Source organism: Xenopus tropicalis, chromosome 3 (genome assembly GCF_000004195.4).
Source record: "Xenopus tropicalis strain Nigerian chromosome 3, UCB_Xtro_10.0, whole genome shotgun sequence".
NCBI lineage: Eukaryota > Metazoa > Chordata > Amphibia > Anura > Pipidae > Xenopus > Xenopus tropicalis.
In genome coordinates, this window is record NC_030679.2 from 105,520,694 (window position 1) to 105,592,782 (window position 72,089).

A 72,089-nucleotide genomic window follows, 5' to 3' on the forward strand; every position below is an offset into this window, starting at 1 on the left:
TACTTTTAGGAACAGCCTATATATAAAGAATACTGACACCATGTTGGCTTACTATTTCCACAGTGTTACTTTAACCCTCCCTCTGTGTAAAACTGCAAAGCTTCAGAAATTGGCAACCCGGGTCTGCAGGCAACCAATCTGGGCAACACCAATCTAGAGATTCTGGCAAAAGCCAGGTGGGTTACTGTAAGATGCTATAGCCAGTCACTATTTATTGGGCCTGTGGGGGCTGTATGGTACTCTAAGTATTTGAAATGTAGGGGCAATTTTGAACTCAGTCCGGACCTGTGTCCCCCCTCCCCAAGCCAGTTTGGTCATTGCATTTTGCATGCATTGTAACTCCATTTAGCACTCTGGCTATACACACATCATAGATGGTTTGGGAAAGTAAAGTGTTAAAGAAAGACTGGGCCAAGGTCAGAAGATTGCCATATTTAAATGAATCCCATTTAATACTATACAATATTCAGGTTTACACCATTTAGCATCATACAGAATAAGTTAAACATCAATAACTTGAGGCATTTATTTTACACTAGTACAGTGTCTACAAATGAAATCTATTAGGTGTGCTTTCTTTCATACAGTACATGACAAGGTTTAACATATCCAGTCCTACTGGAATTAGCTTTTTCTTCACATATGTTTCAGAAGAAGCTTACAAAATAAATCAGCATGGTTATTTACAGATGTCATGCTTTTGGAAACTTTAGCTTCTTCCGATTTATTGACAACAACAAAAACTATTTCAGAAAAAGAAATACAAAGTAATACAACTCAACTGAAAGTGAACAAAGCATTTTAATTAAAAAAATGCCCATAGGAAAAATATTAAGTGCATAGCATATGAGACCAAATATAGCTAAATTACAGTGATAAGGTTTTACCACTTGGGGCACTGATGGAACGGAATTCTGGCCCTCACCAGCACCCAAGGTTGTAAGTGACATACATATAACACTGTATCAAAACTGTACAAGACCAGGTTCCTACTTACATAGAATATTATGTTCTACAAAATGTCAGAGTGTTTCAGCTGGCACCGGGTCATCAGTGGTTTGACCAGTTTTTCAGTAAAGGTAGTTCCTTGCACAGCCTCTACTTTGAAATGCATCACTATTTCGCTCTTTCAAGATCATGCTTTTCCCTGAAAATGAAAAACAGTGCATCGGAAAAGAGCAATAAGATATATGTACGTTATTCTACTGGCAAGTTCTGCTGTAAAAGAGAAATCAGAGACCTGGGCTTAGATATGTAGAGTGGGCATAGCCTAGCAGTTGTGTTGCAGCTCACTGTGAGAAGCAGGTAGCCAGTGGTGGAAGTTGCATTGCAGAAAAGAATGTAACGTATTTTATCCTTAAGGCAAGGACAGGCAACCTGGAATGTTGAGCTACAAAACCCAGCATCTGAAGGCTGAGTGGGGCAGCAAATGAGGTTGTTAATTTTCATAGGGCTGCTGTAGATTAGGCCATATGCAGCTAAATTTTGAATTATAGAAAGAACCCTGCTGGGAGACTTCACATAAAAAATAAACCCACAAATTCTAAACAGCCTAAAAACCTCTGGAACAAATAACATTACTTTTCTGCTACAGTAGAGAAATATTCATTATGTGTGAATTAGGGAGGTGGTTTGGTTAGTAAAAATACTTTGACCTCATAGCAAAACTATACATCTGTGGCAATTCAAGGGGCTAAACAGTTACTAGAACAACAAAACAAAGGAACACAAATAACAAGTGAATTTGTAGAATCTTTTGTTAACCCCCATGGTTTTTTATGGCAAGTTGTTTGGGGATTCAGATAAGCGTCTGTGCAAGTTTGGGTTTTGGCTATGCCGGTTTCGACTGCGCACAGATGAAAACATGGTGTTGCATCCTTCTACTTTACATTTATGCAGTTGCCGCAAATGGACAGTTTTATAATGAGCTCTAAATGTCCCTTTGTTGCTATATGTTTTTTGGCAGATATGGCAAGTTATTGGCATACCAGATGGTATGCTTGAGAAACTCTGGTGAACTCTATCAGTCAAGTTAAAATTCTGGTAGAGCTCTTCCTGTGTAATGAAGCTTAATCCTTCACAGCTTTCATCACTATCTTCCACTGGTATGTTACCTTCTTCACTACCTCCATCGGAGTCCCAGGAGGAATGGGAACTGCTGCCGGACTTAATGCTGGAAGTAGTGCTTAAATCCAACACAACATTGTCATTCACAGGCTCTGTCCCAAAGCTGTCCAAACAAGGCTCTCTGATCTTACTCATGGGATAAACCAGGCTCCCTGTTCTGTTCATTCCTTTGAAGATCACAGACGTCTGTCCAGGATTTTTCACTGGAGGGTCCTGATAACAATCCTTAGTGTCCTTTAGAAGATAGGGTATATTGTATGGGATGCTTTGTAGCTCATGTGCTTCTTTAGTCAACAGCTTCTGATGAAGGTTTAAATTTGAACTGTGCCTGCAAGTCAGAATAAAGCCATCAGACAAAAAATCGAATGAGATTTAAGAGTCAGTACAGTAAATGTGGACCTCTATACACGTTGAATTATTAATGTTCCTTTATACACCCGAGGAGCTCTTAAAGAGATACATTACGATCTAGGAAATGATTCACAATACCCAATATTGAGAACTACCTTATTAGCATAAAAACAGGCTTCTAGAGGATATCACTTATTATTATAAGGCTATTGCCTATGGAAAGATATATTTTTATGATTATAAGTTCATTTTCAATTTTGTAGGATATCCAAAATAAAGCCACATTAATACTGATAATTCAATTTTATTTCATGGTTTATTACATGAAAACACTATTGAGGTATATGCTTTGAGAAAACCTGGAGTTAAAATCTCATGTCAAGTATTACTGATAGGATGTTTTGTGCATATATTAGGCCACTAGGTGACAGCAGTTTTAGGTATTGGACATAGGTTATAATGTACACCACCAGCCACTAAAGAGCCAGTGGTTATACAAAGGGGAAACCCACTCAGTTTTGGGATCTGGACCTGAGGAAGAACAGCAAAAACATTAAGCTGGAGTGCATGTCCCAGCCCATGCATATATATCAATAAGAGTAATAATTCTATGCCCAAGACATGCCATATCTCACATTTATTTATTTATTTATTTTTTAACTACACGCTCCCCGATATCACCCACCCGTAGGTGGGGAGATTGCCAAGCGAGTGCATCTCAGCGTGTATGGGGACCTAAACAGTCTACAAGAGGCAATTTCTGACACTGGGAGGCAGGGTGCTATACATTAAACAGCCTTGCATTATCACCTGTCTGGCCAAACTGCAGATAGGGTTGTCACTTTTAAAAAAATTTTGGCCAGGACATTATGATGCTGGGGTCACAAGGTGACAGGGACAATGGTGTATGACAGGGCTGTCCAACTGGAGGTCCACAGGTCAGATGTGGCCCTACGTCACTTTCATTGACAGCATTGGATCAATAAATATACACACACACACAATGTTCCTTATTGTAATGTACACATGGACCTAATAGAGTAATTCTTACCTGTCTCTGCTCCTCCGAGATGGGAAAGCAGCATGGCAGCCCTCTATCGTACATAAATGCATCTCCTTTGGGTGAACATTTTTGTAATGCATTTTTACACTATAAGGATTTTTAAAGGCCTTTTTGCATATTTCACAGTGGAAGCGTTTTTCATCTTTAGGTATTTGCAAGTGCTGTTCTCCAGAATCAATGTCAGAAGTCTTGTTAGGAATTGAACTGTATAGTCCCATGCTCATAGAGTAATTTTGGAATTCACCACCACCACCACCACCTTCTGAATCTGTATGTTTTGGTTGCTCTTTATTGAACAGGTTGGGTTCAGCCAACTGCTTTGCAACATTAAAGTGGTTTGAGTGCTTGATTTTGTGTTCACTCGAATTCATATTTAAAGGATAATCTTGAATATGATTGTTTTCTTTTTCCGAGGGTTGAAACTCATTCTCAGAATCAGAAGACTCACTGTTGTAGCTATTATCCATGACAGACTGATAATGCAGATCCTCAGAGTCATTTAACTTATACGAATCCAAAGACATGTTGTCCCTCTGTATCCCCCCAGAAATCTTTTGGTCTTGATTTTTATCACAATTTTCAAAGGTCTCATCACTCATTTCATGTATAGGGTTGTCCTCTTCAGAACTAGGTTCCTCCAAGTTTCCTTGTGGTTTATCAATGGACTCTTTCTGGATTTTAATGGGCATACTGGATTTCCGAGACTTCTTTTTGGGCATCATATCTGAGAGAAAGTCACCGGAAAGGATTTTCTCAGAGATGGAGGAGGAAATAACAGGAAGAGAGGGTAGCATTCCAGGAGTATTGGCAAGTTCTGCAGGTGTCGCAGGACTTCGATAGAAGGGCAGCACCGGTTGGACAGTTTTCAGATTGGGGAAAAGCACACATGACTGTCCAACATTAGGGAGACCAGACTGCAATTTAGTATCAGAAGTAGTACTGACATAGTTATTACCCGGTCTGCTGTCTAAGTTACAGGATTTAGATGCAAGTCTTTTAGAATCTTCAGACACAGATATAATTAGTCCATTCCTTAGATCCTTGTCTCTGTTATTTCTGTTCATTGGCATATGCAGCCTTGGGTTGGGATTTGAACTATGACGGTTTCGACTTCTCAGGGAGCTGAAGACCATATTACATCCCTCAATCGTACACCGGTGTTTTATCTTTAGATGGACAGCGTTGTAATGAATCTTTAGTGTTCCTTTGTCATAAAAGGTCTTTTCACAAGCAGTGCAAAAAACACGACCCTTCCTAGGCCCATTAATATTTCTTTCTGTGGGTTTATTTTTACCCTCAGGAGACACTGAAGAAATATCATAGTTGCTTGTATTGTTGTGGGAGCTAGCATCGCTTAAGGGGCTATCATCTTCTATTTTGGGGGCACCATCTTGAGTACTCATGTTGGAGTCATTTTCCAAATGAAATGTTGCAGAACTAGATGTTAAGAAGCTGCTGTCCAAGAAGGAGATTTGGGAATCATTTTTGCAATCTTTTGTTCTGTCATGGTTCCTTTCAGGCATTGATCTTTCTGGTGGTGATCCTATGAGTGGAGGAGGAACAGGACTGAAAAACTGAAATGGCAACATGAAAGCCATGTTATTTATCATGTTCTCAAAGGGATGAATGGCCGAAGGTGATGCCTTCTCCAATGAGGAAGGTAAAATAGGACTGCTCCTTGGGTTGCTGCTTTCGATAAATGTTCGAATGTCAGAATTGGTTCTAGCACTGGGCACAAGTACAGAATAACCTTCTTTTTCCTGGATTGCCATGAGTTCCACAATAGATTTTGTTTCACCAAAACGTAGAAACTGCTGCAGAGTAGCTAGTTCTTCTTCAACGGTCATAATAGACCAGTGATCCAGGACTTTTCCAGAGGCATCCTACAGTAGAGAGAAAGATGGGGGGAGGATGACAAACTTGAAGTAACAATATTCCCAAAAAACAACTACAAAAACATTGCAGGTTCCTTCATAAAACTACAACATTTATGAGAGAGAGAGAGAGAGAGAGAGAGAGAGAGAGAGAGAGAGAGAGAGAGAGAGAGAGAGAGAGAGAGAGAGAGAGAGAGAGAGAGAGAGAGAGAGAGAGAGAGAGAGAGAGAGAGAGAGAGAGAGAGAGAGAGAGAGAGAGAGAGAGAGAGAGAGAGAGAGAGAGAGAGAGAGAGAGAGAGAGAGAGAGAGAGAGAGAGAGAGAGAGAGAGAGAGAGAGAGTTGTGTTTTCAGATGAGCTTCTCATTTATGTCAAGTTCCTTTTTTTTCATTACACATTTAATAATCTTCTAGGCAACTATGAACAGAGAGCAAATGAGCCCGTATTGATCTATTGCCAGTGCTCACAAAGCACAGCTGTAATTACACTTGAGCTTTGGAGTTCTATCAAACTCAAGCCATGTCTAACTTTTTCCCAATAACTACAATAAATATTTTATCACAGGACATGTATTTGATAGTCTGCTGAGATTTTTCTCAGTGCATGTAAGAGTTTCCAGCACAATGAAGAATGTATCATCATAATTTTTTCATGCTGTAGAGGTTCAAGGTAATTGATTCCATATTTTTAATCCCAATACTAAAACGTTGAGATTATCCAGATCATTAAATATTGATTAGTGTCATGATATAAAATCACACCGGTGCTTTGCATAAAAATGTAATTGTTGCAAGGGCCAGAACCTTTCGCAGTGCACTTAATTGTGACCGTTTAACTCTCTACTGCTGGGCCTCTACCCCGCACATAGGGACTAGTTACAAAGGGGTTTGGTTGCTTACAGTTAATAATAAACATATCAAGAATCTTGGCAACAAAGCATTAGAGAACTGCTGCTTTGTAAGAAAGGGGAAAACACATATCCCTATAATAACATTTCTATCTGTAACTATAACAGACCTTAGTCTCCAGTATGGAGCTGAAAAGAAGATGAAAAAACCTAAAATTGAGTGTTTGAGTTTTTCAGTCTGAAATAACATTTTAGTATGATCCAAAGTACAATTGTAAGAATCAAGTAAGTAGTGCACATCTGCTGGCACATAGTAACACAGTAATGTGTGGCCCATATTGCAAAATTCATTTACTATCCATTAAGAAAATTAAACACACAGAATTTGCATTTTATGCTGTTAATGTCTATTGCTCTATGGAAACGTGAATTTGCTGAAGACAAGCCAGTTCTTGGCTGCAAACCCCGTTGTGGAAAATATATACCTGTAGTACATAACCACGGATATAATCCTGGAGGGTCCAGTCAAGGGAATGCAGAATCTGTAAGACCTCTTCTTGCTTAATGACACTGAAGAGACGATCTAGCAAAATCTTCAGACGAATTGGAATGGCTTGTGTCCCATAGAGCATGAGGCTGCTGATATCAAAGACTACGCTGGATTGAACTATTTCTACTTGGCTGGCAGGATAGAAGTGTGGGATCCGTAATTTGCTAAGTGCTAAAATAAACAAAATATAGAAACATGGATGAGAGAGATATAACACCACACTGCAGTCTTCAGAACAGTTACAATTAATATTGAGGAATAATTTACCGTGTGCAACCCATCCGTGCCTGCACTGCTCACACTGACGATGGTTTATTTTGCCAGGTTTAAAACCAAGGCAGATGCAATTTACCAAGGTGCACCTTATGGTCTGTAAGACAAATCAATAAGAACAAAGCTTAATGCGGACACCTATGCTGTATACCATGTATACCAGGGGGCTCAAACTCAATTTACCTGGGGGCCGCAGGAGGCAAAGTCAGGATGAGGCTGGGCCGCATAAGGGATTTCACAAAAAATTGGCTTTCAAGGGATAATGCAAGGCACGGCGGGCGGGAGCTGCTGATTGCGGAAATGACGTTATGCCATCATAACAGTTATTATGGGAAGACGTTCTGTGTGCACAATTAGCTGCTAAGGAGCTAATTGTGCACACAGAACGTCTTCCCATAACATGATTATGATGGCATAATGTCATTTCCGCAATCAGCAGCTCCCGCCCGCCGTGCCTTGCATTATCCCTTGAATCGCAATAAAAATTGCGATCCATTCATTGCTTTTGAGAAGGCGTTGGTGCGGGCCACAAAATACTGTACCGAGGGCCGCAAATGGCCCGCGAGTTTGAGACCCCTGATGTATACTGTACATTAGACAAGAAATAATAGACTACTGATTCATCATGGGTAACATATACAAGACAGACATCTTATTCTCTCTCTAGAACTATTTCTATTACAGCTCTCCAGTTTAAACCACTATCTGATTGCTAGAGTTGCTGCCCGTAGCAACTAAGAAGTAGAAATACCTACCTATACACATCTATCCTAATCTGCTTCTAGGGTGTATATTCAGGGCCATGCCCTAAATGCATTAATTTACAAATGTTCAGTTAGTCTGAACTTTTAAAAATGTCTCCATAATTTCTAGAAAGCAGAAGATTATTCTGATCATTAAATATGGATTGGGATCACAATACAAAACAACATGAGTGCTTTGCATATATATTGTAAGGTGATGCCAAAACATACAGAAGTAATAGAAATAACTGTTCTGTCAGCTCAGGTTTGGGATAAGACCTAGAGGCCAATATTCTCAAAACTACAAAAATAAAAACCCAGTTAAAATGTATTTTAAACAATGACCCTCTCTGTCTCATTGCACATGTGGGGGGTGGGGGGTTCCACAGCCTTTGAACCACCTGAACTCAACCTGGCAGCTTGTCATTTGATTTAATGGAATGTCCATGGCACCATCATGATGGGTAGATTCTGTTTAAGCAAATGACAGTTTGCACAGTCGGTTCTCTGCTAATTTACAAAACAGTGGTGGAAAATATGCCACGAGTGCCATGAATGTTGATTTAAATTTAAACTTCTTTAAAGGGGAGTGTTCATAATTAAGAAACAACTATATACTGTAAGCCAACTTGATAAATGAATACATTTGCCCTTAAACGCAGAACATTTCAACAAACTTATTTTCCGAGATTTATAGCTTTATGGCTTCTAAATGCAATGTAATAATCACTTTACATTTGGGATTATAATGCTCTGTGCAGTTCATTCATATGGTTACCGTATGCGAGTATGGATAAGCACCAATCTGGTAGCAGCCATGTGACACATAAATCTAGAGTCCACCAAGTCTAGTATTTTACAGTTTACAGAGAAAAATAGCACATATGTCAAGCGTTTGGAGAGAAGGTGAGCTAGTAGAACTGTAGACATAACTAAGTCCCCATGCTTTTTTCTCCAAGTGCCACACTCCCATTGTCATCCTTGAGCCAAAGCAGAATCTGCATTATAAGAAGGAACCATTTGGGTCAGCTGTGGTATTAGATTATAAATGTAAATGGGTCACTGTTTTTGCCCTCCTAGCCATATCATGATATTGAGTTTGTATTGCCTGATCCCTACTGTTACATTAAATGTCCAAGACTCATTTTAAAAATAGCGAGGTCACAATGTTGCAAAATGTATTAACCAACACTGTATCATTCATATTTAGATATTATATTGCTAAGTTAGTATTTTGGGGAACACTGTATTATGAGTGAATAGTGTATTCATACATACACAGTTATTTAGATTATTTGTGATTTTCCCAAACTGCAGAGCAATTTACCAGATTATTCAAGAAAAAAAACAGTTAGAAGCTCTGCAGCAATTGCATCTGATTTAAATACAAACAGTGGATCCAAGAAACTTGCTACTTCAGGTGTAGTTGAACTGCAACTACCAGAGCATCATTTGTCTGCTGCAGTTTGGACATTTCAGCTCTAGACAACGGATGCTGGACTTTGCAGTGGTCATATACTGTATATTACTGTATGTTGTTACTAGCCCATATTTACCCCAAGGTCTCTCAGGGCCTCCATAATTAATCACCTTCTACTCTACAGTCTTCAACCTCTGCAAAAGACCCATTAAACCTGTGCTCATAATGGAGAAGGGTTAGCGGGACAACACAACAGCTAACAAAAGAAAAGGATTACTTCAGTTTATACTATATATATATATATATATATATATATATATATATATATATATATATATATATATATATATATATATATATAATTTATTACTACCATGAATATTTGTAATGGCTCTAAAGTACTGTCTAACAAAAACATTCATATAGGGGGTGATGTTGCAAATTGATATCTAACCCATCTGTGGACAAGCAGTCCATGTGGCACTTTGCAGATACAGGAAATTTGAAAGGTTTATAGGTGACAGAACAAGGAAATGTGCAGCAATGTTAGGGCTGGTAATGGAGAGCATTCTGCATGTTGGTTAGCATTACGTCAAGGTCTAACGTGTATCCATGAACCATGGCTCGGGATCCTTAGGGAATGCTCCCGGCTGTGTGAGAGTGCTTTCATAAGACCAAAATCTGTTTTCCACTCTCGGTTTCCCCTTTCAAGACTTTCACCAGCAACATTTCCTACTAACATCTGTGAAAACCTTACTTCTCCAAAATCTGTTCAAACATTTTAATTATGACTAATTTCACAACAGATATAAAATAACCTCCTTCTTTGACGTTTGATCACGAGCCAGTTTTTAAATAGGCGAGATTCAGAATTTCATGTTTATACTGTAAAGGAGTGCCTCACTAGATCATAGTTATTGTGTGAGAGACTTCCTTTGTGCTTTATTCATTTTTCCTGAGAAAAACACTTCCATTACAACATAGGGTGACAGCAAGAACTTCTGATTGCAGTAGCTCAGTAAGTGGAGCGATCTGGAGAAGAGGCAACTTCCTGGAGCCACACACAGATTCCATAGATCATGTCACACAGCTCATCAATGCACCTCAAGTTTCCTATTGACAAATTGGAAAGTGCATAAAGTGGCAGTATGAATTAGAGGCTCTGGGTGGGACTGTGGTATAGCCAATATAGTAGGGTGAGATGGTACTTATAGTAGCAGTGGGGATAAATAGCCTCTGGGAAGGGACTGTGGCTGTAGGATAGCAGGTATAGTAGGGAGAGATGGTGCCTATAGTAGCAGTGGGATAATAGCCTCTGGGAAGGGACTGTGGCTGTAGGATAGCAGGTATAGTAGGGGGAAATGAGGCCATTACCTTACGGCTACAATAGACACCTGGGTAGGGTCTGTGTAGCGATGCGAGGATTGACACAAAAAAAAAAAAAAAAAGGTCGACCTGTGGGACATGTGGGTAGGAATCTATAAATACTGACATTAAAAGGTGCAAGTGGGGCCACTGGAAGGCCGCTGGTGGGTGCATGGATAAGTTCAGCCTAAACCAGCTGGTGACCACGGAAGCTGTGTGGATGTCAGGTGTGAACTGGGCTCCAAAATACAAAAAAAAAAAAAAAAGGCCTTGGCAGAGGTCCAAAAAGCCCCCACACTGGTCCAATAGTGACTGTCTTTGGCATTTAACATCAGCCCCTCAGGCTTTTGCCAGTTCCCACAGATTGCAAGTCCGGGCCAGGTGGATGTCAGCCTGCACCCACCCGACCTGTGGGTAAACCCTGCAGATTTCTGGCTAGCTATACAACACTAGTTATGTCGCTGTAGGATAGCACTGCTTTGTCCTTTGCCCTGCCAACATTAAACACAAGCACTGTCAACAACTGGAGATATATATTATACACACCCCTTTACCCATCATTAATGCAAAAACACATGTTGTTCGCAAACGGACGAGCATGTTCAGACATCCGTATTCAGTAAACATTTCCAAACCATGCAAAGCTTTTTTTTTTTTTAACTCTTCAGTTCAGTGACTACACACAGAGTGAGGGAGAATTTATATTAAAAATATATAATATAAAATAACCAATTATATTTTGTTAATTATTTGCTTTTTGTACATTCAAAACAAAAAAAAAAAATACAAGGTGTGAGATAGTGTCACTGGTTTGTGAAAGTATTAAGATAAAGACGAAAGGGGTGATGCAAAAAAGAATGAAAGAAAACCATGTGTGCAACTTCGCTTTTTCCTTTGAGTTGGATTTTAGGTGAACGGAACCCACTGAGAGCAAAGCATTAAAAGCAAGAGGGAAAAAAAAAAAAAAAACTTACCTCATTCATTTTGCGCTTTGGTTCCTTCCCCACAAACAGCTGAATTTCATTCCTTGGAATGCACTCACTAACACACAAAACAGAGGGTCAAGTTACTTTCTGAAAGCACTTCTTGGCACATGTTCCCTACCAGCTACCAGCCTCATTAGACATATTCATGCTACAAAAAAAAAATAAAAAAAAAATAATGACTTCTGTGGAGTATAACATACATTAACCATTTCACCAATAGACAGACAGCAGCTCAGTGTGCATACTATAGAAACCATATCTATGAATTCCAAATGCGACATAGCTGGGCCCTGATAACAGCAGGCATAGAACCCTGGAGTATTTGTCTGTATTCCTTGCAGTCTTGTTTGGACTTGTCACTTACCTAGTGCTTTGTGAAACACAAAAATTTGAGTGTAAGCACTCTAGGCAAGTTCAACAGCTACATAATTGCATAGTGTAATAAAAGCCTACCATCATAACCTTTATAGCGCAGTTATTTAAAGGTCATGTTAACCCCAAAAATAATTTTTGCCTAATAAAAGAAATCATAATTCTAAGCAACTTTGCAATATACATTCATTACATATTTGTGATGTTTGAGTTATTTGTATATATAATTGCTATTAAAAGCAGTGTTTGTCTGTCCTTTCTATTCTCTGCCCAGGGGGCTCTGGCATTAGAAACAATGTAACACAAGGCAGCAGATTTTACAGACCTGACTTGCTGGAGGAGCCTGGCACTTGCAACATTGTTTAAAAACTAACAACCAGGAGCTCAGCAAGTGCTGCTTTCTACAGCAATTACATTTACACAACTTTTAAAGCACTAATAATTTTTAATAAACTGATTTTGGAAAGTTGCTTAGAATTGTGTTTTCTTTGATTAGGCAAAAATTATTTTTGGGGTTGACACAGCCTTTAAGCACAGGTAGGTATACCCAAAGATGTTTCAGTCTGGAGCACAACATTATTTTGCCCAGTCCTGCGCTTAAGGGCAAATGCCCATACCTAGTGCACTCTTACCTTCCGGTTTGTGCCTGTATGTTACCCAACCACTTAGATTGTAAGCTCTACGGGGCAGGGGCCCCCTTCCTACTGTGTCTCATACCTCATGGCACTTATATATATATTTATTGTATTTATTATATCACTTGTCCTCCCTGTGTGTAATTTTGTATTCTGTAAGATTGTACAGCGCTGTGTAACCTTTAAGTTATACATACATACATACATACATACATACATACAGTCTATAGTTACCCAAAAACCCAATGGCAAAATGTAAAAAGTTGCAAGTTTGAGTGCGGATACAGGGTAATTAAAATGAGGCCTCAATATTCACAGTGATAAATTAAAGTTAGTAAGTTAGGGCTAACAATTTATAATCAGACAGAACTGCACTATAATTCACTTGCTGATATTCCTGTTAGATGGTTTTGGGTGGTATAAGTTGCATTTATTGTCAATGGACGATAAAGGATTGTGAGATTTACACCCCATACTAAAATAAAAGATTCATCCATAAGGTATGAGTGAACATTAGCATCAGCATAGAGAACATGGCCATTAGGTGTAGTGATGGCTCTTCTGATCCTGCATGATGAGAGCAGTCACATTTTGTTCAAATTAGTGCACTCAGCGGTCCAGCTGAAGAGCAGGGCAGTAAAACCCTACCGATGCAGCACTTAGGTTGTACGACAGAGGCACAGAGCCAGAAATAATTTGCTGTTGTAGATGAGCAGAGAGACAATCAAGTTGATTTGTGAGCAAAGCAAGATCATGACCCATTCAGTAGTGTTTAGAAATGTCTACAAACAGCATGTGGCTATAAATCAGATATGATGAACATGTCAGAATACATGAAATAGAATACAATAGAAGTCATATCTCAGTATCAATTAAGAGATGAAACAAAGTAAAAAAAACATACACTGGTAAGATTAGATCTCCCTTAAATGGTAACACTTTCAGAGCTGTCAAGCAACTCCACACTTTTCTATGATTATTAATAAACACAAATTGAGTATGGAATTAGAAAAACATGGGAGCAATAAGGAAAAGCTAGTCACTGGACAGGCACATCAATGGGATTCGTGCATCCTTTTATTTACTGTCATTGTGAAGATGCAAGAATAATATTCCCTATGACTTATCATGAACAGCAGATCTCCAGGTGGCTGCATCTGTAACCAATCGAGCAATTACAAATAACTTGTGTGGCTTGTCTCACTGAAACAAAATGAGTGGAACTAACATTCTGCGTGAGGTCATAGGAAAAAAAAAAAAAAAACCCTCCATATATTGACTCATAACTATATATAAAAAATTACAAAAGAAATGAAAAATCTGCCTGAAAGCATTAAAAAAGGCTAGTGCAAGTCAGAGGAAGGCGCAGACAAAGTGCTAAAGAAGAAACTCTTTAAATACAAAAATTGGGTTAATTCAAGAATGGGCAACCTACAGCCCTAAAGCTATGGAGCTGCAAATGCCATTTTCTGTTGATTGTCAGTTACAGCTGAACAATCGGTTTGAGTGCCGCAGGTTACTCAAGCTTGGCTTTAGGTTTGCTTTAAGGGACAATAAAAAAGGCATCAAGTAAAGAACTCTAGCTCAGGAGACAGAACTTATTTAAAAATATGGAATCTGGGGTGACTAATAAGTAAACATTAGAGCTCCATTGTGTTCCTGCAAATTTCACATGCATCAAGTCAATTATTTATTTCTTCATGAAGGCACAAAGAATGAGAAGTGTAAAATAACTTTCCCATTGAAGATGGAAATTGAATAACTGTTTGGAGGGGGGGGGGGTAGTAGTTGTATAATAGCACTAAACAAAAGGGATTCATTCTCATGGTCCAATCCATAAGCTCACTCTTATTTGGGTTCTACTCGCCCATGAGAGATGGTGTGACCATTAGGGGTAAGGGAGTATTGTCATACTAGTCACTTCTTTCTTAAAGCCCTAGAAAGCAATATTTGGTATTGTTTCAAAGGGCACAGTGGATTTGTGAGGACAACCTTCAAACAGGGTTGTCCATTTTTTAATTAATTTAATCCCCACCCCCCCCCACCCCCCAATTAACAAGGCTCACAGAACTTTACTGCTCCACAATATTATATTGAATAGCATCCAGTGTTTAAAATTCAACAGTATTTTAGACTGGTTATAGGTTATTAGACCTGGTGCAAATTCACTACATTACCCCTATTCTACCTGTAATGATGACTGCAAAGACCATTTTCATGAATGAGAATCCACTCCGATTTTGTAATTCCAGACATCAGGACGCCTTGACATTATGGGCCACATGAACATCTGCTAGTGCAATTTCGAGCACAATGCAGTGTTTTTTACTAGAATTCAAGCATCATTGCTGTTTTAAGGGGGCAATATGCTAGGCGCAATCATGCTATACCTACCACAAATGCGTCAGATTCGTCAATCTGGGCGTTTTGTCCCAAATTGGACACAATTATGCAGAAGTCTGGCTGATGTAATTTCAGGTGCGAATGTGACATATGTGCCCTATTCTTTAGGTGCAAGTGTGTTGCGTCTATTGGCACTGGGTGCAAAAGAAACTCTGGAGCTCTCTCTTCGTCAGGAGGTAGCTGTATATCCAGGGTTCGCAGCAGTGCTCAATTCAGAATAAAAGGCAGAAAGAGCTGAGTAGCACCAAGCACAACTATATAGAAGTTCAAGAAGCGCATTTCAAGGTCACTGTACCTTTAAATGAAAGTGGTGTTATGTGCAACTCACTGCTGGGAAATTGTGGGGCCACAACTGCACTTGCGAGCATAAATGAACCCTTATGTCAAGCTAAATAGGTGTTACTATAAAATTAAGAAAGTGTCCCAATAAGTAAAAAGGTGTGAGTAGAAAAAGATAGTGGCTATATTTTAAAATGTAGTATAGAACATAAAAGTGGTTTATAAAATTGCAGATAGAATCAGTTGCCACAGAAGCAGCCAAGTGATTTGTGGCACTGCCAACCAGTGCTGCAAAGTTACATTAGATATATTACAGATGATATGGTTGGGGTGGGAGGTTTGGGATAAGTGCATTTATAAATCCTGCGGTTAGGAACTTTGCATTATAAAACTTTATGAAAGTGTTAGGTTGCTCTGTTCACAACTGCTTGTATTGTACAATGGATTTCTTACTGGTTGGCAGTTCTGAAGTTAGACCCACAAGCTGCAAGTCACACCCAGTTACAGATTTTGCTATAGCACCCAAAGTATTTTTAGATTCTCTTTTATTTGGAGACACAAAAGGGGGGTGGGATACAAGTACTCCGATTTCTGTACCTTGTTGGGCACCATGCTGCATTATACTCCCAGCTGTGCACTTACGTGATCTCATGGAGGTTATGAAACTATGCTTAAGACAAAATTTGTACAGGACAGAGAAAATGTGTATGCAAACCCATAAGTGTTCCTTGTTTGGGCCTAAATCTTCTCTGCATGATTACTTTTTAAAAAAAGATTAGAGGAAGCAATTCCCTGCAGAGTAGACAATGTACATAGGAAAACAGAGGCATAGCAGGGTAGCACGGTATGATCTGCTGCAAGAGGGTGTCAGGGTGTGTCCAGAATTGCAGTTCAACAGCATTTTAAATAAATAATGGGACCTGCAGCAATTTTGCCCTACTTCTGCAACATAAGTAAATTGCATTGGCTAATCTGGGACAGTACTGACCCCCACTTCCACCCAATGGTCTGATCGGCCAGTGGGCTGCTCACTTGAATCTCTGCAATCAGTGACCAAATGGCCTACAGGCGGACCAGTCAAATAGCCTGTATGTTCCTAACTATAGGATCAGAGTGAAGGCATTTTGAGAAGTGATCCCAGACTCTTAAATAATAACCTCTTGTAAATTTTTTAAAATTACTATGTTTTTTCCATAACAAACATAAGGCAAAACTATAGGAAAGCATCTGTTTGAAATGCAAAAGGTATACTGAAGTAAGCTTGAATGGATAGAGTGCTATGCAGAATGCTGTACTTCAGCCCAATTTTCTATAATCAGTAAAATCTCAGCAATGAAGAATTCAGTGCTCAAGGATATTGTCAGCTCTCCAGCTTAAAGAAGAGGCTACTAAACTGCAAAGGTAAAGCCACCTATTACTGATCGAGCATAATACACCGGATATCCATCTTTTGGAGAAAAAGTAAAAGCTTATTTTTTTAAAAACATTTTTTGTTGGGAGGGGGGGGTTACTGACTTACATTGTTTGCAGAGGCAATGAAAGGAGCCAGTGTAAGGAAGAATTGGAAATATCTGTTCACAGCCTTCTCAAACTATGTCGCAGGTCAAGCTGGGGCACTGTACATCAAATTTCATGCATGTTGAGACCTATTTTGCCCTTCTCAGTTTTGTCACACTTCATGCCAGAATACCTTTTAACCCCCAAAGTGCCATAAAGTGTCTAAAGAGCACTGTAACACCTAGAGAACAATCTATTGTGCATTAGACAAATGTAAAGCCCTATACAGAGGATTACCATGCTCCCCAAAAGACTGAAGATGCCGGTGTCAAGATTTTGTTGAAGATATGACCTGTCTCTTCAAAACATGCATGCACACACACCTACACATGCATCTACACTGCAGCAGTTCTAAAAAGTGGTTGAAATACTTCTAATTTCTATAACACAAACAGAATTTTTCCACTAACAACTATTCCCTGTAATAACCCTTTGTCGAGACAGTGGCAGCCAAATGGCAAGGAATGAGGAGCCCTGAACAAGAAGAACATGTTGCTACACTGCCTTTGAGAAAGTTTGGCTTCCAGCTATGCACTCATTAATATCAGATCTCCTCCTTTACTTGCCTCTTGACAATCGTGTCACATCTGGCTGACAAATCCTTACAAGCTTATCCAAACCTAGGCAGCCAGATCCTGCTCCAGGACTTGCTGGAAGGAAGCGGCAACACCAGCCCTGTACTGATGTGCCATCATGAGACTAATGAAGCTGATTTCACTTGTAGGCTGCAGCAACACAACATGCCTGAAGGTCTTGCAACACAAGAGAGTTAGCTCACTCACCGAAGAGATAAGGCAAACAATACGCTTTTGCAGTTCAAGAAGCCAAGCAGTTACATGACTAAATTCTGCAGGGGAATATAGCAAAGGAGAACAGCGCAAATTAACTCTCTACAAGAGCGGCTGAAATAAAATCCATGTGAACAGACAAGACAGGACATTTGCTTTTTTAGCACAGGCTGAAAGCGCTCTCTGCTTTCCAAATGAACCATTACACTAAAGCTGAAAATGGCCTTGGCACCACCTAATAAATATTACTTATACAAATGCTGTACACTTAACGTCATCATTCACTCTATCGATTGCTCTGGACCAAGTTCAGTGAAAAAAATGTTTCCAGTCTTCAAAACCACAATATAACAGTGTACAATAGAACTACTTAGACACACTTCTAAAAAATCAGTTCCAGAGAAATATTCTGAAGCCTGCAAGCGTGGGCACACCATGGATTTCACGGCTAAAATACATGTGGTATTGGCCCATATAATCTCCACACACATTTTACATATGGAAAATGAGAATGAAGAGCACTAACCTTTTACGGTTTATAGTATGCATAATTTAGACATCTCACTGGACGCTAATAATCCTCTAAAGGACCTCAGGAAAATAGTTTCTTTTACTGCCTGCTCTTAAGAGCATTCTCACATCACAATAAGAACCTTAATGCATTGGCTTCCAGCACTTTATGATCCACTGTCGCATACTTGCATTAGGTGTGTAGGTAGCGAGCAGGATCCTCTATTCACAAAGTATGCCGAAAATTAAATGCCCCAGGCAGCATCACATTAGGAGTGCATTCTAGGAAGTGTCAAAGTAACCATGCTTAGCAATATATAAACAGAAAAAAAAAAAACACACACACACACATTATACATAAAAGTAAATTAAATATAGTGCCTTGCTAAAAATTAAGAGCATTCTAAAAAATAGAAATCCTAATGAAATTGGATAGTTGTACCACACAAATAGACATGTACAGTATATGGATACATTTGAAATAAAAAGTTTCCTTACTTTATCTGTTTTTAGAGGTTTCTGTGCAACATCCAGGGCAGCTCCTCATTCCCCCTTGGAGTACTCCAGCTATCTAGTTGAAGCTCACTCCTGTCTGTACAAGTATTAAAGCAGAACCATCACACGCCTTCTTAGCCTTGTCTGAATATGAGCACCTCAAGGTCTGATGAATACTAAGACTGTGCACAGGGGAGTGGAATGAGATCCTCCCACTTGGTGTTCTGTGGGCCTTCTAAGTTTGTGTCTGCCTCGCTCACCTCTGCTTCGAGCTCTCACCTCAGTGCCCTGGCTGCTCTGTTCCAGCATGCTCTCACAGTCACAGGGCAGTCCCCTCACAGCTGGCTGGAAGAGGCCACGACACTCATCTTTCACAGAGATTTGATCAAAAGGAATGGCAGAGTCTTGAGGCAGTCCTCATGCCGTCTGAGGAGATTCTGCCTCAGCTCTGGCAGCCTGAGCAATGCATTAAATCAATGCATCTGACCTAAGGCCACTTACAGTTTTTTTTCCCTCTGGAAAACAGAATTATCTTTGTATAAACTCTTGTTTCTGTTTTCAGACTGGAAGCACTTGTTTACACCTAGCAGCATGTTCTTCCACTTTGTTTACTAAATGATTGTAATATTGTCAAAGATATACATTCAGTAAGATATATAATTAGGTCACATTGCTTCTACTTGAAACTGAACTTGTATTCCACAGCATAGTATGTGGCTGTCCTACAGTCACTTCAGTGCTAACCGCTTATCCCACATGCAAGGTCAGCACTTTCCTGGCATGGACCAGACTAACTAACTTTTTCAACAAAAATAAATGAATTAATAAATTGTCCCTGATCCCTAAAACTTTCAGAAAAACAAATCTGTTTTACATATACATATATAAAAAACTGCAATCGTTAAATACCTCTATTGGGTCCTTTTTCTCTTGGGCCCCCCCAGTAGGTGCGGAGTGTATTGTCTCTACAGTTACACACCCCTGGGAATAATTTAATGCAGGGGTTCCCACAGTGTATGGAAAACTGTTATTGTCCGAGGGCAAGTACACACAGGGCAGTTAAGTGTTTTGCAGTTAAGGGAATGCTTAAAATTTGGCCCCCCATTGACTTGAATGGTAATTACCTGAACCCTGCCATTGCACTTACAGATCTGACTATGATTGATCAAAAATGCCCACTGCCAGGTTTTGCTCATCATTGCCACACGTGACATAACCGTAATAGTTTTGAGCTCGAGACCAGCAAACCAGCAGCGGAGAGTCACTGGCTTCCATTTTCAATAGTGTTTCTAATTGAGGCAATAGAGTTGCCTCGCAAGGCTTTTTCGGCGATTTGCGCGAAATTGCGCCGCCGCGTGTGCCATCCCATCGCCGGAGGGATGGCAGGGGAAGGCAACTCGGGGAGATTAGTCGCCCGCGAACAGGGAGTTTTGTCGCGGGCGACTAATCTCCCCGTGTGCCAGAGCCCTTATAGTACCAACATATTAAAAGGAGAATTAGAACTACTGCCGTGCAGCATTGGGATCTAGAATTCAGACTGTAAGCTCTACTAGGGCAGGGATTGATGCGAATAATGAACTCACTCTCTCTCTGAGGCACTGCATAACATGTTGGCGCTATAGAAGTTTAGAATAATAAATAAATAATCAGTGTTCCGGTTATTTGGTCATTGAGATCCTACTGGGACTCTCTTCATAAATTAATAAGTAAAGAAAAAAAAAAGTAAATTCTAGTTACATGAACAGAACTAGCCAAAGCCCAAAAGCAGGCTATTTGAGGATACTGGGAATTGTAGTTCAGGAGCAGGTCGATGGAAGTTGCTATACACAACAGCTGGGGGGACTCCCACGTTTTAGGCTATTTTACATAACTCTCTTATTAGATCATTTTGCACATAGAAGAAGTCTTTTAACCCATTTTACATAATTGTCATAAGGACTTATTGGGTCTCCTGAGGATCAATACTTTCACTCATGCTTATACATTAAGAAGCACTAAATAGTAATGGACAGATGCAAGATCCTCCCAGCAGAGGCAGTGCCCAGGCAGCCCAGAATTCTATAATCACGGGGAGGCAGAAAAGGGGAGGAAATCTAAGCATGCAGGGGGAAGGTGGGAGTTGTAGTTAAATAGTATAAATGAGGGACAAAGTTTAGCCATCAGTTTTACAAACCTTTTGTGATCAATCCCTCTATTATGTACCACATATTTGGCTGTTGTGAACTCTGGGAGTTGTAGTTTAACAGCTGAAGCTTGGACTTTTTAATGGGGCCCCACACAGGGCATTTTGCCCTGGGATCTTTTACCCCTTAGAACAACCCTCACTGACTACAGCACAGCTTTTCTCTAGTACCAGCATCAACACCAGTTAACCCTGGTTAAAAATATATTTGCTGGCAGGCACCAGATACATACAGTATTTGCAACAGATACATACAGTATTTAGATGCAAATAGAGAAAAAGTATTTAGAATTTATTTGTACAGTATTTTGTTTAAGTACCAGTCTCAGTCTCCCAGCAAGGCTTTTTAAGGGTTAAGTGTTACTAGTAGCGACAGACATTACAAGGGATTAAAAGGGTACTTTATAGTTGCAGTCTGCTATGGAATTGAAGGGTACTAGCCAGAGTCAGGTTACAGTGTGAGGATGTACATTAGAAAAGTGCGCTGCAAGTATTCAATGATGCTTTTGTGCCAAAAGAAGTCCACAGGTGAGCAGAGACGTCAAACCAGGAAAATCCTTAAAGCATAAAATTCCCCAAATCTTGCTTATTAAGAGGAATGCACCAGGGATGTCATATTCACAGCCTGCAGTTGATGTGTACAACCAGTGAAAGGCTGGCTAAGAATTTTGGGAGATGGAGTTCCCCAACAGCTGGGGGGCTGAGAAGTGGCATCCCTGGAGAATGCACAGTCTGTTTCAAGCAAGTCAGTCAAATGGTCTAAACCCTAATCTAAACAGATATGGCCTCTGACATTAAATGGGAGTGTTCAAGCTGCTGAAAGCGATACCCTGACAGCTACTTTATCATGGAACTCTAGTCTAATCATAAGCACTGCTCTTGGATGAAAGAATTTGCTGTAGAACCGACAGGTATGTAAAGTTTTGCTAAACTGATAGGTCAGCCCTATATCTCTGTTCCTATCAGCAAAGCTGGGGGGAGTCACTTTCCACTCCGCCTGCTTCTTTTCTGCTGTTCTTTAGCACACATGGAGTGTCATCTCCAGACCAGCTCCTATTGATTCCCCCAGGATTTTAAACTCTATATCCATTCTCGGGGATAGCCATGCTGTAACACTACAATTCCCAGCATACTCTGATGGTTTCTTGCTAGTTGTTTTAAATCATTAGCAAGAAAAAGGCCTCAGGCTGGACATCGTCATCATGTAATATAACCTCTTAATTATATAAAATATCATCATTACATTTGACTAGGATATTAAACTCATGATTCTCCAGTGAATGACTGAGCCATGAAGATAAGTAGGTAGGGTTATGGGAGTTGTAGTTTTACATAAGCTGGAGGTCCAAGTAAGAAAACAAAGAAGTCCCTCAGAAATCATTGTATAAAAGCAGAGCTTTTATACAGAGCACCAGCTCTCCCCTGAGAGTCCGACACATGTTTTTTTGTGGGAAAGAGTTAACTTTCTGTCACCACAAGCGAGACTGCTGATGAACACCCGCTTCACACAACAAAACATCTCTGGTGCGGATGTTCCCCAGAGGTGTGGCTTTTAATCCATAAATTGCAACACAAGTTTTAACAGGCAAGTCTGCTCTGTCACCAGAAGTTTAATAATTAACACACACACACAAAAAAAAAAGTCTTTAAAATGGTTTATGGAGATGCTCATGCTATCAAAAATGTGGCGCTCTCTGTCTTGCAAAGATATCCATCAGTGTGGTTGGGGATCCTTTCTACAGCACCCAATTAAAAGAAGCCTATGGGCCAGGAATACACATAAACATAACATTCCTGAATTACTGTTTCAACTTCACTGATCCTTTTAGAGGTGCACAGAGCAACACAGGAAAGCCAAGGCACCGGGATGAAGTGCTAATCATGGCAAAGCGGGCTTCACAAAGTGCATTGGTACACGGAGAACTTATAACACACCACTCCATCTCCACATAACCCAAAGGGTTTAACACCTGCTGTACCACAGGCCTCTGTTACATTTCTCTCTGTTACATTCCCCTTGCTTGCTCAAATTAGATCTGCAGAGCTTTGTGTCAAGCAGTTTCTAGCTCTCCATATGCTAACCTACCTTTCCCATTATTAAATACAGTTTGCATTAGAACCCAGGACCTACTGGAGGATGCTGGTAATTGCACTTTACTTACTGCTGAATAATAAGAGATTGGAAGTCCCCCTGTGGTTCTCTTCGGTGCTATGACTGGACTGTGGAATTCCAAAACTTACACTACAGACTGCAACATATAACATTTTTGAGAATGCTAAATGGGAGTATTTATCCTTTGTATATCCAGACTATATTATAAATAAAGTTATACATACATACATACTATCTTACATTTATTTTCCTGTAAATGGACCGGAGGCCATGCATATGGGCTGTTGTGGCTATGCTCCTAATGTCATAAGAGTTAAAAAGGTGCATGTACTTACCAGATGCAGTGAACAAAGTTCTGTTTTTGGATGCAATTCCCCTTGTTTTTGTCCCACAGTGCAACATTTTTTGCTCAGAAATCCAGTGGCCACACACAAAGTTACATCTGCGTTAACTACATGATGCACAGAAATGAACTCAATTGGAAATTGGGGATAGTATTTTTAGAGTGGGGATTGCATCACTGGCATGCATGTTACAACAGCATTTGCATCAGATAGGTGCTAGTCTGAAGAAGTGCCTATTGACACAACCTTGAAATGCCCACTATATCTAGGGTGGTGGTAGGTTTTGGGTTCCCTGGTGTCAATAGGCACACTTGCACACTATTCCATCATAAGGCTGTGGATGGGTGCAATAGCTCTTAGCATAATGACACTTCTTTTGGGGATGCAAGGAGCATATTTGGACAACAGAACCTTTAAATGAATGGGATCTCCATTTTAGATTAATTGTACTTGTGGCAGTACTTTACTCTTTTTAAGTGTCTATGAGACTGCTGGGATACCATTATAAACATAATGGGACAAGAGTCCCTTTCCATACTAACATATGGCAACACAAGGTATAACATATCCTTTAATATTCAATAGTGAATGGCAGAATCTTTAGTTTTAGAGGTTATAACCACTTCAAAACTGCTGGGAAGATATGTTATAAAGGTACAATATTGATAAAATGTGGCATGGTTAGACATACTGTATCAGTCTTGTTAATTCTTATCTATCATGTCCTAAAAGCCTTTTTAGTCTGGGCAACCAAACGGACATGCAGACATACGCTGGTACAGGTTTTATGAAGGGTGCTGCTGACCCTAATTTACAAACAATAACAAAACAGACATTTCTCTGCATCAGTCCAGATGCACAGATCTCGAATATACGCAGTTCTCATTCTGAGCACACATTTCCACGACTTCCAGCACAGCGGAGCACTATGTCCGTTTTTCTTGGAAAACCAAAGTGCCATCATAAAGTCAAATATTAAAAGGAAGCTGAAAAACCCAAGAATGTGCCAGTGCCTTATGCTCTTTTTAAATATAGGATTGTGCAAAAAAAAAAAAAAATGTGTGTGTGTGTGTGTATGTATGTGTGTGTGTTGTCCTGTTTTATTGAGAAATAAACCTGCTAGTCCCACCCATCTGTTCTACTTCCTGCTGCCTCCAGCAGCTAGGCAGACCTGATAGGGAACTGAAGCCCATATTTGCTTGCGTGATTTCAGGGCTGTAATTGGCTATCCCCCTCCTATTGTCCTTTGGGCAGAGACCATTAGGACACGTCCACCAGCTCATTTGAAACCCCAACAGGGACCAGAGAGGATCTATGGGGAGCTCCAAAAAAGGGTCCATTTTTAAAGTTAATGATCATTTTTGTTAAGCGTAAAACCAGCACCATATATTATTCATTGCCTACAAGGTTTGGGGGGGGGGGGTTAACCTATTCTATTATGTCTCCTTTAAAATCAACTATATTTGCTGGGGCATTTCTTTTGATGATTGTAATTTTGCCAGCTGGGAGACAGATACCAAAATCAGCAGACCTTCATTAGTTCCAGTCTCAGGATCAGCAGTTTACAGCTGGCATTACAGCAAGCATGCATGAGAACAATGCAGGGTCAGGAAAGGGAAGCCATAATTCAGTGGCCAAATATGGATTAACATAAGGACAAGCTAGTGTGGGTACATATAACTATTTGGTCACCGATTTTATCTGTCAGAAAGAACGCAGTACTGTCAAAGATTGTATAAGCATATTAAATATAATAAGAAAACCAATAGGGATACTAAGTGATGAGAGTCTCTAGACAACCCTAGTCTATACATCTGTGCATCGCTGTCTCATTTAGTCTACTTAAAAAGCAAAAGGAAACCTGAAAAAGAATCACTTTTTTCATCAAAAACATTCTACCAAATACATTATTCCTAATCCAATACTTAATACTTGAGCTTGGATAACCTTATTTCTCTATGTGGGCCAATTGCCCCACGTTGAATTAGCTTCACCAAACCAATTCGCTTTATCAAGCTACTCCCTTGAGTTATGTGTGTTCAATTTAATTGAAGTCTGCATATAGCATTGTCAGACCAATTATGCTTTCACTTAACCGTTCCTTTTCTGTACTTCCCTGGTAAAATATGCATGTCTAACCCAGGTTGGACCTTTCTTTGGTCCAAATATTGTGGCATTTACAGGAAATTCAGTAATTCTTTACATTTTTACCAAGATAGGGAGGATCAAAAGATGTCAAACAACTCCACCCAAACTACTGTATATCAAGCGCCACATGTTCCTGTGATGTGATTTTTCTCTAAGGGCATGGCAGATCTCCTTTGCACCAAGCAGCATGTTGGCAAATTTGTCCATCAGTATAATTTTATACTGAACCAAAGGGCACTTGATGATGTAGTCTAAAATATTTTACACAAAGTATAAAAGTTGGTGTATAACGAATGTTAATTATAACACTTAATTGATGGATTTATAGGTTTCCTTTTTATAGTTTGGTCACTCATACAAACCACTAGAGTTGCTAGAGTAAGTTTGACCCTAGCAACCAGATGGCTGCTGAAATTCCAAAGTGTAGAACCGATGAATAAAATCCAATTGAAAAACTGACAAAGAAATATTGAAAAAATAAAGACCAATTGCACATTGTCTCAGAACATCACTGTAAAACACCATAATAAAAGAACTACCCCTTTAAAGACCAGTGCCACACTGGGCTGTGGGAAAATGCAGGCCGAAAGTCAGCCCCTATGCTGGCACCACCCTGCTGCTTTGCTTACACACGGACGCTGCAGATATTAGCTGTAAAATGCGAACGCCTTTTTTTGCCGATATCCACTGCATCTGCCTGCACCCAGGTGGAGACAATGCTTCTGGGTACAGGCAAGGTAGCAGGCTGGTGCCAGCAAAGAGGCACTAGCCCAAGGCATATTTTGCCAAGAGTATATTGCGAGTATGTCAAAAAGTGTCTTTTGGATACCAAAATAGGTTGAAAAAAAGAGTTTTGGGGGTTTTATTCTGCACTTAAATACCAGACATTTGAGTTTTCAAACCATAACGCAAATTCAAGTTTAAGTACAGGAAAACCGCCAATATATTGCCCCCTTAAGGGTAAACACATGCGGGGCTACTAGTAGCAGCTACATGTTGTGGCTACTATAAAAGCCAATGCTGGTTATTTACGGATAATTGTCTACGTGTGTTTTAGCAGAGGCAATTCTCAGTATTGTCTATGGCAGGGTATTTTCTTGAGTTTAGTAGCCTTGAAAAAGTAGCTGCTTCTAGTAGCCCAGTGTGTTTTCACCATAAGTGTTGTCTGTGAAGCCTTCCACATATCCAAGAAGGGAGACTGGAAGTTACAGACAGTGGTAGAAGACAGAGGTGAGTAATATAGTCTACCACTTTTTGCAGACAATCTACAAATTGTAGGACATGACCATATCAGGTTATACACTATCTGTTTTCTTTGTATTTTAATATGTAGGCACATTTGTATTTCTGTTTTGTGGAATTGTAGTTGCTCCATTAGTATTAATGAATACACAGATCTGGAATTTGTTATCCAAAAATCCACTATTTAGAAATATACCAGTTGTGTTTATTTGGTGATCGTATTTACTCTTGGTTACAGCATAGAGACCTGAAGTGTAAAAAATGTGCAAAAAGATGGCAGATTGTACCTATTTCTGCACTTTGCACACTGCCTTCAGTATTGTAAATGACCCTCAGGTGCAACAACTGGACTTATGTTTGTAGGACTTTAAATCCTCTTTAACGATTGCTTCTCTACCAAGGTGATAAATACTTATTTTCAACCTGAAAGCATGGGGTTACCCCATGCACACGATTCCTAAACAACTAAAAAGGCATTAAAAAAAATAATAAACATATTATATATACCATACATACATACATACCTACATACATACATACACACACACACACGTATAGGACCCGTTATCCAGAATGCTCGGGACCAAGGGTATTCGGGATAAGGGGTCTTTTTGTCATTTGGATCTCCATACCTAAAGTCTACTAAAAAAAAAAAAAAAAAAACAATAGAACATTAAACCCAATAGGATTGTTTTACGTCCAGTGAGGATTATTTAAATCTTAGTTTAGATCAATTACAAGGTACTGTTTTATTACTACAGAGAAAAAGGAAATTAGTTTTAAAATCCTGTATTATTTGTTTAAAATGGAGTCTATGGGAGATGGGCTTTCTGTAATTCGGAGCTTTCTGGATAATGGTTTTCCAGATAAGGGGTCCCATACCTGTATATATTATATACACACACACACATAATCACACATACATACACCTATGTATTTGCTTTTATGTATACCAGTATACATACTGTATGCACAGATTTATTTTCACACTTTTCTGTGGCTAATATGGATTATCCTTTTAGCAGTTTTATAGCAAAAATCCACCTGGATGCCATCAGTCTTGGCCAAGTAAACAACACTGACACCATGTTAGCCTACTGACCAGCATAGGTTAGGAGGGGTCACAGAAACAGAATGGTGACCAAAATGTGCCTCTAGGGATTGTTGTTCTGGAACGCATCACAGAAGCCAGAACCAAAAGGTGTCCGCCAAAGAAAAATTTATTAACAGTTAAGTAGAATTGGATGAATACATCATGCACATGAATCACTTGAATATTTCCTAGACTTGGGGACACAAACTGGGGCAGTTTAACTTGATTGTTCTGCTGCTTTTTGCGGTTTATTTGCCCAATCTTTTAAAGGTTTCTAGGTTGTGCTTTTTTTCCCCAGTAATCATATTTTTGCATTAGCCCCCCCCCCAATCTGCTGGGAAATTCTATTCTGAGGGAATAGTCACCCCTTAGGTACTTCTTCCCATTTGTAAAAATCCTACAAGTATCTCTCTGTATACAGAATCCTATTTCAATTAGCTTATGTGACAAAAAAAATGCTCTCTTTAGTTCTCCAAGCAATAAAGTCACCATATTCCATCTAATACACATGTATAGTGTGCTTGATTAAGCTAATTGTTATACACATTATGGATTTGTTTGATTAATCTTGATTAAGTCACAAAAATGCTCATGTACAGGAGGCCTGATGCATCAAATCTCCCAACTGTCCCAATTTGCACTGTACAGTCGAGATTTTAACAGCTGAGCCCGCAGTCCTGGATTCTTATTGAAAATTCCCTCATTTCCCTTTGATCTCCTGCACTGAACGCCACAAAAAGATACAAAGTTTCTAAAACATAATTAGATAAGTAGGCTTTAGATACAATTGTAACTAATAAGATAAACAGGTCTTTTGGAGGAACTGAGACTTAAAGTGCAACCTTCATTAGCAAAACTGTAATAACATATAAAAGACCCCCAAAACCCCCAGAAATGTGTTCAAACTTTATATAACCTGACAAATTTTGTAAAATGGGAGTGGTATTTAGGGGGTGTGGTTACAAAAACAGGCATGGCGAAAACCGTTTTCGCCGTGCTACATGTGGCATTTTTTCTGTCCCTCTGCATTTTTGTTCAAAAGTTGGGAGGCATACATCATGACTCCATCAGTGTCATTGCAGCCTGCATTTTTCTTTGCCCTGGCATCTGTCCTTTTTGGCAGGTTTGTGGAAGACAAGCTCTACAACCTCTACCAAGTAACTGGATCCAACCACCCTATTTTACAGACAGGTTATGCATAGCACTCGCTCAAAAATGCTTGACTTGCTTTATGTAGTTTGTGAATTTTCTCCTTTAGCTTACAGATTGGAAGTTAAGCTGGCCATACATTAAGATCCACTAATTTGGCAGGGTTGTCAAATTTGGCCACTTACATTCTGGGCCAATGATCAGATCACAATTGGCACCAATGCAGGCCTGGTGGAAGAGGATCACATCAACACACCGACGCGCTGCCCACAAAACAAGATTTTCAAATTTGCCTGTGCCGATGGGCAGTTGCCTAGACAATCTCCCTGAAAATTTGTCAGGAAGACCAGCCTCAGATTTTGTGAACTACTGGGAGACAAAATTCTGTTTGCTTTCTCTGGCCTATTGGACTTTTGTTTCCAAATTTCCTTAGTGTTTCTAAATTTACAAGTTAAAGTTTGAAATGAAAAACTAGAACGATTTTGATGTGAAGTCAATTTTTAGATTTTTTTCCTTTTTTTGCAGACATTTAAGTCACTTCATCAAATCCAGCCTTATGCCAAATCCTTAGTTAACACCATCTAATTATCCATGGCACAATGAGGCATAGACAGATCAAATCCCCTGGCAGCCATTTGCATAGATAATAATGGTCACAACGCTTCAGCAATTGAAAGCTGGTAACCTCAGTACTACAAGCATTTATTTTGCTGTAGCAGACACACAAAATAGAAATATGCAGGTCTTCATTAGATTAGTTACATCAGCAACTCTGTCTGACAGGATTACTATGGTATCATAAAAACACAGTTAAATATCATAATTAAGCTTACTGGACAGATCATAGCCTGCGTTTCTGGCATGTCACATACAAGATAACTCACTCAGTTTAGCAGTCCTGTATTTACTCTGAATCAAAAGGCATCATAGCAACACTTTTCCCAAATAACTTTTTTGTTACGGTTACATTAATAGAAACAATATTGAAACACAGATTCTAGCAAGATCATCTAAAATATCTTAGTCCTTGGCAGATGAGCAACAGCAAGTGAACTGGCTATTGAAGGGATGATACATTTCTTAGGGTTATGTTCCACCTTATATATCTGTTCACGTGCAGTAAAGCATTGCTTACTGTGCCATGGGGATATTTATTTCTTAGTTTGAGTGGGAGCTGACTCCAATGCAGCAAGTCTTTTTTCAGCAAGGCCTCACAAGCACATCATCGTTAACACCCAGGCCTCACCCACATAAAACATCACTAATGAAAGTAAAATAGTTCAAAGTCTCAGAAAACATTACATTTATATAATTATCTGCATTTGCCTCTATATACTCATCATTTTGGTATACAAATGTTAAATAAAGGAGCCATTATAGTGTTCAGAAACAGTAACCCTTTCTTGGTACTATGTACAATGCAAGAATAAGCCATTATTGACAATTTTTGGTGGTAGTTACCATGGTATGGGTAGAGATGGGGAAGCCTATAGTGCCTCCAGCTCAGAAGAGTCCTACAACAATGCAGAATGGCTCTAGTTTGGAATAGACCAAAAACTCAGGGAAATCTGAATACAAAGGGAGTTCTTTGATATGGCACAATAAAGCTCTGCATACATGATTATTATTACAGTGGTAAGGAATGCTGTTATCCCATACCCCACCCCACTTTGAGTTCTGCTCTTCGTGCATTATCTACAGGTGGCTGTTGAGCTGTGGGCTTACAGCTGTTGAGTGACAGCTCCCATCAGCAACTTCCTAATGAAGGAGGTTATATGGAAGAGGATCAGATTGCACCAGTTTATACTTTCTCGCACTCATTCAACCCCAAGGATTTAAGAAAAGAGAACATCAATACACACTAGGAGATTTAAAATCATTTGTACACAACTGTGTGCCACTTTTGGATGCGGTTATGGTGCTGCAGTATAAATTGTGCTTTAACTAGCATATAATATAGATTTTTTTTCTTGAATGAAAGCGAGTAAGAGTTTATTAAACTAGCGCTCTAGGCTATGAATAATGCATACACCATACATTAGTACTAGTATGCTACCATCCAAGGCACAGCGGAACAAGGGCTTTCTTTTAGAAAGGGATTACAGACTGCTATTGTTACAATGGAGTTAGGTACAATAAAACATTTTAAGCACAGGAATTCTGAATGGATGCCCAAACATTGCAACCTGCTGCACAAGGATAGGCACACAGGGTCACCAGGGTAATAACCCCCCCCCCCCCCAAGAATAAAAAAAAAAAAAATTGTATAGAATATGGCAAATACAAAAAAATGATAATGGATGCCTCATTATAGAGGGAGTAACACCGGCATCACTTACTACTACACACTTGTATGATTGTATGATACAAGTGCCTGGTGAGAAAGGAACAGGTTAAAGTTACAAGGACCCTAAAGTGAAGCCTCTGAATAGAGAAAATCCCACTACAGCTGAAACTATTTCTCCATGCAAATCATCAGGAGAAACATGTGGGGCCCACCCAGAAGCATGCCGAGCATACTCATTTCTGTAAGGTGCAGCAGGAATCGGGGCTATTAAGAGGATATTGGTACCATACAATGCAAGGCTAACAGCTTAAAACCCCATTATTGTGTTTCATGTGGCAAAAATGCTAGTGATAACACTATAACTACGCTATTACTTGCAATTATGTCACTAGGTAAAGATATAAATAATTAAACAGTAGCTGTAGGTTAGCAGGATGATATATCTACAATATTTGGAATTTACTATGCAATTTTATTGGAAGGCTGGGAAGATCAAGTTTTATTATGTCTGATCTCCTAGTAGTATACAAAGGCCAAGTTTATGTACATTGGCCTTAGTCAGCAGAAAGCAACACATGCTTGATCTAGGAGAACTCTGGGTCTAGCAGCACAGGTACCAACTAGACCTGATGATTTTTTAGATTTGGGATCCAATAACAAAAAAATAAAAAAACTCCCAGCTGTCAAAGTGCTCTAATAAGAGAGTTAGGGTGGCAGGCATGGCACAAATCAATAACAAAAGATGGGATGTGTCTCCAGGAGGTCTTAGAATGTGCACATATTTGACAACAAATTTGTAAACTAAAGGAAGCAATACATGTATGGGATCCATTATCCAGAAAGCTCCGAATTACGGAAAGCCCGTCTCCCATAGACACCATTTAAATCAAATGATTCAAAATTTTAAAACCGATTTCCTTTTTCTCTGTAGCAATAAAACAGTACCTTGTAATTGATCCCAACTAAGATATAATTAATCCTTATTGGATGCAAAACCATTCATTTTTCAGTAGACTTAAAGGACAAGGAAAGGCAAAGTCACTTGGGGGTGCCAAAATGTTAGGCACCCCCAAGTGAATTAAATTGCTTACATTGTACCCCGGGCTGGTGCCCCTGTTGGGAGAGAACAGCACCAGCCCTGGGTAGCTGCAGCGCTTCCTTCTTCACTCGCGTGCGCATGCGCAGTTGAGTGAAAAAGCGGAACTCTAACAGAGAAGTCGGCTTTTTACTCTACTGCGCATGCGCCGGTCGTGGGGTCCCGGCAAAACGAAGCAGGAAGGAGGAAGCGCTCGCTGCAGGTACCCCGGGCTGGTGCTGTTCTCTCCTAACAGGGGCACCAGCCCGGGGTACAAGGTAAGCGATTAAAGTCACTTGGGGGTGCCTAACATTTCCTTGTCCTTTAAAGGTATGGAGATCAAAATTATGGAAAGACCCCTTATCTGGAATACCCTTGGTCCCGGAAATGAATAATGGGTCCTATACTTGTACTGAAAAAGACATTAGGCCAATGATTAAGGGTGATTGATTTTACTAAATACGATGGAAGGGTCTTCAAGAAGAAACCAGTTTTCATGGTAAAAAAATATGAAATTCATTGTGAAATTCATTTTGAATCTGAAGAAAAACTTGAAGAGGCCTTTGAAAGTTATCATTGTGGTCCTTAATATTTAAAAACTGTGGGGATGCAGATTATAATACTGAACTACAGTATACATAGCTAAAACCTTATACCAAGTACATAAAGAGGCATGATGGGAAGGGAATAGAAAAAGACTGGACTGGAGGTCTTAAAATGTGCTATTTTCTCATTGTTCTTTAGGGTGGTATGTTCTAAATAAGTCCTACAGCGGGCACTCCAGGCATCACTCTCAGAATCTGTAACGGAGGCAAAATCAATTGACAGGTAAACATATCTTGATTGCAGCTAGCTGCCAACTTGTGTTATAACAACTGAATATACAACTATGAAGCATATGCAAAAAGTCAGAATGGTTTAGAACAGGCTGAATGAAAGTTCTGAGGAAGCACATTGATAATTTTCAGAAGGGGTGGGGGAACCCCACAACTGAGTTAATCTTGCAATGGTTTGCAGAATTTAAAAAGGTTGAGCATCATCTGAATATCTAATAAAGTACCATTTGTATCTCCTGCAATTGCCAGAATGAACAGAAGTCATCAAAAAAATATATATTAAGTTGGATGAAAACAGCCTATACCATTATTAAATGCAGAAACCTTAAATAAATACCATATAAATAAGTAAAGGGTATTGACCATTTTTATTTTTAGATATCAACTGATCACTAACAGTACAGAAAATGCATTAATAAGCACTGCTTAACAGTCAGACATTTATGCATGATAGACTGATCTATTCTATGTTTGTGTACATGCTGAGGCTGTCAGCTCTAATAAAGAGACTATACCCTTCCAGACAGAGCAGAAGTCCAGCTGTTTGTATTTTCAATGAAGGATCAATTATGTTACTTAAAAATAGTCAATAAGGTAAATGCTTAAAGGCAGGCAAACGGTATAAAAAAATTTTTAAATCTTTCTGAATGTCTTTGTTGGAAAAAAACAAATGTAAAAAAAAAAAAAAAAAATGTAAAAAGAATATTATACACTTAGGGCCTTTAGATATAGGCTTTTTAAACATTCTCAAATGCATTTGTGCATTTTTTTTAACTGCAACTATGTGTTTTTTGTAGTTCCAAATGCAACCTTATTTAATTGTGTTTTGAACATGAATCAAGAGCAAGAATATGCAGCATTGCTTTCAAAAAATGCAATGAAATGCAACTTTTAATGCGAGTACAACCAGGAAGAATATAAAAAACAGAATTTTCTGATGCATTAAGATGCACTCAAACCTGCATCAAACAAGTTAAAAAACACAATTTTTTGTAGTTTCCTGGAGGAACGATGTGGAGTATGTACCGGCACAAAGAAGGTGGCTGCTTTATCGTCTGCTCAGAAAGAAGTACACCTTGGAAATTGGGCACAGAGAAGGCTCTGTCAGAGATAGACAACAGGAGCAGGGCATCTTCTGCTGAAGGATGTTATGTGTGTGTAGCAATAATTTGGGAGAAACTTTTATATTATTTCATCTGTGGCTGTGGCCTTGATACAGCGGTTTGTAAATTAACACTAAATTAAGTAGATCCCATAAAGTCTATATTAACAATTCACCCATAGCTTTTGTGCTATACAGATGGACTTGCTTATTTTTACCCCTGATATTCATACTTGTCAGCACCTCTTGAAGCTGGTGATAGCCAAAAATTCCTCCCCATTTAAATGTACTTTGCAGCATTGGACTGGGCTGCTGGGGCACTGGGAAAAAAACCTGTTGGGCCCCGGAAGCCCAGACCCAATCCCAGCAGGGAGCTCCACTGATCCGCTGGTGTCCCTCCCCCAGTGCGCTGCAGGTAAGTTTAATTTAGGTGTTCGGGGGAGGCGGGGTCAGGTGTTGGGGCCCTTGTGGGGGGAGGGAGGGGGGGTGTGAAGGTGGCAGAGGCCATCATTTGGGGGTGCAGGGGCCCCTGAGGCAGAAGCCCTGGTGGGCCCTGCACCCCCCAGTCCGACCCTGGTACTTTGTAATGTCTTACTAATTTATAGAAGAACATCTTAGGGTGTTAAGTGACTTGGGTCCGTGCAAACGATGCACATTAATCTACGGTGGGAAAAAAATTGATGCGATTAGTCGGCACAATTGAGTTTTTTGCAATGTGTGTCTTCACACAAAGCTACTAGTAGCAGCTAATTGTCATGTCTACAAAAATAGACAATGCCGATCATTTACTGATAAGGTTCTCAATTTTCAGTATTGTCTATGGCAGGGTATTTTCTGGTATTTAGTGGCGGTGACAAATAGCTTCTACTAAGTAGCTCAAACATTGAACTTGAACCAACATTTGGAATTTTACATTCGCCGTGTCTAATATTCATATAAAACTAAGGTGGATTATATAGAGCAGGTCTGTCCAACTTCTGTGGTGCCAAGGGCTGGAATTTTTCTGGCCTACATGGTGGAGGGTAATGGAAGCCAGTTTTGACCACTCCCCTTTTTTAAGCCACATCCATGTTATAGAGCATGTTATGAGCTTTTAAGGCCATACCCACATTAATGGTAGAAGTGCAGCAAAAACCCAAATGGTTCATTCACATGTAAAAGAATTGTATGCCATATTAAGACACACCCTTAAATCCATATGCCTCCTCCTCCCATGTGGATAGCATAGCCACCCCAGCACATGATGACACACTTTAGGGACCATATAAGGACTATTTCCAAATGCTAACAAACTCCCAGAACAAACCCTGCCAGGTTCACCTCCCACAGGCAGCATAGGGCAGGCAGAGTGTGGTACACACAGGCAGCAAAGGGCAGGCAGTACATACAGTGATCCTACACCAACATTAACAGGTGAACAATGTGGGCACTTACAGTCTGAGCCTGATTTTTGAATAATGCAGGAACTAAAAAGGTGTGAACAATACAGGGGATTACAGGTGTAAATACAGGGGGTTTACAGCCTGAATCTGAGGTGTGAAAAATGGGGTCAGCTAATCTCACTACCAATACCATATAAACCTTACACAAAGGTAAGCAGTCCCAGAAAGGTGGGGGCCACAATTAGCCTTTTCAAGGCTTTTGGAGCAGTGGTGAATCTGTTACACCCGACATTAGCCTTAAGTAACAAATTCTTGTGGCTGGTTGCCTTTGTTTTCCCCCACGAGAAAGGGAGAAGTCATTACAAATATCGGAAAAGGTAATTGTGGTCTCTAACAGAGGCACAGACCAACAGTCTGAAAATCTGGCAGGTTTGGAGACTTCTTTTTGAGATTTTTTTTTCTCCGTTTCCCATTTTTTCTAGTTTGCCAGTTTTATTTACCCACAAGATTAAATTGTGTGCACTACTAAGTTCACTCCAACTGTTCAGTGCAAGTTATGCATCATTACCAGCATAGAGATTGCTTCTTCAATAGAGTGTAGCAGTGCCAATTTATTTTAATATGGTTACATTTACAGAACACACATACATTAGGGCAGGTTTCACCAATTAACCTGCCTGTAGGTTTTGGCGTGTATGAGAATATTGGACAGCAGTACTGCAAGGTGGCAGAGCTAACCAGTGAGTAACTGTACTGCCCATAGAGTTGCACATTATTCACAATAGTCAATGCTATGGTTTATGTATAAAAAGTACATTTACGGTAAATACTCAAGTAGCATGGTGCAGACATGTTCTATGGGCACTTTAAGTGATTCATGCTTGAACCCAGTTCCCCTCTTTGCAAAATAACAGCTTGATAATAAGACTCATAATATGCCAGTGACATCCTTCCCTAAAAAAGGCTACTTTGGCACCAAAACTTTATACCAATTCAGGCACTGTTTCTGTGGACCCAGACAGACAACTTCCCCTTGCCTAAGCTAAAAGTTTTGGTTAAAGAATTTCAAAAAGTTAGCTCATCTGTGACTTTACCTGCTGCATGGGGAACAGTTCAGTAAAGTTAATATACAAATACTATTATTAATACTAGCACCCTTAGCCATGTCTGGTGCACTCTTCCAATTTAAGCCAAAAAGAAAAGGCCATCTTCAAATACGGTTCTTAATACAATTTGCCGAGAGAGGGTGGACAGTCGGTGTCTGAAGCAAAATTTGGGATGTTTTGTCACAAAACAGAAAGTAGTCAAGAGTCAAGTTCTAACAAGCCTTGCAATGTGCTGCAGGAGTATCAAATCACTCAAGGACAGCAGAGAAAAATGAACAAGACTGAACCCACTTTACCAATCAAATAAAACTTGGGACAGAATGATAAGCAGCAGAATCTGCCACTATTACATAATAAAGCCTTAGGGGAACTGACTCAGAGGAATTAAAATTAATCATCATTAGGAATCAATTCAGTTGTAGGAACCGACATAAAAACAGGATAATCGCAGTAATATCTTTTTTGTTGTTATTTGAAATACATCCACTTACAGAAAGCCTTTTTTCCTCCCCTCATCATTAGCTGCAATAACATTTGCACTGATTGTTTGCCCTGATTTTTTCCTTCTGAGAGTTTGCGGGTCAAAGGGAATCTCTTTATAAATCAATCTTTTGTTTTTGCCGTATTTGATCATGTCACTTGGAATGGAGCAGAACGAGGCCTGATGAAATTGGAAAAGCATGTGGAGATAAAAATCACTTTCAGATGAATTCAGACACTTCCTGCCACTCTGCAGATGCCACAGTGCTGCAAGCCACCCTCCCAGGAGAGATGATTCACCTGGAAGGAGGGCCAGGCAGTGCCAGATGTGTAGGAAGCTGCCTGGGACCCACACGCTAACACTGTCTCAATTGTATGAAGCATATGCTTTAAGTCAAGGGTGAAAAATGCAGGCACCAGCACATGCCAAAAGTCTTTCAAGCATGGCCCACCAGTCAGCCTCAAGCTTAAAGCTCTGATCCATCGAGTCAGCAGATGTGTGTCACTGCAGTACAAGTCGTGGCTGGTTAACTAAAAAGGAGTTAAGTGACCTAATCCAGACATTCAAACAACAGGGAGAAAACCGCAGTGCTGTCACTTAGCAAAGATTAGAGCAACAGCTAGCAGAATAAATACTAGGATAGACCTTAGCCTTGCTGTTTGTAAATTGGTGCTACCCTGCCCAAAAGAAAGGAAACAGAGTGAAAAACAAACCCATACACCAATACTACTTCAAATTCTTTCACTGATAATGGTGAAGGGATGTTTTAATGTAACCCCTTCATAGCCTTTCCCCAAATAAAAGGAACATTTACCACCATATTAAGGATACAACGTACAGACCAAACATTCCCTCCCAACTATCTAGGGGTTAATGAACGCTGCATGACTTGTACCATCTGCAAATGTCTCTGGTCCACTTAAACATAAGGCAGAGCTCCAAACATACCTAAGACGAGGAAAAAAACGTTTATTTAAGGAGTACCACCATGTACTTGGTATAATCACTGGGTTACATAAGGTATTCATTCCTACACTCCCCACAGAGCGCTGACAGTGTCAGCACCATGAGTTGGCTCTGTTCTCTGGCTCCTGTGTTTTAACATTTAACAATTTCAGTCCTGGGACATGCTAAATTGCAGCTACCTTGGCAGAGAAAACGCACTACCCAAAAGCTTTATTCTCCCAAGAGGTAGAACAATCTTTTGATCTTTGGTCAGTGCTGTTACACAAACATTTAGGCCACAACTGCCACTGAATGCATCTGGTGGGAAATATTTCAATTTAAGTCACACTTGGCCTAATTTTGAATCCTAGTCCAGACCTGGTTGAATCACTCACTGTGCTGCATAAGACCAGGACATATCAGAAACACACAAATTATCTACACATTACAAAGGCCAATTTAAAAAAAAAAAAAAAAAATCCAGTGTATAGATTGATTTTATTTTAAAGGCCACATGCTGTTTGCTTATATCAGCTGGAAACCGATTAATAAATAATCATAAAGTCAATCACAGCTACTGTGTAATAAACAAGGCAATATATTTTCTGATAAATATTCATAGTGGATCACTTAAATTGGTTTATACAACGTCAGTGTATCAGCAGATAAATCATTTGATAAGAAACTCTTGGAACTGAATCCGGCACACGTCTGAAAACCATCACTATCAGGTATGTTATATACTGTGCCTTGCAAAAGTATTCAGACCCATGACCAACACTGGATCTTACAATAAAATGTCATTGTTTTATTTTAAAGCACTGAAACTTACTTCATACGCCCTTTATTTTATAAATAAACCGATATATGCAATTTGCATAAGTGTACTATCAGCTTTGCACACCCACAATTTTGGCCCTGGCTTGCTCAGGTTACTTCAATGAAACTTTTGGTGCACTTCAGGTTTTTAAATATTAGAATTTAACTGTATTGAAATCAAGGCTCCTACTGGGCCTTAGCATGATGCCAACACCACCTTACTTAACTGCAGGTATGATGCGTATTTCAGGTAGCTAAAATATGTAAGACTTTGCATTCTCTCGCGTTTTTATGCATATTTCAGCTACATGTGCCTGCACCCAAGCGTATTCCATTCATTCGGGTGCAGGCACAGGTAGGAGGAGGATGGCGCTATTTTTGGCTTTTCCGCTTGCCAAAAATATATGCCAGACGCTTCGTCTGATATTAGCCTAAGGGAAGAATGTCTAAATTGGTTGATTTCTCTGGACAAAAGGCGCCTGTGAGGGTACATTATAGACAGATAGCAGGGATCTTTTTTAAAGAACTAGTGGCCACCTTTTAGACTTGAACTACACTTCATTGTGAGGGCAGTGAGGTATGTATTGGGGTTTGTTTGCTGGTTACATGCGGCAATACCAGGTAATCTCCCAAAACCTCAGATGTGCGATTACCGCATTTAATGTTTTGCATGCAGTAATTCCAGTAAATCCAAAAAGGGGCAGGGATTTTCGCCCACAGGAGATTGGACAATACATTTTTTTAAAAAAAAAAAAGATAAAATTGGACAATAAATTGGTTTTATTATTTCTACCTTATAGTTTTAGAAATCAGTTAATTATTGTGCTTCCTCAATCCAATTTGTTTTCTGCTGCAACAACTCAACCATTGCTGTTGCAATTCAGCCAGTCAGAGCAGGTGAAATATGTCCAGGACTCACAACCTGGTTGTTTTTTCTTGTTGAGAATTGGGAAAAAAAAGTTGGGTTGAGCAACATTAATGGATAAATATAGAAACATAAAAGATGACTGCAGTTTGGCAAGACAGTTTTATAGTAAGGGTTCTCTTAAAAACTCCATAGAAGAGAACAATTTTTTTTGGGGGGGGTGTGGGGTGGTGGAGCAACTAAACCTGTTCAAAATGTGTGAACAAATTTAAGAGTAATTGGGGTTAAACTAAATGCAATCTCTTCATCTCAGCTAACTTCCATTTTGTAGAAGTTCCCTAGATTTTGTGCCCTAAGCAACTTATGATGCCATCTAGATTCTGTAGGATCTTGGGCGCCACATAGAGAGGAGTAGAACACAAGGCTGGAGCTGGATTTCTAACCAAGCAAAAAAAAAAAAAAAAAAATGTATTCCTTATAGTTTTATGTCAGGAACATTGGCTGCAGACATATGTATAGGACCTTATATAACTACTATATGCAAACAAGTTTAAAAGCATACATACAGCAAGTTATATAGTTATATAAGCTCACAGAAAGCATGCAAGAATATATAACCTGTACATTTACCCCTCAAATTCATCACTAATGAACTACACTAATGAACATACACTAATCTGAGAAAGTTATTCATTTTGACAATGGATTGAGGGGGGAACAAAAAAAAAATGAGACAACTTAAATTAAGGGGTTATATTTTTTTCATTCAAATTTTAGATTTTTATGGATAAATCTAAAAAAATGAATTTGGAAAAATGTGTTTTTTTCCAATGATTTTCTTAAATTGCTGAAAAGGTTCCAGATTTATCACTGGTATAAAGGCAGGGGTCATCATTCTGTATTACAGATATTGACAGGGGCCTGACAATTCAGTCATTGCTCTGTGCATCATGCAGATTTTTCTTTGAAAAATGAAAATTGTATTTGTGGATATTTTGAATATTAAAGAAGAAAAAAAATTGAGATGAAATAGGCATAGAATGTAGGTGCGTGGCATTGTTTACAAGATTTCATAATTTTGTAGAGGGTGCTTTTGCTGGGGAGGGCTACATATATAATGTGTGCAATTGAATTTAGCTAGGCATATCAAAGATGGAAAGTATTTGAGAATAACAGACGATCAATAACTTGCTTATTTTGCTCATGTAGTGGCTGCACTGGCCAATTGTATGCTTAAAAAAAAGCTAACTTTGGTCATCAGTTGGAGGTCAGTGGGATGCATGCTTTCCTCCAAGTAACTGCTAGGGCCCCTGTCTGCCCAATGGTTCTATAGACCATTACCAGTAGAGGAGGAGCTTATTTACTGTGACATTAGTAAGATTTGTAATGATTTAAGCAGAATCATTTGGATTTAATGCTTGTGGTTATTAAAGGATTTGGATTAGGAAATCATATGTTACCGCCATGTAATGCTAAACTAGAAGTTGTCTTGCCTTCTCTAAAGGCAAGAGAGGGTTTTGTAAAGCTTGAATTTAACATGTTGTTAAATATTTTTTAATCTATTAAACCTCCAGAATATTGGAGCAAAAGGATCTTTGAAAATAAAGTTATTTTAGTTGCCAGTAAAGAAGAAGAAGAAGAAGAAGAAGAAGAAGAAGAAGTCTCATACCTGAGGTACCAGTGTAATTTTATTCCCAGCACTTAATGTTATGTCAAAAACCAGAAGTAATAATGTTATAACTCCAGCTTTTATTGCAGCAAAGACACTTCACTGGGAAACTACAGAACACCACAGATTTAGTCATTCAGGATCTCTTCTCTACAATTAATCTCAGGGGTTGCTACTTCATTCTTAAACATAACAGAACGCTGACCTTACAATAATCATACTGATTAGTAATCATGTGGGACACCCCTTTCTGTAGGCATGTAATATGTGCAAGTCACAGCTATTCTGTTTCAGAGGATGTTGTGGCAACCATCCCGACATTATTAACTGAATCACCACATATTAGTAACCAATTTGTATAGGATGACATGTTAAAATGTGGCACAATGTGCACTGTAACAACTGCAGATGATGCTCTTGTGCTAAGGGTCCTGCCTTGGTGTGTCACTTCCTCACTGATGCCCAAAAGGCAACAACTACACTCATTTTGTGAAATCATAGCCATGGTATAAGGTGCAACCATCAAATTGCCAAGTTAAAGGAACAGTAACACTAAAAATAGTGTTTTAAAGTAAATATATAATGCACTGTTGCCCTGCACTGTTAAAACGGGTGTGTTTGCTACAGAAATGCTGCTATAGTTTATATAAATAAGCTTCTGTGTAGCCATGAGGGAGAAGGCGCAGGTTACATAGCAGATACCAGATTAAACCCCATTATATTCTACAGAACTTATCGGTTATCTTTTCTCCTTTGAATGGCTGTCCCCATGGCTACACAGCAGCTTTGTTTATATAAACTATAGTAGAGTTCTATGGCAAACACACCAGCTGTACCAGTGTAATAACAGTATATTATATAGTAATTACTTTTATACAGTCATTTGTTGGTATTACCGTTCCTTTAAAAAATGCACACACACAAAGCAACTGTTGCAGCAACTGGCTCACTTGGAGTGGTTGCAATAGACTGAAACCCTATATTGGGGCTGTATATCTAGAGGACCACTGACCAGCAGGCCAGGCAATTCTATAACTTCCAAACAGACCATGGACTCCTTATGCTTCTTTCATTGAAAAAGTTTCAATGTTTGGTCCATGAACATCTCATATAACCAACCAACACCATGGAAAGAGTTGTCAGCACTTCTTTAACAGAAATAAAGGTAAAGAGTAGGTAAAGCAACATGGGAGATTTGATCTACATTTCAGATACTGACATCTGCACTCTTGTCCTCTGTGCTTTCAGGAAAAACCAAGTCCTAATTATTTCCAGTGTAAATAAAGTTTGTACACTTAGGAGCTGATTGATCAAGTTTTTTTTCCCCCACGATTCATATTTTTTCTGCTAATCTTGAAATGTTTTAAGAGAAACCCAACATTTTTTCACTTATTGTTTTGCATCAAAATTGCAAGTGTACTATAGTAACAGTTGACGCCTCTTTCTTCATTTCCGGGTTCGCGCAGCTGCAAACGATCAGCACATTGAGAACGGGTATAAATGAGCTATCTATAATCTAGGGGATCATATACTTTACTGGCTCCTGAGGAAGCGTGCAGAGAGCACGCGAAACGCGTTGGGCTTCTACTTTTTAAATCGCTTTTACTGTTGTACATACTGTAAGTTGCCTGCATTGAGCAGGGTTTTACCTTTTCATTAAACTATTTACACTATTATTGCCTCTTCTTCCAACCTATTTTATATTGAGGATTTTGATCCCACTCCAATCAAGGCCCGGCTGGGTTGGTCTATATGCTGCATATGTAAGGGTGTCTGGTGAGCATTTATACTAGACACTATGATTGGGTGTTTCACATTGTTATAAGCAATTTGCCAAAGCACTTTTGGGATTTGGTGCACATATTATTCATTTGGTCTGCACTATATTTTGTTTTCATTTCTATGCGCTTCCACCGATATTTCTGCATACACACTTGAGGCTCATCTAAAGAGGAGCTGATTTCAAGAGGAAGCTGCACTTGATCATATTGAAGAGTTTTTCATTAAGAATTATCACCAAGAAGCGCTGAGTTTTTTGGGTGTTTCACCCTAAAGGAAAGTGTAAAAATAAGCCATCTAAAATCTTGTAAGGCCATATACAAGTCAATTGAAGCTATTAAAGTGAAGTTCAAGGTGCAATGTTTTTTTGCTTCCGTGATTTTTAATCTGATTTTTCAATAAAGAATCATTTGTGCTTTTTACAGATGTGAATTTAGTGGAGATTGAAAAAAAAATAAATAAAGAAAGTTAAATTACCTGAATAAGAATTTTGATAAGTCCCTAAATCTGCCTTTTGTGTGTTGCATTTTTAATATTACAGGTAATGAAATGAAAAATAAAAGATGCAAGAAGTGGATAGCAATAGACAAAAATAAATAGAATCAGAAATTATCTAACAAAAAGTTACCATAGCAAGAACCGGGGAAAAATAGTGATTGGGAAGGGGAGCAATAGGCAATAAGCAGTACTGGCAGATGCAAAGGCTTGTCTTCAAACAAAATGGCTCAAATCTCTCACCTGTGATCCATTTTCTAGATGTCACTCTCTGCCTGAAGTATCTTGTCTATATAGGAATGCTAATGCTAAACAATGGTCTCTTTGTGCTGTGATAGAGCTTGTCTGATATACAGAGCAGGACATATGCACACACCAACACACACATACACCTGTTTCACATATGCCTAAAACATGCACTTATATTGTATATTAAATACAATAGTTCACCTCTGTACACCAAATTAGGCAATGTTAAGAAAGTAAGATTGACTCGATCTTGACTAAGCGCAATGCAAATACAGTTTACATGGTTCAAAGCTGCTGTACCTTATGGGAAACACTTTTTGCAGAAAACCATTCAAATAATGGAACAATTTGGTTGTTTATAGTTGTACAGTTGTTTGGTGGAGAATTTAAGGTACCTGCATGTGTCATTTTCGTTTTTGTACAATCTGCCCAGATTTACAGGCAAATAGATTAGGGGGCTGAGAACAATGTCCATAGATCATATGGTAAACATGCTGTGTGTGGAAAAGTCATTTCTTTTCTCAGCACACTTGTTGCAAGGATTAATACTACATTATATATTCATATATAAGATAACTAATGATTTACACTAAATGCTAGTAGTCAGGGAAGTCGCAGCCTGCAAGCATATCTTTGTTGGAACGGCCTCTTTAGTAGCATCAAAAAGTTTAATGGAGTTGTAAGGAGATAGCGGTAGTATTTGAAAGACTGTTAAAGTAAAATGTAAGTTAATGGCATTTCAACAACCTTGCCAAGATGATCAACAGTTCACTAACTGTAATCACAGAAAATAGTTATTATCTAGGGATGCCAATCTTCCTCTGTAGGTATAACTGCATCAGACATGCAGTATCCCTGTAAACCCTATTGCTGTATATTTTGTAATCTAAGACAATGTCATGAATCCCTTTCATTTTGTTTTTCTAGCATGACTTTGTAATTACAGCATGTATAGCTGAAAGATGTTTGCTTCCCGTTGTTGACTGCTTGTATACCTTAGTCCATGACTGATATTAGAAGTGTAATCCACACCCAAGTGAGAATAAACTGGGTAAGAAAGGAAGGTTCCAAAGTGTCACCATTTTTAGAAGTCTTAGGGGCTGATTTACTAAGACACGAATTCGAACTGGAAAAATTCCGACTGGTAAACAAACTTTTTGCGACTTTTTCGTATTTTTTTCGATTTTTTCGTTGCCTTTACGATTTGTGTGAAAAAACGCGAGTTTTTCGTAGCCATTCCGAAAGTTGCGCAAAATCTGGCGATTTTTTCGTAGCGGTAAAACTTGCGCGAAAAGTTGCGCCTTTTTCATAGCGTTAAAACTTAAAAGGCACAACGTTTCGCGCAAGTTTTAGCGCTACGAAAAAATCTCAACTTTTCGCGCTACGAAAAAATTGCAACTTTTCGCGCAAGTTTTAACGCTACGAAAAAAATCGCCAGATTTTGCGCAACTTTCGGAATGGCTACGAAAAACTCGTGTTTTTTCGCGCAAATCGTATTGGTAACGAAAAAGTCGCAACAATTTTCCGAAAAAAATCGCAAAATACCGATCATTACGAAAAAAACGCAATCGGACGCATTCGGCCCGTTCGTGGGTTAGTAAATGTGCCCCTTAGTCTGGTTTCTCTCTTGCCTCTGTAATTGACTACCTGGAATTTATTGCTTCACTGATGATTTAGTGCCAGTTTATCTGCTACCAAAGAGTGACCAAAATGAATAAAAGTAGTGACATCCAGTTGAATATCCAAAAGGAAAATATATAGTTTCATAAGCACAATAATCACATTGTAGGGAGAAAAATGACTTCACATATTCCGCTTTGAACTTCTCACCCTGTGCATACTTTTGTCATTGATACTGGTGGACAGCATCTGCTAGTCCAGATCAAAAGCTGTATGTAGTCCAGATGTGTTAAGCTGTCATTGTAAAAGTAAACAGTCGTGATGGACAGAGTGCTAACAGCAGCCAGTGCTCCATTCTGCACGGCGGTTGCTGCAAGTCAAGCACGCAGGGATCTGGTGCCAATGCTCTCAGATATCCCTTCAGTCATCGATATTGAATATATTGTATCATGTTTTGTTTCTTTTACAAGAGTAAGTGTAGGTTTATACATTTTAATCCAGAATTACATTCAACCAATTGTCCAAATTTTAAAGAAGAAAGTTAGACAGTAGAATAGAGACAGTCTATAGCTACATGTTAAAGTGACTTTTTTTATTAGGTAAAGTAAATTATGGGTTTAAGTCTCTGCATAGTTGCCAGCAATTTATTATTTCAAGGGGCAGTTTATCATTTCGCTTTTGCTCCATACAGTATGTGCATGTAAAAGTAGTGCCACACTCACCATAAGTTGCGAGCCAAGTAGGCATGGTCCTAACAACGCTCTCTAGTCCTAGGCACCTCTTGTCAATATTTGCAGGTGGTTGTGCGAGTGTAAAGGTGGCCATACACTGTAAGATCTGCTCATTTGGTGAGGTCACCAAGCAAGTGGATCTTCTCCCAATATGCCCATCTATGGGTGGACGATATCAGGCTAATTTGCTCATTTGGCCCTAGGGCAAAAGGCACCATCAGCTTGGGGACCGCATCAACAAACTAATGCGATCCCTGATTGGATGGAAAAAAAATAAAAATCAAACCTGCCTGATCACTATCTGGCAAATTTCAGGCCAGATTTTGGTCGGGGAAGCCTGCTGGTCATGACCGATATTGGCAGCTGAAATCTGCCCGTGCATGGCCACCTTAAATACAGACAGACTTTTTTCAAATACAGTGTAAAAACCTGCAACATTGTGAATGAGAGACAGATATAAACTGCTTTTTCCTCCAGTTATGTTTTTCCATTTGTGCTAGTAATAGGGTAAAACATTAATATGAGGCATAACAAAAGTGGTTGTAAAGGTCATACATTTATTGGCTAACTATGATGATAATCAAAGCAAGGTTTCAAAACATTTCAATTCCTTCTTCAAATCTGATTTGTGCTAGATATACTCAGGTTAAAATGGTCTGCCTTTCTGAACTATATCAATACCTATTACTTACCAGGATGTCAATATAAAACATCATAGACAGCAACTATTTGTAATATCAGGATTCCCTAAACTGGAAAGTCCTCATATGTTTAAGTAAAAGTACCGTGTGACCTGTCCCAGCAACATTTTTTCAGATATGGCCAGATCATGACCACAAAATCCTATACAACAGAGTTACACTATGGCATGTATTCCTTAGTATCTATAACCAGTGCTCTCTATGGATCCTTTGCTTTTATTTTTTTTTTGCAAAATTATGGTTTGCAGTCTGTTCTTATATAGCAGGACATTGCAGCTATCATTTCCATACTAAAGAAATATGTATCAGAAACTAACAAAGAGCAATGATGACAAGCTCCTCTGGGTAGGGTCACCCTTTACCTTTTGTATTGGTCATTGGTTGTTTTGTATGTTTTTTCTTGTATGTTTAATGTATACACCGATGTAATGTACAATTCTGTGGAATATGTGAATGTTTTATAAATACATGCTAATGATAACAGCTCTGAGTAACTGTACAGGTTCCGGACAACTAAATTAAATGCATCACATCAATTAGCTCTGGTTTGGAGTACAGTTTCACATTAAGGCCAGCAAACTCACAACAGGAATTCAAGATTAGACTTTATACTTTTTTAAAGGCTATACATTTATGTATACTAATTAATTTCTTAACCAATTTGCTGCTTCTTATCGCTTAGATAAGTTACACTAATACACATAAGGTACACTAATGTAAAAGACAACCTAAACGAAAACGATGGATTTAAGTTCTAAGGGAGACCGTAGCCATGGAGTCTGAGAATAATGGAGCCCTGTGCACGTCTGAAACTGCATTTAATCCATAACATATTGATAGAGGGTTATGATAAAGCAAAAGGGGAAGAATTATACATACATCTCTTAGTAATTCCATTACAATAATACAAAAGGGAAGAAACAAATATTGTGGCTGTTCTATGTACAGCAAAACCTATATGTTTTAATTTTAGGGTCTTCTACTTTGTAAGCTCTGAGTGCCTTCAGTTCGGACACACTCCTAATAAGAACACAGCCTTTTGTACTTGCGCTTACTCCCAAAAGGAGGCCAAGGGCAAATACCTCTCCTACTCTACTGTAATACCAGGCATTTTTAATGGTATGGAAGTGGATTCTGCAAGGATCTCTGCAGACTGCAATGTTGTCACAATTTTTTTTTTTAAATATAAGAAAAGGAAGAAAGATCCAGATGTTGTACTACAACTCTCTTCCCTCAAAGTGGTTGGAGTTTATAGTTCAGCTGTTGGCCACAGATGCTTAGATATTCATGATGCCTTTATTCCTAGTTATTCGCTAGTTGTGCATAGTGTAGTGCAGTTATTAAACAGCATGGATTCTAAGTATATAAGTGGTTATAGATTCAATCCTGGAAGGCAAAACACATCAGGATAAAGAAGCTTACAGTTATGTGATGATCCCCCTGTACTTAACAGGTTGGGAGAGCACATGCCTAACATTTACTGGTTGTACTTAGGGGTCAGCAGTGATCCTCCCCAGACACTAAATCATAATCTTCATGTTTTTGGTATTTCACATTCTAGCCACAGTTTCAACATCGCATATCCCGTGACATTATGGAATGATAAATCAGCAGGCATGACAGCTCCCTTGTAGAGACTGGTACGAACTTAGGATCTGCCACAGCCAACACCCACAGCTCCTGCCAGATGTCTTCATAAGGTGGACATATTTAACCCCAAACAGAACTAAAAGAATGGCAGTTACAACTATTTAAATAAAACAGCAATTTCTTTGTAACATTTCTACCAGCCACCTAGAAAGTCCTATAATTCTGAAAAAGAATTAAATTCACACCATGCATCCATTATAGCAAAGAAAAACGTACAAATATTAACAGAATACGTGTTTTTTAGGGTCATCTTTTCATTTCTCTGCAGCACGTGGCTGGGGATTCCCTTGGAGCTGAATAGGTTAAAGGCAGACACAATAATGGCAGTTAAAATTGCCCTTAAAAAAAATTTGTTTGCTGGAGGACATTTCAGTTTGACAGATGAAAATCACAATTATTGCAGCAGACTGCTAATGTTACCTCAAACAGGCTTATGGAAGAAAAGAAATGGATAAATATCTCTGTCCCAGATATTTTTACAAAAAATAATTGAATGTAGACATTATTATCTAGTAATTACAGATTAACCACCTGGATTGTTCAACCAGCTCTGCTATAGATTTGCTTTCCAATCTTCTGGAATAGATCAACCTAATCTACACAATATCTGGATTATAAAGGGAAAAAAACCCATCTTTAACAAAAGGATAACTTTCACAGTTTCTATATCTAAATGCACTATTTATACTGTATTTGATATGGGTATTTAAGTGGCATATAAAAGGTCACTGTAGATATGTGTCGATAGACTTAGCCTAGCAATGCGAGTGAACAACATTAAACAAAAAACATTAGTCTGAATTTAAAGCAGTAGAGACTCACTATTAGAATTCGGTCTCTATACAGAGCACTGGTAATGCCCTGATTAAAATATATAATGCAGTTTTGTGCTCCAGCTTATCAAATGATGACAGGATGGAACAAAAGTGTCCCCAAAAAGGTGATAGCCAATGGGATTTGAAGCCATAAAAGAGGAGTATGAAAAAACATTGCCCAAGCCTGTTTATGTTATAGTAAGGGCATAGGGATGCTAGTTTATGAATGTCATTCTTGAAAAAAAAAAAAGCCATATTTTCTCATTTAAATTTGATCCTTCTCTCTATGAATAAAAAAAAAAATTCAAGTTTTGAAAACTATAAAAAGAAACATTTGGTTCATCTAGTTTGCCTTGAATTCCCCCAGTAAACTCAGCAGCGTACCTTGATCAGTCAAGTCAAGTGGGACTCATTTATCAACACTGGGCAAATGGGCAGCAAATTTGGCCAGGGTTTATAAATTACTAGTACACTGTAACAACATATCAGGCAAAATATAAAATATCAACTAACCAGAGTTATGGCACATGCAGCTTCTACTGAAAATTTAGCAAAACAATAGTTATAAGGGGGTGTGAGAACGTCATACTTTTACAGCAAAATGTTTCTCTGCCACAAAGAAAATGTCAGACATAATTGTCTCTACTTTTTTGGCGTGCCATTATGCAGAAAAATTACTGGCTCAAATGTTTCCTAGCACAATTTTTACCATTTATAAAGCAAATCTCATGGATATTGAGACTGTTGAGCCTCAATACATGCATTGGAAAACCAAGAAAACAGTTTTGTGCAATTTTATTGGTACAGATTAGGCCAGTTAAAGGGGGATCTGTCACCCACATAAAAAAAAAGCTGTATAATAAAAAGTCCTCTGCAAAATAGACAACCCAATAAACCTTTTTTTTTTTTTAAATTAAAAACCATCTATACCTAATAGTTAACAATCATATAATCATTAGCTAACAATCATATATTGTCTATCTATGCCTAAGGCATAGATACAGAGCAATTACTTTCACTTTCCATTCAGCACTTTCTATATGTCACTGCACTCCTCTCATTCCCCCTCCCTCCTCGTGGCTTATAATTGTGTATCTTGTGCAAGGCCATAGGCAACAGGTCCAGGGACATAAACAAGATGTAGGGATGAAGCAAAGCTTTTCTTAATAACAGTGTTCACAAAATGGCGCCTGCCTGCATGCTGAGCATTTTAGATTAAAGGAAACTAAATTTGAATACTTTATACAGTGTAACTAAAGTTTTTTTTGCTTAACTAACATGATAGAAAAGGATTTGGAATTATTTCTTAAGGTGATAGGTCTATTTTAAGGCTATTTGATATGTATGCCAGTGGAGAAAAACTGATCCACTGCTTTTCACAGCTTGTACATGTGTTGGGTGTAGGATCAGCCTGCCAACGTACACAAACAGATTTTGACATGGAATCCTTAAAGTATGTATTTTCAAGTTGAAATCCTCTCTGTGTTTGCACTGACAGGCTGATCCTGTGTCTGTCAGTGCACACAAATACAAGTTGTAGAAGCAGGGCCCGAACTAGGAGTATGCAGAAGAGGCACCTGCCTAGGACAATGACCACCCTCCCCCGGGTGGCACTGTGTGTGTGCACCCACACACACTTTGGGGGAGTGGGGGGAGGAGGTTGCAGGGGTGGGGTGGCTGACCAGGTTGCCTAGGGCATCCAGTCGGCTTTACTACATTGGCATATGTACACCCCAAAAGTGACCAATGTACCTTAAGGTGGCCTAGCAATATACGTAACAATAATGGTCTTTTGTGCGACCATTGGTGGCAGGAAAGATCGTTTCCACCCTCCACTGACATTCAGGGCTGAATCGTCAGATACTATAGGGATTCAACCTCCACCTTCAGATTCGGCAGCCTTTTGCGAAATCGGTTGCCTCTTTGAGCAGCCATACACGCACTGAATATTGTACGAAATGAGGTTTTGTACGATAATATTGGTGCATGTATGGCCGGTTTTGGACTACATGCACACTTACCAAATACAAATATAATATATCCCGACACATTTATTTTTCATTTGATACAAAATATAACTGACAAACTACATCAGCTTTTATGGATATTATTGTCTGCACACATAAAAAGATAACCAGCTTGCATTTTTTTGTGAAAAAAAAAAAAAAGTTTATATTCGTGACTTTCAGGATGGCAATTAAGAGTCTCTCCTCCTCCTTGGTATCTGGTGTTTGTTAGAACAGGCTCATCTGAGCAGGTCTGCAATGAATCTCTGGCACTATAGGAGTTGTTTGGCTTTTTCTAACCCATTTACTGGTCATTTATATAATCACACTACTCTGCAAGTATGCACCATTACACAAATACCTTGCTGGAAATGATAAGAAAAATGCTCCAACACCAGCAATTTCTAAATTCCAGACCGATCTGGAATGTGGGGTTTACAATCAGCCATCTTTAGAGACTATTTGCCTGGAACTTGAATAGTGAAATTCTTGTTAATATTACACCCCTAATATCTTAATACACCAATACTTTTTTCATTAAAGGACATTAACCCAAAAAAATATTTTTTGCCTAATACAAGAAAATATACTTCTAAAGCAACTTTGCAGTATACATTGATTACAAATTTGTAATGGTTTTATGTTATTTGTATATATAATTGCCATTAAAAGCAGTGTTTGTCTATCCTTTTCTATTTTCTGCCCTGGGGGCTCTGGCGTTTGAAACAATATAACACTGACAGATCTGTCTTGCTTTTGCAACATTGTTTAAAAAACCATAACCAGAAGTTAAGCAAATGCTGTTTCAGTTGCAAATATTTAAAATTTATAAATAAATAACTTATTAGGAAAAAAACTATTTTTTTGGGATGACGTCCTTTAAATTACAGGGTAATGGATGGACAATGATATATATCAATTTTAAAAACAGATGTGCTAAAAAAAAAGTAAAATTCCTAATTTAAAAAAAAAAAAAAAAAAATCCATGCTGTGAAGTTATGTAGTACTTTATATCAATGTTATCACCAACAGTGTTCTTACAATAAATGAGAAGACAAAAGGTATAAAACTAAAGACCCCACGGTCATTCCTTACACCAAACAAACACAGAAGGCTTGATTTATTAATGCCATGGGTGCACACCCTGGGTTTGGCAATGCACCATGAGCCAGATTATAGCTGGTGCGTACAAGGCAGCCCTATACTGCCATAGGCAGGTCCTGCATCTCTCAGATATCCCTATAGCCTGGGTGTCTGAATGATGCAGATGCCAGGGGGCATTCCAGGGGATACCACCTAACTGCCCCCTCTGAATGCAGTGCTTTCAAAACACAGGGTCACTTAAGGGTGAAAACACACAGAGCTATTAGTAGCAGCTAGTGATGAGCGAATCTGTTCCGTTTCACTTCGCCAAAAAATTCGCGAATCTTTCAAAAGATTGTGGTGCGGCAAAAAAAATTGCCTGCGGCTATTGTTATATTGCTATAATTTTTGGACGTGCGGCGAATTTCTCCGCAGCAAATTTTTTCATCCGTTTCGCGAAACAATCAGTCAATGGCGAAACATGGAAATTCGCCGCGAATCCATGCCTGGCGAAACATTTCGCCCATCACTACTAGCAGCTACTCGTCACAGCTACAGAAATAGACTATACTGATCATTTACTGATAAATATCTCTATGAGCAGTTTAGCCGAGGCAATGCTCAGTATTGTCTATGGCAGGGTATTTTCTGACAATTAGCTGCTACGAATTAGCTCTGTGTGTCTTTATCCTTAAAACACAAATTTGCCCATGGGCAGTAACCCATGGCAACCAATCAATTATTGCATTCATTGTTCTGCCTGCAGGTGGCTGGAAAAAGCCAAATTGCCCCGGTGTTGATAAATGAGCCCCTAGAGTGCTGTAACCAGAGCAAGACACACAAATCTTTGCTTTTCTTTCTAGGAATACAAAGAACTGGGGACAACATGCAAAAAAAAAAAAAAAAAATAGGTGCTTTGCACTAGTTTTTGCATTTTGTCCCATTTTAGGTAAGGCAAGCCGAAAATTGCATGCTGAGAATATGCTACATCCGCTTAAAAATCCTCCTAACTGTGCCTGCACTCGAATGCATTGAATACGCTCAGGTGCAGGCACATGTAGCCGATATCCGCCGAAAATGTAAAGTCTAGCTTTTTTAGTCAATATCTGCTACATGTGCCTGCGCACAAGTGTATTCAATGCATTCGGGTGCAGGCACAAGGTAAGAGGATTGCCCCATAGCGGGGTGTATTCTCGGTGTGGCATTAGAAGGGAAACCCAGAAACTACATTTAAAAATTTCCATAATCAATTTGATTTTTAACCGTTAATTCCATTTGCTTGTTACTTAATAAAAAGATAACCTTTGCTTAGGATGTTTTCTGACGGTACAGGCATAGGATCTATGATCCGGAATACTTGGGACCTTGAATCACCATACCTTAAGTCTGCTAAGATATTACTTATGCCCAATGGATTGTTGTGCCACCAATATTAATTCAAGAAACTACTGTTATTATCACAGAGAAAAAAAGCATTTTTAATTTTTAAAATTATTATTTGAAATCAGATTGTAATAAAGAACAACATTTATCTAGGATCTTTAAAATAGAGCGCTGATCAAGGGTCTAAATACATCTCACCCTGCTATAGGTCTAATAATATTTAGGACAGCAAATAGGTCACCTCTTAATTGTAACTGTAACCCACTGCGTTGGGTCCCTGAGGGGGCCAGCATAAGAGCTTGCAAACCTCTGCTCTATGACCACAGCAGTCCTATATCATTTCCAAAAAATTTTTATACTATTACATCTCACCATAGTGTGCCTTGCTCTTATCCAAGCAAATTTTTACCAGCAAAATGAGCAGTTTTAATACAGAAGGAATGTTATGTACAGTACAGATCCCTGAAAAAGGCATAGCTTATGTCCCGCTCTTACTCTGGATAGCACTACTGTGAGGGTGTGTTTCTTTTCCAGAAGAACTAACGCTAGCAGACATAAATATAATTATAAAAAATGCAGAAGAATAAGCGTGACAGAACAAGTCACCAGCAAGTATTGCAAAATATCCATGAATGTGACTTGCCTTGTCAAAACAGATAGGGGCCGTCTGTGCATGCCAGGGCTCCCTTGTGAAAATGCCACCTGAGGTAACAAAACATCGCTCTTTGTGCAAGTGAAAAATAAACTGGGAAAGGAATAGGGTTTCACCATTCCTTGCAGCAACTACAATACACATTTTATGGGACACTAAAAACAGGTACAAAAATTAATATGCTGTATATGTGCCTTAAAGCTGCACTTGTATACTAGGCAGCGGTAAATTGCAGAATTAAAAGAGAAAATAGATCTAAGTATCTTACTTTAAAGTGTTCAAATGCCATAAGGGTTAATACATGGCCTTGCAGAAAGTAGCCCTTTGCCCGCCCCCCCCTCCATCTGCTGGGGGTAGTGTGGGCTACTAGGTAGATATTTTAGCCATTTACTTGCAATCAAAAGTACTAGCCTTAAGTTTAAAATGGAATATATATATATATTATTTATAAGATTTTAAAAGAGACAGGATCTTATTTTGGCAATAAAAAAAAAATACATTTCTTCTTTGCAAGTTTACGCCACCACTGTTTTGAAACATCTAGAACAACCTACAGTACACCAGAATAGCACCATAAATGTATGCCCACTAGGTGAACCATTGCATAAATGTCTATTCTATGACCCAGCTAAAGTAATATGGCAGCTTTCACTCATATATGCAAGTACGCTTATAAGGGTGTTAATTAAAGGAACAGTAACACCAAAAAATGAAAGTGTTTTAAAGTAATTAAAATATAATGTACAGTTGCCCTGCGCTGGTAAAACTGGTAAGTTTGCAACAGAAACACTACTATAGTTTATATAAATAAGCTGCTATGTCAACACGGGGGCAGCCATCGAAGCTGAGAAAAGGCACAGGCACATAGCAGATAACAGATAAGCTTTGTAGAATATAATGGGGTTTTATCTGTTATCTGCAAAGTAACCTGTGCCTTTTCTCCTGTAAATGGCTGCCCCCGTGGCTACACAGAAGCTTTATTTATATAAACTATAGTAGTCTTTCTAAGGAAAACACACCAGTTGTACCAGTACAGAGCAGCATTACATTATATAGTAATTACTTTTATACACTTTCATTTTTTGGTGTTACTGTCCCTTTAAGAGAGTGTATGCTGTGCTCTATGCATGGAATACAACAAGTGTTTAAACCTCTGCAAATATGCAGAATGGACAAACTGGCAATAACCACACTAGACATATATAAAAATAGATAATCTGCCAGCAGGTAGTGAATGCTCTATGACATGGATATTCACCGTAGAGCTCTCCAGCTGTTGCACTACAGCTCCCAACATGCCCCCATAGCCAAAGGCTGTGACAGGAAATTTTTAAACAGCAAGTAAGTCACCCAGCTGTGTTGGCAACCACTACCTCCAATAGTAGAGTTGCCCACAAATCTGGCTTGAAAGCCGTTATTTTCCAATAAAAATGTGGTATGGAACAGAGCTAAGGCAAGCTAAGGAATGCAATGGAGAACTGCAGATTTCCTATAAAATGTTTTCTGTTTAAAAGTTTTCAAACTGAGCTTTTCTGTCCCACCACCTCAAACCAGTACTATTTATTATTAGGTTAGTTCTGGAGGAGATCCATGCCTACTCCCTACTCCCTTTGTCATTGTGTGATGGGGAACGTATGTGGGACAAGCTGATCACAGAGATGGAGGAGACAAACACAGCCGACAAACACAGCCTTCCAACCCAGAACAGTAGTAAATGGAAATGCATTCAATTAAAAAGGAGCCATCTTAGCAAAGGAATTCAACCTGCTGGCCTGGGCTGCTGCAAAACTGCAGTTCTCTGCACACACTGCTAATACTGGGAATTGTAGTTTAAAGCAGCTACAGGTTGGAGATTTCCCCCTCTCATGTGACAACATGATGAGAAGCTTTATGATGAATCTTAGACTTGTATCTATAATGTATGTTTCCCAATCCTGTTCTTTGTCAGGGTTGGGCTGTGTGAATGTGACCATTGTGCTTTGAAATTCCTCTGCCACGGGCGGCAGGATGTTCCAATCAGGCACCAGCTGGGACATGCAGCAGTATTCCTGCTAAGGTCACCCACATTAACCTCTTCCTTTCCACACACGGCCCATACTTCTTTACCTCTGTGGCTTTTACTTTCCTACCTTAACACTTGGCATGGTCTAGCAGCAGCGAATAGACCAACATTCTCGTTTTAGGCTCTCCCAGCTAAGCAAAAGCCTAGATGCAACCCAACATTCATATAGCTCTACTCCAAGAAACATGGCTTTATGTAGGTTGTTTTATATTGTGCAATGCTAAATAATAAGGCCTAGGAAATATTGCATTGCCCCAAAACCCTCTTGTGCAGTTTAGTAGGAGCTTGTTTTTCATATGTGAACTTTACAACAGGCTTTTACACATGGAGCAGCAATTTACAGCTTGGTCCCTCAGCTTATGAGGGACCAAGCTGTGAGGAGCTACCATGCTCAGCAAGATATGTTGTGAGTTATAGTCTTGCAACAGATGCTTCTCTTTGTCTGCAATAGAGCCATAGAGCAATTAAACTAAGGTGGGCAAAACAAAAAGAAAATCTAATTTTGGGAGGAACTTTTTCCTACACAGTCTCTATATTGGGTTTTCTCAATAAGACATACAAATAAGAGAGTTACAGTAATGATTTGTTTGTGAATCCACACGGTGACTCTACCTAAGCTGATAAGATAACCCTGCACTACACTGATGAGCCTCAAGAAGGGTGAAATCGGTCAGAAGTTGGGAATCTGATCAGCTATTATCCTGGCTTCTGCTTTAAAAACCCAGTGGGTGAGCTTAAGCCTATAGAATAAACCCATATAACTGGGATTTTCTTGGAGCTTGTTTGGAATTCATTCCCAGAATTCATTTTGTTTATTTGTATCTGTATGAGGCAGTCTCCTCAACCCAAATTATTTGTTAGTACATTTGAAAGAAAGCTAATACATACACATTTCTTTGAAATCAGCCATAAAAACAAAATATAGGCTTCATCCCCAACATAATTTCACTGCTTATCATCCAGTGGTTAATGAGGATGTATGCATTGCAATGTCCCAAACATACCAGGAGGTACCAGCCTGCTTTGCAACCCAAAGGCATGAATCATGATCTGAGAAGAGACCTACATATGTGCTTAGGTCAATTGCCTTTTGAAGGAAGCCAAACATGAAGCACATTGCTCAGGCAGCATAAGTGCCCTGCAGAGTTAATAGTATGGGAACAGGCATGGCAATTAAAGGGCGTTTGACATGGCACAGGTGGCTGTAATCACAGTACAGTTATTACCATCATACAATCCCCAGTCAAGGATCACTGCACTCAAAATGGCCAGTTCCTCAGGATAGCGCTTATTTTAGGATTGTAGCATGTGTAACATAAACTTTGGAACAACCCACGTGTGCCCCTTCTGAGAATGATTCTGTACGGTTATGCTGGGACTTATATAAAATAATTCTGAAAGATGCTTTGGGTTCTGGGTTTTCTCTTAAGATGTGCAACACTTATGTGGGGGGATGGTCCCAGAATGTCTTACATTTAAATTCACCTTAAAATTTCTATAGAATTCTAGACTTTAGATTGCTGTAGTATGAGGAGAACATAGCAACCAAGGACACTTTTAATAAAATGGAGTGTGCTAGGGTGCAGAGAAAAATGAAATGCCATCAATTCAGAAGTGTCCATCCGTGATTAATCAAGTAATCTGGTTACCTTAATAAACTCTTTATGGATTATTATAACCACCACCACCACCACGTATTTACAAAGCAGCAACATATTCCACATATTCTATATACAGCAACTGTACAAATTACATAAAAGTTCTGGCTCAAACAGGAGGCAAAAAGGACCCTGCCCATTAGAGTTTATTATCCAAAAGTGCCATAATCATTGGATCTCATGTTCTTGGCACAGAGGTCCTTTGTGGTGGTGTGTTCTAGAGCAAAATACCCATGTATTGGTCCTTATTACTTAAAAGCCAACTTGCAGATCTACAGCCTGCTGCCAGAGTATCATGGGAGTTGTAGTGCAGCAGCTAGAGGCTATACAATAAAAACATGTGACACTGGCATCCTTTTGCCTTATAGCAAACATATAGCAATACCCTAATGGTGACTCCCCCCAGGACATACTTTCCATGTATCCCAGTTGAAGTGATCTGGTGTGCTTAATATATAATAGGAGTTTCATTACATCTAAAGCCACTATTACAAACAAGCAATACTACATATATGTGCCCCTAGCATTAAAGCAGTGACCTATTCAATGTGATCTCATTCTAAAATGCTGGTTAACATGTATTTGATTGTTACATATGCATCTCCTCTATAAAGATATTATAGAGTCCTACCAAACAGAGTAATGGCCTCTTACCTCCCCAAGCCAGTGTTGGTGGCTATGTGGACACTTCATATGTGTAGCTGCTGCAGGTAGCCTCATACTAGTGTCTGGGACCGAAAGAGAACTAAAGGATCATTTGCAGGAATTTATCAGGGGGAAGGTCCCAATTGGATTCTCTGAGACAGGTGTGACAAACTGATTGTCACCTCAGCTTGTCACCAGCTTCTCACTTCATTAGTCGTTAACCTGCACAGCTCCACCCTCCTGCTAGGGCAAAATCCTCTAACACCTGGGACTAGTTTTCAGCAGCAAGTGCTCTGCCAAACAGCTTCTGCTCACTGTTTATTTTCTCTTTAGCGTGTATGGGAGATGCTGCAGTGAACCAAAAACACACTTTAACCCTCTGCACATCTCTTTCACAGTCACCATCGATTGCCCACCCATGTAGTATGTCTTGTTTCAACCGCTGAAGAATATAATCTTGCTACATTTAAAGAGTTGATCAAAACTGTCCCCTCAGGCCAAAATTAGGTGGATTAACAAGTCTAATGCTCATTTACCTATTTACTTAATGGGCTCTTCAGAGCACATAGCGGGACACCAAAGATCAACAGCTGTAAATGTGAACAGCAAGATTGTTTGCCACAAATTTACCTCTTTACTGTTCAGACATCAGCTGTAGCAATGGGCAGGATAGCCTCTATAAAGGACAAGTGGCTGTGGGGCAGAAAATATAATAGAGGAAGGTGGTGACAATACGGTTAATATCAATATTTCCTGGCTTATGGCCCTTCAGCTGTAGTTAAACTACAACTCCCAAAGCTTCAAGGCTGTCTTGGGTAGCTCAAAAACGAAAAGTTCCATTACATTAGACAACCCTAAAACAAATATATAATTAGTACATAAAAGTCTGTTTTGCCCTGGGGCCCACCATCAGCAGCTATAAAAAAAATTGGCAGTTGCTTAACAAATGCAAATTAGAGCCAACTTGAGGTGATTTAATATATACAAATACAGTTGCAGTTACAAAGCAATGTATATTCAATTTTAAAATTTCCCTGTAATCTCCTGGTAACCTGAACTATGCACTGTGTGGGGTCATGCTTTAGCAGTGGCCCTGTGTTATCTGTAGTGCAACCAGTGTTGTTGTACTATGCCTATGAGTATGTGAGGGGGTTATTGGGTTTTTTATGGGCTGAAAATAGAGGGTGCCAGGCATTCTCATCTGTGTTTGTAGTCTGGAATGCAGTAGTTTAAATTTAAATGGTCAGTAAAGTGAATACCACTTTTTGTGGTGAATGGAATGTTGCCACAAGCTGGATGACCCTATATATTTAGGCTAATGCCAGACGTGGCGTTTTTATGCTGCATATTTTCTAATTCTCTCGGTGGCTGAAAAACTCACAATATCATCATCCATAGAAATAACTTAAACAGTCTCGATGGAAAACACACTATGTGTAAATACGCTAGAAAACGCGTTACCACGGACTTTTCATGTGTTTGCCGAAATACACCGTTATTTGCACAGCAACCTATTCCTATGTATACACAAAGGCAGCTGCCAGACCTTGCGGAAATACGCAGCGTTTTTACTATTTCGCACTATTAGCACCATGGGAAACAGGATTTGCTACGTCACCAGTACTAGGCTCAAAAACACCATAGTCAGGGGCTGTGTGGGTTGTGCAGCATTTTTAGGCAGAGAAAATACGCAGCGTAAAAACGCCACGTCTGGAATTAGCCTTAGACCCTCTTAAAACTGTTGAACAGTATGAAAATGTTCATTTGAAAAATATACCTGCACCCATGTCATGCTCAGTCACCATTAGCTCAAGTCAAAATAATGTGTATATTATAATTAGCCAATGGCTTTAGTGTTAGTGACTTGGGTGGTAGGTTGCAGCATTGAGTAGAAAATGCTAAGCATGGGCAAAAGGTATGGTGGCTAATGTAATACACAGTGCTGGCATGATCCACTGTGTGACCTTAATAAATATGCTAGCTACTTATCTTTGCATTGTAATATACCTTTAGCCATGAAAATGTAATTTATTTTTGTTGCCATTGAGTAGACATTTATCATTTGCTTTTTAGTCTTTAGCTCTTTAAATGGTATTGGTGGATGGTTTCCCCCATTGCTACCCTTGAATGGGGAACAGTAGGGGACTGATAAATCCCTACTCCTTTTCATTGGACTTTAGCATAAAGCGGCTGTAGATTCAGGTTAAGCTGTGAGGTGTTCAAAATGCATCACCTATTCCTATAACAATGACAAGAATGTGGTTGCAGTATGATTCTTTGTGGACTCTGAGGAGTTTGCAATTCATTCTACTTATGAGGATCAACTTAATCAGGTGCCAAATAAACTATCTTTATGTTTGGAATGATAGGAAACCAGAGAAATCCACACAAACATGGTGGAACATACAGACTCAATGTATACAGTGCCCTAGTTGAACCCATGCTGCCAAGACCAAGAGCACAATGTATACATGCACACACCCTGCCACAAGTAACTTTGCTGTTGCCTTTAGCAACAAATGGTTCATTCCCATCCTTTATGGCTTAGCAGCTCCTGAATTATTTAGGAGCATACCAACAGTAAACATAATGTCCTAGGCCAAAGTGTATTTGAAAAGTGGTGGCAGAAGACTCGGCTGGAGGAAGAACATGCTGACTATTATTCACAGGGGAACCAAATACAAATGGATGTGGAACTAGTTGTCTAGTTTCAAGTGATCTGATCACCCTGCTTTAGAGCAGAACGCACAACTGTCATCTTCTACTGTGTTCCCAGGCATATCCTGCATATATTGAAGCTTAATGCACATGAAGTACAGTAACTGGCATATAAGTTCTGTGTTGTGCACTTGCTCACCTATGTTGGCATAGGGAATGCCTGTTATTTTTTACTGCTTACCATATTTTTTTTTTATTGCAAAATTAATACCTGATTGCTGTGTAACTAGCCCTTAGCAACCAGATTACACAGCTGGAACTTGGGGTAGGCAGAAGAGGTATATGCTGATGTGCAACAATGGAGGTGCTGAGCATGTATCTCTTCTGCCTGCATTAACCTAGCTTTGGGTCTTCTTTAAGCCTGGCACAATGAATCTCCCCACTCGCAGTTGAACTGCTGTCTCGCTATGGGGGGATTCAGGTGGCTGGTAATGCTGGGTAGATGTGATGGTGGCCTGAGCCAAGGTGTTGTGTGGGGGGAAGGAATATGGGGTGATCGGGGGAGGGGCATGCATTGGGAGCCTTCACATTAGGCCTGGCATTGCCAGACTATTGTTGAAATGGCAAGCCTGAGAGCTGTTATTCTATGCAAATTGCCTTAGATTTCTGCATCATACTAACTAGGTTAATTTTAAACAAATTACCCTTCAAGCCTTGGTGCAGATTATGCAGAATGAGCTGCATTTTTTTAAATCACAACCCTGGGAGTTGTAGCTCAACAACAGCTGAAGGGTCATATATAAAACAATCCTAAACAAAATAAATAATCAGTTTATGAAAGTCTTTTATGCCCTGGGGATCCCCACTGGCAGGTCTTGCATCATTTGTAATAATCAAGTTATAAATAAAAAATGCATTTGTAAAAAATGTGTCCAACAGTGTGTCACATTGAAAAATCACTTACATTTGATCTCATAGCAAAATATAAAACAAATAAATATTCTTTTTCTCATAAGTAACAGTTCTGAAATGCTTTATGGCTGAAATTCTTGTTATCTCTACAAGCAAACATTCTTTCTGACCACAACAATGACACACAAGGTGCTTTGCTGCCAATGTTAAATAATGGGCAACAAAACATCTAAAAAGCTTTGTCACTGCACACAATGTATATTGTTGTGGGTAATTAATCAAGTTATGGAATCTTGTAAACATTCCCACCAATATATTTTCACATTATTATTTTTAATTATTACCCGCTGGGATTTACATGACAGGCAATGACAAGACATTTTAAATGTTTTGTCAGCACAGGTTAACTTGCCCATCAAAAACTCTGTATCATTAGTCTAAGGGTAAGGACCCAAGGAGCGGTTCATTCGCTCGCGATAGATCTCTGCTATCACAGGCAACTAACCACTCTGAAATAGGAGTCAACGGTGGAAAGTACTTTGCATCGCTTCCGTATTTTCACAAAGTTTCCTTCTGCAGGCAACTTTGCGCGACTTCGGAAAACAAAGCAATGCAAAGGGATTTCCACCGGCGACTCCTATTGCTGCCAGTAGTAAGCCATTTTGGGTCCTTACCCTAACAGTAACAGTTAGGGCGAAGACACACGGAACTACTCAGTAGCAGCCACTCATCACGGCTACTAAATGCCAGAAAATACCCTGCCATAGACAATACTGAAATTGCTTCTGCTAAAACACACATAGAGACAATTATCAGCATTGTCTATTTTTGTAGCCGTGATAAGTAGATTTGTGTGTCACCCTTACCAGTGAGATGCAGATAAGACATCTGAAGAAAAGAAACCCAATCCACAGTAGTTTAAGGGCTTTGGCACATGGGGAGATAAGTCGCCCGCGACAAATCTCCCTTGTCGCAGGCAACTAATCTCCCCGAAATAGCATCCCACCAACAAAAATGTAAATCGCCAGTGGGATGCCTTGAGAGGAACATTCGGGGACATTGCGGCGCCACATATGCCATCCCACCGGTGATTTACATTCTCACCAGTGGGATGGCATTTCGGGGAGATTAGTCGCCCGCGACAACAGAGATTTGTCGTGGGCGTCTAGTCTCCCCGTGTGCCAGAGCCCTAAGGGCTCTTTAGCTGGCCCTACATGCACCGATAATATCATACAAAACCTTGTTGAAAGCACCTGAGCAAAGTCTGCATTTAGGGCTGATTCTTCAGGTGGTGGTAGAATCCCTATTGTTTCTACTTCCTTATATGATGATTCTGCCCTGAGCATCAATGGAGGGAATGAACAATCTTTCCTGTGACCAATAGTATGTATGTATATCTTTATTTATAAAGCGCTACTTATGTACGCAGCGCTGTACAGTAGAATACATTAAAATAAACAGGGGGTTATTAAGATAATATTAGATAAATACAAAATATAACAATAAATACAAATAAATACAAGATACAGTTGCAATAAGTTTAGACAAAGACACAAGAGGATGGAGGTCCCTGCCCCGTAGTGCTTACAATCTAGATGTTACAGGACAGATCGTAATTGGTACATGTATGGCCACCTTCACACACAGGTTTATTTTGAGTGCATTTCCAAGAAGTAGATTTTCAACTGCATGAAAAATACAGAAGTTAACTGACACCAGTTTTCTCTATGGGGACTGTACCAAGGGGAGAGCAGTGCAATGCAGGCGAACACAGGATGAAAGTTGTGTGTAAGCACCCTTAGAATCGTTAAAATGTAATTTTATGATCTGAGGAGACTTCCCCAGTATGATCCCATCACTAATCAAGCTATAGACCTGTTATTGTATTAGTGACATTGTGTCCCATGTTATATCTTAACATAGAAATATCTAAAAAAAAATACATTTCCCATAGTGCTGTGCTGCCTGTATATTCCTGTTGTTATTTGTGAAGTAGTAGTTATGTAGTAGGAAAAAGTCTAATCATTGGAAATTCTGTATAGAACAAAGTTACTCCTAAAAAAAGTGGATTTTTCAGCTGATCTCATAGCAAAATGCCATGGAGCAGGGCCTTGACACAGTGAGGCAAATCTCCACCCCACTGATAATTAGGACTGTTCCCCACCTGCTGCAGTGCTTATGTGGCACAGTCTGGAATGTGTAAGGAGGACCAGACCTAAAATGATTCACTGCTCCTTGTTAATCCAACATTTCAGAGATATCTGTGCTGAAAAATAACATGTCTTTTGAGCAATAGCCTGTTTTAACCCCTTATCAACTTTGCTTCTGATTTTGCAAAGGTGACTAAATGTTTTTTCTGTATCACTTAGATTGTTATTATTGTTGTTATTGTTATGTTTTGTATTGTTGACAGGGCAACAAGCGGGAGAATGGCTGCCAGCCTACAACCTCCATCCCACACACGCATCTAATACAACCGCTCCCTAAATAAAACCCAGGAACACCAGTTTAAAGAGAGTGTTGTAACCCATCCTTTGCACTGAATATCATGAACTTATAAACCAGCTGCAATGAGTTTAAATAAAGGGTATTGTTTGCACCTAGAAACTTAATTTGCTATTATGAAGATTGTGCCCCATTATTACAAACAATTAGATGCAAATCTAGGCACCCAGCAAGGGTTTACTTGGGGCTCACTGGACTTTAGAGTTACCCTCTAAAGCTCCAGTAGCTGCATAGCCATTAGCAGTTTTTACCTATTCCATAACTCTCCAATAATTGTCACTAATGTAATGGAACTTCCAATAGATACAAAGCTAGAAAGGCGCATTCCATATGGCCAAGTGAAACCGTGGCTGTTAGACCCAGTTCACCTTGCCATCCAGCTGGCTCCATATATAGGAAACCTTTAGACCTCGAGATGTTGAAGAGCTACAGCTTCCACTCTCCATCCTTTAGCACAGCTCATGTCTACTGTGTCATGGTTCCTGACTCATAGCTGAAGCTTTTCAGTTGAGTAATTTTTAAAAAATCTGATCAATACCTTTCAATTTGCTTCTGGTTCTGTTGAGGAAACCGATAAACAGCTCTCAGATACTGTATTTCACTAGTGCTTTGGTATCTCTTGGACCTTATCCAATTAGAGAGAACATATGCAACTCAGTTTACTTGCATATATGGCTTTGTATTTGGCAGAATTCTGTTCATCAATGTATTCAGTGCTGGGTGCATTCCAGGAGGCATTTCATGAAAAGAACTCCAATCCTTCTGTTTTAAAGGCCTAAAGAGCATGTTTACGAAGACTGGAGATAAATATCACCAGTGATGTTGACCGTAGCAACCAATCAGATGTTTGCTTTTGATTTATAACTTACAGGTGACTGTTCAAATCTAATTGCTGATTGGCTGCAATGGGCAACATCGATGTGTTCTAGATTCTACCATACTAGGGCATACCTTCCAACCTTTATAATAAAACAATGACACATGACACCAATTTTCCTCATCCTCGCCCAGTTATGCCCACACATTCCCAATCTGTTCAAAACCCCACCTACAATCTGAAAAGGCTTGTCCCACTTGCACAAGCAACCAATGAGTGGTCTGAATGACAGACTGGGATATGTATGTATGTATGTATAACTTTATTTATAAAGCGCCACAAGGGTACGCAGCGTTGTACAATCTCACAAAATACAAAATAACAAACAGGGAGGACAAGTGATATAATAAATAAATACAATAAATATATATATAAGTGCCATGTGGTATGAGACACAGTAGGAAGGAGGTCCCTGCCCCGTAGAGCTTACAATCTAAGTGGTTGGGTAACATACAGGCACAAACTGGAAGGTAAGAGGGCATCAGGTATGGGCATTTGCCCTTAAGCGCAGAAGATCCAACTAGAAAAATAACTAACAGCAAATAATTACAATGCTCAGTGTACCACCAAGTTAAATGCACTCACCATGTTAATGCCTTTTATATCTATCTCTCTATCTGCTATAAGGCTTTGTGCTACATATTTAGCAGAAGAATATTTAGCGTGGAGTTACAGATTACCAGAGTTATCTCAAAGTACAAATGTTTTGTATTACAACAATTAAACCTAGAGAACTGTGAAGGAACTTGTGTTAATGGTGTGAAATTATATATATATGCCCATGTTAAAGAGGGTCTCTATAATAAATAGAAGCCCTGCTGCTAATGTGTTACCACATTGCTTTACTTGTATTACTCTGCATATCCCTATAGCACCCAGTTTACATGGAGGCAAAATACCACTGGTTCATAAGTCCCAGTCTTCTATCACCTGCATTGCTGCACCATGCAAACTTGCCAAATGTCCAATGTAAATCTGAATCTCAAAAATATAAATTCTGTTTCTATGAGAATTCTGCATTTTAATTGCATGGACTGAGGTCGCACAACAAGGATGAAGCCAGAGTGGTCAATTGTTCATTTCTTGGGCAAGAAATTTCAAGTGTAAAATAACCTAGAAAATCACTCATACTTGTACTGACATCCAATTAGCACTTTTCAGTGTCTATCTATATTAACTTGACCGCTATAACATCATTTGAAGCTCCTAGTTGAAGTCTAATAAGGCAAAGAAAAACAAACCACTGCTTATTTTTGCTGATGAAACTCACTTTGCTTCACAGTCCCATTTGTAATAATGTCTCTCTCATAATAATAAGCTGCTATATAATTGCATGCACACAGATAATGGTGCTATTTGATTTATTCTGCACTCCAAACTGCTCCTGCTCTCATTCCTCTCTTAAGATGCATGATGTCTGCTAAAGAAGTTATAAGTGCTGGGCCGTGAATAGCTGGGGAATATGGCAGTGAAATCCATACTTGGGTTGCAATGAACTGAGTGTTAATACAAACATATGCTTTGCCAACAGTTTCATTCATAGCTTTTAGCTGTTCTGCGAGCACAGCTCTCTCCTCTAAACATACACTTAATAGAGTTCCAATGAGCTGTAACCATTCTCTTTAGATGATGTTTTCTCAACTGGTTCCCACAGGTTACAATATGATTTATTTAGTATCCTTGTCTTCCTGTCAAAATAGGTATAATGCTTTTACTGTCCTTTAAAAATATTATATTTAGCAATCCATAAATCACATGTGTTGCAGTGGAGCACAAATGGATTGCAAAATGTAAGAATGTATTTAGTGTTCTGGTGTCACTAAGAAGCATGATGCTAAAGGGGGAACTCTGGCAAATAGAAACAAATCACTGAACTGTACTGAATCCTTAATAAAGAAGTTTTATGTATGGTTTTTATTATTTTTCTCTTACAGTTTTCATGTATGTAATTACTTATTTGTGAGTCCCTCACTATAACATTTTTTCCAGCTTCAGTCAACACAGTCATGCTGTGGGACACTGACAGATTTACCTGCTCTGATTGACTGAATGCTGCATGAGTCAGCAACTTGCAATATTCCACTGAAACAGCATTGGTGAGTTGCTTGCAGTAGGAAAACAATGTTGGGTTGAGGAATCATGCTAATAAACAGTGTACATCCAACAGGGTCGGAGTGGGGGGTGCAGAGCCTACCTAGGCTGCCGCTCCAGGGGCCCCGCAACCCCCAAGGTGCCCCCTGCACCCCCCACAGTGGTTCTTGCCGCGGCCCCCAAGGTGCCCCCACCAGCCGTGTCCTCTGCACCCCCCACAGTGGCTCCTGCGGCACCCCACAAGGTGCCCCCGCCAGCCGTGCCCCCTGCATCCCCCACAGTGGCTCCTGCTGCACCCCCAAGGTGCCCCCGCGAGCCGTGTCCCCTGCACCCCCCCACAGTGGCTCCTGCTGCGCCCCCAAGGTGCCCCCACCAGCCATGTCCCCTGCACCCCCCACAGTGGCTCCTGAGGTGCCCCCAAGGTGCCCCCCCCCAGCCGTGTCCCCTGCATCCCCCACAGTGGTTCCTGCGGCACCCCCAAGGTGCCCCCGCCAGCCGTGTCCCCTTCATCCCCCACAGTGGCTCCTGACGCATTCCCAAAGTGCCCCTTCCAGCCATGTCCCCTGCATTCCCAACAGTGGCTCCTGCTGTGCCCCCAAGGTGCCCCGGCGAGCCGTGTCCCCTGCACCACTACACAGTGACTTTTGCCACGCCCCCAAGGTGCCCCCACGAGCCATGTCCCCTGCACCCCAACAGTAGCTCCTGCCGTGCCCCCTAGGTGCCCCTGCCAGCCGTGTCCCCTGCACCCCCCACAGTGGCTCCTGCCGTGCCCCCTAGGTGCCCCCGCCAGCCGTGTCCCCTGTACCCCCCACAGTGGCTCCTGCCGTGCCCCCGCCAGCCGTGTCCCCTGCACCCCCAACAGTGGCTCCTGCCGCGCCCACTAATCCACCTGCCCAACATCCTCCCCTGAGCATGTGTAAGTGAAACACGTCAGGGGAGGGACACCAGCGGGCAGGACTGGGTCTGAGCCGCCGGCGGGGCCCACTAGGCCTGGGTTTTTTCTAAAACGTGCAAAATACATCATAAAATGTATTCGTGTGTTCAAGATGGAAAGAGGCAGATTAGGAAGAAATTTAAAAAAAAACTAAGACCAACTGAAATGTTTTCTGACCACTTTTGCAATTTACCTTTTTTTTCTAGTTTACAAGATATTAGCAAATTTTTGAAGACTCACATAATGAAATTACAACAACAGCACCATTTGCTAGTCAGTTCTGCTGACTGGCCTGACAAACAGAAAGGAATTCTCCTGATGTTGCTTTACCTAGGGAAGAGAAATGCCAAATGACTCTTCCCTGCTTTTTTCTAAGCAGAGCAACATCAGGAGACCCTCTTCTTCTGATCTGGTATTAGCAGTTTAAAAAAGTGCCAATATCTTGAAAACGAGAAAAAAAAATTATAATGTAAATTGCATAAGTGCTCAGGAATTTTACAATAATTTAGTATGTGGGGCCCAAGGAAATACTCTTCCCTCCTGAAAGCAGTTCTATTTTAATATCAGACCAATAGAACCAACTATCAACTGACTAGGTGGAATAAATGAGGAAACATATAATGTTGAAGTTCAAGATCAAGTTAATTTATTATTTTTTATTGCCATTTTTGGCACTTTAAATAGCTACAGTATATAGATACTGTATATATATATGTATACTGTAGTTCAGTGCTGTCCAACTGGCGGCCCGCGGGCCGACCCCCCTCTGTGTGGCCCCCCACCTGTCTGGTTGCTTTGATGGCTTACTCTTGTATAAGCTTTAAATGGTACTCTAAGTACTGAGATTAACTGCCCCCCTGCATTGCTCACACCTCAGATTCAGGCTGTAATCCCCCTGTATTGTTTAAATATGTAATCCCCTGTGTTGTTCACACCTTTTAATCTCTGCATTGTCCACCCCCTGTAGTGTTCCCACCTCAGGCTTAGACTGTAATCACCCACATTGTTCCCCTGTTCACACCTCAGACAAGACTGTAGGAGCAGTAGAAACCCACAAATAATCCCTGCACACTACAAAAAGAACATATACTGTGGTGGTACTGCAATTAAAATTTTTTTTAATATATAGTTATTGTACAGACTGTAGGAGCAGTGCCAGTATTGTGTCACTGTATGCTGCCTGTGTGTGCCAGGGCAGGCAGAGTATGACACACACAGGCAGCATAGGGCAGGCAGAGTATAGAACACACAGGCAGGGTAGGGCAGGCAGAGTATGGCACACACAGGCCAAGTATGGCACAAACCAGCCAAGAATGGCACACACAGTCAAAGTATGGCACATGCAGGCAGGGTAGGGAAGGCAGAGTATGGCACACACAGGCAGGGTAGGGAAGGCAGAGTATGGCACACACAGGCAGGGTAGGGAAGGCAGAGTATGGCAGGTTTTAGCTGTACTACAACCATTAATATGGGTATGGTCATGTGATAACATGGGTGTGGTTTCAAGTGGGTGTGGTTTCAAAAAGGGGAGTGGTCAAAACTGGCTTCCATTATCAGCCCTCCACCACGTAGGTCGGAAAAATTCCAGCCCTCGGTACCACAGAAGTTGGACAGCACTGCTGTAGTTCATACTGTTTTGTTTTGTTCTTAGTATGGCCATTCTGGCAGCAGTTAGGTCAGAGACAGCAGCCATCTTCCAGAGAGAATTAGGCCTCAAACAGAGCAGGGCCAAGCCAGTCAGGTGCCATAGGAAACCCAGGTGGCCACCTTGGCTCAGCCACCCCCCTTGGGCACAATGGGGACAAGCTTAAGTGAGGAATGGGAAGTGGGGGACTAGGGCCCGGACTAGGGATAGGCAGACAGAAGAGGTACATTCCTTGGGCCCCCAACATTGTGCTCTGGGCACATTCCTCTTCTGCCTACCTTTTGTTACATCTCTGGCCTGAGGAGTTTGGTCTTCAAGGACCAAGCAAGACTACCTGCAGAGTGAGACCCATAGCTGAAGACATACTGCCTGTGTAACTATTGTTTAATAAAGTTGTTTTTGGGGCTACTGAAGAGCTTTCCATTTTGTGCCTTTAACAAGCCTTCCAATAAGATTCAGAGGAGAGCATTTTAATTCTAGATTCTACAGCTGAGCTGCAGCGTTGGTTTAAGGCGTGTGAAGTCTCTAGTGTCAAATATATTGGAGGAGACGATTGACTTCAGGGGTCATTTATGACTGCAAGTGGAGTTGCAGTTGCAGTTAATAATGCAGCGCTTTCTTCTCAAGTGCACCCAAAATATGTAGTGGCATACTTAATAAATTGTTTGCAGCATAAGTTTTTGCTTTCTGGCATTTTCTCAATACTTCTCTGTATAATACTTCGGGTGCATGTTCCTGCTTGGGCAGGAGCACATTGGTGTTGCGCAATCATGTGCCACCATATGTGTTGTCATGTCTGTTATGTTTGTGGTCACCAGTTGTTTTTGTCATGTATGTGTCTCATCATGTGTTTCAGCTGTGTAATCATGTTTGTCATAATGTGTATCATTTCGTCTGTCGTGTGTGTCTTTACATGCTTGTTCATGTGTATTATATGTGTCATGTTCTTTGTGCGCTGTAATGCGTGTCTCTGTGTGTAGTAAAGTGTCCATTAACATCATGTGTTGTCTTGTTCCTTGTTGTGTGTCATCTGTATTGTCATATGTTTATTTTCATTTGTGCTCATGTATATTGTCATGTGTTGCCATGAACTACAAATCCCTACATCCTTCAAATAACTTGCATATTGAGTATAACTAAAGTAATATATGTTCATTGCAACAGCTGCTTTAAGGGGGTATTTTCTCAGCTTTTCTTGTATTTTTGTCTGGTTGGGAATTACTCCCCCTCTGACCACCAACCTCTGAACCTCCAGAGTATAAACAACATAAACTTGTAGAAAAGGAATGTCTGTTACATGCAGGACACCTTGCCGGCCCAAAAATTGCAGTAAATGGGATAGTACAGCCTATATAGCATACATAAATACAGGCAATACAACTCAACTGATGAAAAAGCAGTGGGTCGTTTAGCTGATATTTAGTTTATATAGATGTGCAAAGATTTGTATCCTTTCATGTTCCA

General features: G+C 39.7%; 1 protein-coding gene across 4 annotated transcripts; it reads right to left on the reverse strand.

Moving 5' to 3' along the window:
- Positions 1-425: 425 nt before the first annotated feature.
- Positions 426-59,185, reverse strand: bnc1 (basonuclin 1). 4 transcript variants are annotated; one of them, XM_004912619.4, is made up of 6 exons: positions 59,013-59,181; positions 7,078-7,180; positions 6,746-6,981; positions 3,530-5,424; positions 2,115-2,455; positions 426-1,147 (listed from the first exon to the last, which is right to left on the reverse strand). In XM_004912619.4, exons 1-6 carry the CDS (start codon positions 59,076-59,078, stop codon positions 1,071-1,073), a joined length of 2,718 nt encoding a protein of 905 aa, XP_004912676.2. In that variant the 5' UTR covers positions 59,079-59,181; the 3' UTR covers positions 426-1,070. The 4 variants fall into 4 exon arrangements, with proteins under 4 accessions (XP_004912676.2, XP_012814971.2, XP_002940144.3 ...); XM_012959517.2 differs by adding an exon at positions 11,586-11,652 and having other exon boundaries at positions 426-2,455; positions 59,013-59,116; XM_002940098.5 differs by lacking the exon at positions 59,013-59,181 and adding exons at positions 11,586-11,652; positions 18,640-19,010 and having other exon boundaries at positions 426-2,455.
- Between the last annotated feature and the right edge of the window lie 12,904 nt (positions 59,186-72,089).

Excerpts from the sequence above, each read along its gene's own strand:
- bnc1 (XM_004912617.4), bottom strand. The coding sequence starts at position 59,078 with ATGAGGCTACCTGCAGCAGCTACACATATGAAGTGTCCACATAGCCAC. Across the intron at positions 7,181-59,012 it reads ACCAACACTGGCTTGGGGAG|ACCATAAGGTGCACCTTGGT; the intron begins GTAAGAGGCCAT and ends TTTGTCTTACAG. Across the intron at positions 5,425-6,745 it reads TCCGTGGTTATGTACTACAG|GATGCCTCTGGAAAAGTCCT; the intron begins GTATATATTTTC and ends TCTCTACTGTAG.